The sequence below is a fragment of the Chiloscyllium plagiosum genome, unplaced genomic scaffold (assembly GCF_037043375.1).
Source record: "Chiloscyllium plagiosum isolate Xiang-an unplaced genomic scaffold, Cpla_swu_hap1 HiC_scaffold_8, whole genome shotgun sequence".
Classification (NCBI taxonomy): domain Eukaryota; kingdom Metazoa; phylum Chordata; class Chondrichthyes; order Orectolobiformes; family Hemiscylliidae; genus Chiloscyllium; species Chiloscyllium plagiosum.
The window spans coordinates 37,647,431-37,719,519 of NW_028270146.1; the positions used below are offsets into that span (position 1 = coordinate 37,647,431).

The window sequence follows — 72,089 nt, forward strand, 5'->3', positions numbered from 1 at the left end:
TAAATCCAGGCTGACTGTCTGATCCTGCCACTGTATTCTAAGTGCTCAGCTATGAAATCTTTTACAACAGACTTTAGCACTTGCCCCATTACTGATGTCAGACTGACACATCTATAATTTTTGGATTTCTCTTACCCTCACTTTTTAAATAAATGGGTTACATGAGCTTTGCTTCGATTTGTACAGACTGGTCCAGAGGATTTGGAATCCTGGAAGATGACGACCAAAGCATACATTATTTTTAGGGCTACTTCCTTAACTACTCCAGTAAAGCTAAATTCCTTGACGTTGAAAGAAGTAAAAGGGGCAGTTAGGCACTTAGAGATGAGTTACACCTGAAAGCCAGAAAAACAAATGGTGGAACTGATGAGAGTGAAACAGATAAATTAAAATTGGAACAGAGAATCCAAAAATGGAAAAAAAAAGAGGTGGGAATGAAAAGAAGAAAGACATTTCAAAGAAAGGGAAAGAAAAGGTAAGTTTAAATTGAACCAACTTGAGCTGAGAAAGAAAACTGAAGGTGGCTCTGCTGAGGCAACCATTCCCAACTTAGACATAAGGACTGAAGTATTCAAGTTTGCTCATTGGTGACAATGCTGCTCCTTTAACAAGGTTATGCTGTCCTTGGCTATTTTTTTCAGAGAGGTTGTAAAAGTCTGCAGTTGAAGGGTTTCAGGGCTAGTTTGATAATAGCTAACTGATAATACCTCAAACAGAAGGCTTTCAAGTTTATAAAACAAACACTTGTACAATGAAAGAGGCCAGTTCTCCCAGTTCAGCTTTTCTCTAGTCTGGTTTGGTTTTTAGCATGAGTGTGGAAAAAGCTGCTGTACTCAAAGAAGCAAGTCCAAGCTGGTACTCTCTCTCTCTGACATCTTTCCTGTAAGACCCTGTGTTTGATTTTATCTTTTGTGACAAGGAGTGTTTATGAGGATTATTGCAAGTATTTGAAACATCCTCCTTAATTTAGGATGATCTGTTGAGTTTTCAGATAGGTTACATTATTCAGTATTCTGTTCTCTTTTGTTTGTGTTTCATTCAGTAATTTTGTAAATAATTCTGTTTTGCTTAAAATTAAGTGGTTTGATCAGCAGCATCTCTCCTGAATATCCACTTTACACCTACTTAAAACAACCAGCAAAGTTATGGTCTGGGTTGCCTTCCTGAAATGTTGTGAGGGTATGGCCTGGTCCATAACACATTAAATCCAAAGATTTTGTGCAAAAGAGTTGGATGTTTTCTTTATCTCTTTGAAAGCTTAGCACAGCAGTTAAAGTGGCCAGAACAGCAATGGAAACTGCTATTGTCAAGCAGACTGATGGGGAAAGCTCACAAAGTTTACTGCCTCTTATGTTATGAAGTTGTAAGTGTACTTTACCTTTAAGACAGAATGAAAGCTGACACGGACCTAGAAAAGCACAGAGCGTGTTGAAAACTTTACAAATGTAACATTCAGCTATGAAACACATAGCTGAGCTGAGTTGATATGTTACACAACAAATTTGCATTCGGCCAATCAGCTTAAATTATGCCCTAAGATAACAAAATCCAAATGAATTTGAATTTTATTGTTTTGATGACATCAACCAATGAGATGATCCCATGTTTTGGGGTATAAAATCAGGCATTTTGAACAGTTGGCCAGAGTGGCAAAGAGCACCAACAAACACAGACTTCCTGTAGAATCGCTCTCTGAAAAGTACCTATCGATGCAGCAAAAGACCAAAGAAAAGACCCAGAAAAGTCTATAGAGGAAGGTACAAAGGAGTCATGACACAGCTGACTGGTTTTGAACTTCGAATTTTTTTGTAAAACTTAATTGGGAGGGTTTTATCGGATTGGTATAGTTTTGTAGAGTGTGAGGTAGATAAATTGATCAGACAAAGGAGGTTTACAATGTATATAGTTGTTGTTTAATGTTCTTTTTTTTCTTGGAGTTAAGGAATAAATTGTTTTTTTTCTTTAAATAGTGGGGTTTGGTGCTTTGTCATTCATACTTTTATAGATTATAAGGTGAGGTGAGTTTTTTGGTGTTTCTGGTTTAAATTAGCAGAAGAGTTTACCCTGTGTCATAATATTTACCTGAGAAGATTGTCACTGACTTTGAGGCAGTGAATCAAAATATTTCAAGTGAGTACCAGCTAGTGCTTGAGGTTTATAGCAGGCAGAGAAAACTGCTCCTGACTGTTCAAAGAAGGGAATGAATTGGGAGGCAGATGGGAAACCGCTCCAAGTGCTTCTACTGAAGGAAACGAGATTGGCTCTAGAACATAAAACATTACAGTGCAGTACAGGCCCTTCAGCCCTCAATGTTATGCTGACCTGTGAAACCAATCTGAAGCCCATTTAACCTACACTATTCCATTGTCATTGATATATTTATCCAATAACCATTTAAATGCCCTTAAAGTTGGGAGTCTACTACTGTTGCAGGAAGGGCGTTCCACACCCTTAGTTCTCTTTGAGTAAAGAACCTAACTCTGACATCGGTCCTATGTTTATCACCCCTCAACTTAAAGCTATGTCTCGTAGTGCTAGCCATCACCATCCAAGGAAAAAAGGCTCTCACTGTCCCCCCTGTCTAATCCTCTGATCATGTTTTATGTCTCTATAAAGTCACCTCTCAATCTTCTCTCTAACAAAAACAGCCTCAAGTCCCTCAGCCTTTCCTCATAAGACCTTCCCTCCAAACCAGACAACATCCTCATAAATCTCCTCTGCACCCTTTCTGGGTAACACCAGGCTCTGGTGTTCTGCAGAAACTAAATCTGCAAAACCTATGTCTGCAGCATTAAAGGGTAGTCAGTATCTACATGGGCATAACTGTTGACCAGGATAGCTTTTAGAAGTTTGTATCCAAGGTGCTTACACAACAATTGAGAGAAATCAGCATTCTCCTCGAAACCAGATGCTCACAGACCTTGCTAGTTAGAAAAAAAAATCCCATTTGAAAGCAAGTTATATTTCAGTGTGCAGTCAAAAGCGCTCATGGAAAAGAGTATAAAGGTGCCACCAATTAAAGAAAGTATATTTGATCAGGGTCTGGTAACAGTAGGGGGTAAGCTAAAAGTATCCAATGTCAGGGATAGATATCATATTGGGGAATGATTTGGCTGGTAGGCTTCATGTTATAATAATCACTAAGTTCTATTTCCTCATGTATATCAGGACATGAGGTTGCATAATATTTCTGCCTACTGCACTTTGTGTCAATTCAGCTTATTTAGTAACAATCAAATAATGTGGTTTTGAGCTTTCGGCTACAATCTGTATTCAAATTGTATTGCACTATTTTCCAATGCTGAGTGTTTGTGTTCTTTCTCTCACCATTCTCCAGGTGAGGTAGGAAATATCACTTAACATCTATGCTAAAAAGAAATGCAAGAAGTTCTCTTGATAGTTTAGCAACATTTTTCAACAGCAAATGCTACTAAATACTTAATAACTTTTCATTCATTGTGTATAATATCGATAGTATAAAACTGCTTTCTCCTTTCACAAGTTGCAAACTTCTAAGCATGTTATTCATACCCTGAGGATTGCTTTGAGGACAGCTCTTGTAGTATGATGCTATCTAAATGCAACTCTTATTATAGTAAAGTTGTCAACCCAAATTCCCTTAGTGTTCAGTATTTATCCTTAGCTTCCTCTTCAAACTCAGTATTCAAAGCTCCTGCAGTCTGCTTCAAGTGATATTGATAATGCTTTAAACTATGCAATGTGTTTCATTTCATGTACAAGTTGAGGATGACTGAGTTCCCATTGTTCAAGAAAGTGAATGGTACTTTAACAGTAACAAGACATATTTGTCTAGGTGGTTACAATATTATTAGAATCATCATTTGTGGAAGTTGTAACACAACGTATTATGCAAAACATCTTTATAAATGGGCTAGAATTCCTGTATTTTTCTCCAGTCCTTGAAGATGCATGAACTCCTAACCTTTAAATCTTTAAACAACCAAAAAAAGTGAACTATTTTCTTTGTGACCTTCAATACTTATTGTAATCGTAATTTATAAAGAATTGACACATCTACAGTGTTCATTTGTAGTGCTCCAATACGTATTTTTCTCCTCTCCTGCTAGCAATTCTACCTGCAACAGATCATCCCCAGTTAATTATTTGCCAACTCTAACGTAAAGTAACTGCCAAACACCTCTTCTTCTCTCCTTTCAGTTGTCTAAAAGGAAGTTTTGCTCTGTGATATCCAACTCCCCTTCTCCCATCACTCAAGTGCAAGTGCAGGAAATGCAACATACATCCTTCCATGTCCTCCTGCCATCGAAGGCCTCAAACACCCCTGCCAGGTGAATCAGTGATTTCCTTATACCTCTTTCAGTTTACTATGCTGTATTTGCTGCTCACAATATGGCATTCACTACACTGGGGTTGACAAAAGTAAACTTGGTGAATCTTTATAGAACATCTCTGTACAGTCAAGTCCACAAATATGAATCTGTGCTCCTGGTAACTTGTAATCTTGATCCTCCATCACATTCCTGCTATAACCTCAGCCTTATATGTGAGTCCAATGAAGCCCAAATTAATATTGAGGGAATAGTACTTCATCTGTCAGTTAGGTACTGCAGGCTCAGCACTGATTTTTAATAACTTTAGCTTATAACCATTGGTCCTAATTTGCATTTGTGAATCCTGTTCTTCAGGACTTCCCAAAAGTGGAGGTCAGGGACCCTAAGTGGGGTCATAAGCTGAAATTTTGGATCTGTGGACTCTGAGGCAGCAAACCTGTTTGAATCATTTTACCACGCTTTCTCACACTCCTATTCACACAGGGTCTCATGCACTTTTGCATACATAGTCACTTAAGAGGGCAATGTCTCCCGCATTTGTTGATGGTAAAATGACACTGGGATGTAACAACATATTAGGCACAATTCTATAGTTAAGGCCAAGTTATATTTTGCTGGCCAACTTATTAAAGGGCACTATTTCCTTGCTGTAAGTACTTACGCTGTGAGGTCAATTTGGAGTTATTTGCTGCTGAAGGAAATTTGTATAGTCACAGTTGCTTATAAATTCTAGCTCAAGAGTAACCTTGGCTGTTTTCCTTTCATTCTTTCAACAGTTCAAATTGTGAATGACTCAAATCATACATAATTATAGATACACATCGATATAGATGGGGCGGCATGATGGCTCAGTGGTTAGCACTGCTGCCTCACAGCACCAGGATCCCAGGTTGAATTCCAGCCTCGGGTGACTGTCTGTGTGGAGTTTGCACATTCTCCTCACGTCTGCATGGGTTTCCTCCAGGTGCTCCAGTTTCCTCCCACAATCCCAAGATGTGCAGGTCAGGTGAATTTGTCATGCTAAAATGCTCATGGTGTTAGGTGCATGAGTCAGAGGGAAATGGGTCTGGATGGGTTACTCTTCGGAGGATTGGTGTGGATTGGTTGGGCTGAAGGGCCGGCTTCCACACTATATGGAATCTAATCTAATATATACAGTATAAAAAACTTTTAAGATCACCGCTGCTACATCTTTAAAAGAATTTGACAAGCTTCATTTAACTTTACTGATTCAACGGTGTCACAACAACACTAGCAAGTACTAGACTAAACGGTTGATTATAGTAATAGCTGCTCTTTCCTGCACTACTTATTGTGTTTACTATATAACTGCTATGGATTTGGCTTTTTTAGAAGAAAAACAGGTCTACAAAAATGGTTTAAAATAAAACCTGCACTTAAATGAAATTATTGTTCCATTTCACTCACAATGATGCATTTTGGTGTTTTACTTTAAAGCAGCAAATGGTGTGTGACTGACTGACTGGAGTCAAGCCAGAATTTGTGATTAATTTTCCGAAGCAATACATGCTCTAAGAATTCAGTTACCGCTTTGAGTACAAACAGGTTAAAATGTTTACCTTGAGTTGTGATTATCACTGCACGCCAATTCAACATAATGACAAGATTTTCAAAAGGATGATTTTAGACAAGCACCTTTACGACAAGTCTAGTAAATAGGGCCAGTTTGTTGTTATCTGTCAATTGCAATCCTCGGCGAGAAATGGGATGTTGGATGTCAATTAGAGGTAGCGCATTGTGAATGCCAATGAACTCATTTCGTCTTTAGGTTTCCATTGGAACCAAACAAAGGGTAGTAGCATATAGCGAATGAAAAGTAGACAATCAGCAATTTATTGCAAGAAACATGCCATGCAAAGGGAATAAAAACTAATATGACATCTTTTCCCTTTAAAATTGTCCAGCAACAATAAACTCGAGATAAAAAGGCTCCTTTGTTAAGACGTAGAAGATTATTTACAGAAGCAGCCAATTCGCAAATTGCTTCCTGATTGCCATGTTGGATTCCCTGTAGAGGCTGAAGAAAAAGGAGGGCAAATACCAAGGACAGCGCCTGAGTGAACAATAAGCAGCTCCAGCCGGGCTATTAATTGGTAAGGAGAAGCTCGGGATTAGGAATTGTACAGTGGCTGCAACGGCTCTAGTTGAGAGCATTGCTGTAGTTGTGGCCAATATGTGAAAGCTAGAGGTTATAACTGCCACTTCAGGGGAACGTATAGCTTCTAAACAGAAAGACGAAAGCAGTATATTGGTATACAGCATGTATGTATTGAAGTGTGCGATATAAATTTGTTTTGCATCATTCTAACAGATTATGAACCTGAGCATTTTGTTGTAAAACCTAAGATTTCTTCGTAATAGGGACCATTTCAAAGCATCTGTTGACTTTGTACCAAGTAACATTACGTCACTTTCGATTAACGGTATGTAACAATCCCTTTCCGTTTTGTTCTTTTACTTGAGCAATCGAGTTTCACATTGAAATTGTCACGTCAAAATGACAATTTGATTTTTCTAAAAATGTTTGAATCCGCCGGCGAACCAAAAGTCCAATGCAAACATATGAACGTCTGAGTTTTACAATTGATTACACTAAAACGTACAAATTTTTAGATCGAAAGTTGTTTCTTACCCGAACTTATCGTACAAGAAGACAACATTTGCTTTATTTATTTTGCAAAGTTAGCATTGTTGGAACATGGAAGTTACGGTATAAGTCTGGGAGAAACGTAAAACCGATCCTTTAATTTTCAAGATATTTTATGAGACATTTTTGAAAATTCATTTTCATTTAAGTGTTGATTTTGAGGGATGATAATGCTGTTTGTGCTCACTAAGTTTAGTTTTAACGGGGCTGGTGAGCATGTCTGCAATCATGCATGCGCCGAGTCCTACCTACCTGATCAATTGATGTTTAAGCAGGGCGGCGGTGTAAATAGAAGTGAACCGCAGATTATAATAAAGCCAGTAGCAGAGGTGTCAGCCTAGTGAGAGAAACGATGCATTTGGAAGTAGTTTGTCGGGAAAACAATACAATATGCATGCTGTAACCAGATGGCTTAAGCATAAAGGCCACTTACTTGTCTATCCCTTTCGACACTTACGTAAACACGAGCTAAAGTACTAGTGAAATATATAGAACAGAAACAAAACCGGAGAAATCGTGCGTTGCCAACTTCCTGAGCTGAGATCTTAAAACGTAGCAACGTTACAAAAACAAAGTTAAAAATCACACAACACCAGGTTATAGTCCAACAGGTTTAATTAGAAGCACACTAGCTTTCGGAACGCTGCTCCTTCATGAGGTGGTTGTCATCACACACAACCACCTGATGAAGGAGCGTCGCTCCGAAAGCTAGTGTGCTTCTAATTAAACCTGTTGGACTATAACCTGATGTTGTGTGATTTTTAACATTGTACACCCCAGTCCAACACCGGCATCTCCAAATCATGATTACAAAAACAAAGCTAACTTGTTCTTTTCTTTACATTTCAGGAGTATGTGGAAACTGCCATTTCAGCATTGAAATAACGACAGAACTCAAGTAAATTTAATAAACTAACTCCTGAGGGCACTGCATTACCTTGTTTCGTACAACTGCAGGGCTATATTTTAAATGAGGTCTGCAACTAATGGGATTCTCAGTGTTTTAAGCACAGTTTTAAGCACTTTGTTTTTAAAGAAAAGGATAATGCCTCAAAGAAGCTCTGTGGGCGTGCCGCAATGTTGGCGTTCCTGTATTTTATATGAGGCGTTAAATTGAGAACCATTCTACGAATTGTCACTATATTTTCTACCGGAACTTGCTGAGTTGGCTGCCGTCCATCCCATATTAAAACATTCAACAACATTTCTAAAGTAACTCATTTGACTATAAAACTTTTAAAAGGTTTAACAGAAATGCAATTTTTTCCGATGACTTTTATTTTATTATTTTTCAATGTATTATTATTATTGGAAACCAGATATTTCGAACGTTTTTTCCCAAATAGTGAGGCCAGTGACAGATATCTGTACGCATATGTAAGCACACGTATCAGTACGTTCCTTGTAAGGTTTAGCCGGTTTGCTGAGAAAATAAAACTCTAAGTCTACCCTGTATCATGGTATCATCTCTCTTCATATTGCAGTGTATGTGCAATTTTTAAAACGTTGACGAGCAGTAAGTGGCATGGCTTATTGTAAGAATTTGAGCACATCATAAACAAGTATTGTCTGGGCTTATGAAATGCAATAATACAGCATTGATCTTCTTTATAATAACAGAAACAACGCTGAAAAGAATTGCCAGAATCTCTTAAGTCACTCGGATCAGTATTTCACTTTGTCATTTCAAGTTAGTAGTTTGAAGCTTGATATAGTCCATTATCTATACAGGTGTTTAGAAATATAAGGAGATGCCCCTGGCGTAACTTAAATTGACCCCGGGCTGGAAGATGGCAAAGAGGGAGTTGACTCTCCTGTCATTTGGGCATCTGTGCTATGTTCCTTGGCTGGACGAATTCAAACAGGTAATTGACATAGCATAAAATACTAGCCCCAGAAAGAGAGTCTATCAACAAGTACACAGAATCATGAGGCTGTACTTGCCAGGCAGGTGCATTTTTTCAGCTCAAAGATAGACGAGAAAAGGATGAATTCCCTAACACTTTGACAGGACAGCAGATTGCTGCCTTTACAACTTTAATGAGACCAGTTCATTCTGTGCCAAATATTTGTTCAATTTCTAGTATTAGTGAACCAGTCTCAATTGTCATCAGTTATACAGTTTTCTGTCTAATCACCGATAATGCACCATATCTAAACTGCCGCTCCTAACAAATTTAATTTAAAAATCCAAAAATTCCTTGCAAATAGTCAATGGCCTCTCTTAGGAAACCATGGTCCTAAATACCAAATTTTAACCGTATTTTGAATGATGTGATGACTAATAAGGCATGTTAGCCTGAGGTGAAATCAAGCCTTTTGGAATAAAAACAGAAATGTACTGGACAAGCTCAGCAGGTCTGGCGGAAAGAGGAACTAAGTTTACATTTCAAGTCCAATATGACTCTTCTTTGGAATTGGATTTTTTTTGGAAAGTCAAAACCTTTTGGAAGTTTTGTCCAAATACATTTTTGAGTTACAGGAAAATTGCATGTTTACATTTTTCCTTCTACCTGTCAAATTTTGAAAAAAATATTTCTCAGCCTGCTGTTGTCCAATTGAACACTTTAACGGAAGCCATGGGGTGTGCAAAAAGAATAGAGATAAATTAGATTTTGTAGATGATCAACACCGGGCAAGAAATCGCCATTTTTTATGGACAGCTATTTTGCGTCTGATAGTTTTACATTGTAAAACAGTACAGCCGATATGACTGTTATTTTCTATCTTCTCAGGAATGAGAATTAAGCTTGTAACCATTATAGAGCAGAAATATGTCATTAATTGTGTTCATTTATCCACTTATAATTAAATAAATCTTGTTTCGCAGTTTATGATATAACTTTTATAAAATATTCTCCAGACGTTATCACTCTTCAAGGTTGAGAAACATCAAGAGAGAGCAACCTGTAAGATGAAATAGAATTATTCAAATGAAAAGTAGATATATTTATTTCAGAACATTGCATTTTAGATGTGGTATATAATTAATTTGAGTTTGGGCAGGGCAGTACAGTGGATCAATGGCTATCACTGCTGCCTCACAGCACCAGGGACCCGGATTCGATTCCAGCCTCGGGCGACTGTCTGTAAGAAGTCTGCACATTTTCCTCGTGTCTGCGTGGGCTTCCTCCAGGTGCTTCGGTTTCCTCCCACAGTCCAAAGATGCGCAGGTTAGGTCGATTGACCATGCAAAATTGCCCATTGTGGTCAGAGATATCTCGGCTAGACGCATTAGTCAGGGGAAATGTAAAGTAGTAGGGGAATGGGTCTGGGTGGGATACTCTTTGGAGGATCGGTGTGGACTTGTTGGACCAAATGGCCTGTTTCCACATTGTAGGGATTCTATTCTATTGTATACTGAGTGTAACACGATTGACAGGAAATTAGATAACTTTAAACCTATGGTTCCCAAAATTATCCACCAACTCATCAGTAGTGACTTATTGTTATGTTTAATTAATAAGTCAATTATCACTGTATTAGGTGTAGCTACCAGACTGGTGGATGTAAAACTAGATAGATATTTGTATTTTTGTCTAACATTTCTTTCACTTACATACTCTTAAGAGTTTTGTATTTGGTCCCGGTTCACTAACATACACCTTGGCCAGGTAAAAACATATTGATTGAGGGGTTGTCTATGATTTAAACATTGAGTAAATGTCAGCAGTCGAGTATTGAAGTGTTTTGAAGTTTGCAGTTGTACAGTGCTGCCTTAACTGGTGCTGAACTCCAGATGGAGAGTTGATGGGTCAAATGATTTTCCACCACGCTCCATCTTCTTATGCACTAATGGCTAAACAGTTCAAATGATGGGATGGTATGTTTTTTTTTAAACATCTGGAGTTAGCAATTAAAATATTAGAACCGTGAATGAAGGGCAACTTAATATATCAGTAACACATTTTCAAGGTTTAACCCATGTTATATGAAAGAAGTGCTGGGGCCATTTTGAATTTTCTGTAAGATGGTCATCCTATTTCCACACAGGCATACAATAGACCATGAAAGACATAACAGCTAAATATTATAGTACATACTTTCATAGGACAGATCCATGTTGAAACTTTTACCCGAAAAGAACCACTTTTTACGGCAGATAATCTCATGCAACTTATAGTTCATACCACTTACCGTTTTTGCAACATATCTGCAATATAAGAATTGCATGGAACATACAGTTTATATTTTATATTTTACTTGCATTGTTACTTTAGTCCATTTATTCCCAAGGGCTAAAGTGATGTTCAACAGCAAATAGACTAATCTCACAGTACCGGGGAGATCTGTGAAGTTGGCATTTACTTGTGACCAATTAGGTAACTGTCTATAAGACCTGTTCACCATCTACTTAATATAAGCACGTTTTAAATATTACAGGTCAATGTAAAAGCCTTAAAAATTCAAATCTAGATGGAAAATTATAGTTTATGTGTATCAATAATTCCTAATTGTGGCCATCATATGTGCATTGATTGGAAGGTAAGAGAAAAGGATGTATGGGCCATGATCTAGGTGACAATCACATTCATAATAGGAAGTTCCGTAATAAAACCAATTTTGGGTAAGGGGTTTGATTTCTGAATGGAGATAAATTTTATTCCATATAGTCATAGAGAAATAGAGATGTACAGCATATAGTTCGAGATGTCCTTGTATCATTGGAACTACAATGGCAGTGTAATAAAAACTAAGTGATATGTTAAACCTATTAACAGTTGAATAATTTTATGACATAGGGATTATATGATCGGAAGTTTAGGAAAAAAAGCAGATGCTAAAATATCCAGTATCCCCTAACTTTCTAACATCAGAGTAACAAAATTATGCTGTGGAGGTGCCTGATAATAAGTACAATATTGTTATAATGTCTACCGTAGTAAATATATTAAGAAAACGTGGGGTTTCGTTCAAAATTAAATCTTTGATTAGACATTGGAAACTTTTTGTATAGTATTTATAGATAATTATTTCACTAGCTTATAATTAAACTCCCCGGCAAGTCCAAGTAACGCAAAACGGGAAGCATGCAATGAATACTAATAAGTATATCTTACTCGTGTGCCTTTCTCAGCGAACGAACAAGAAAACGATCAAATCATTGCGAAAAATAACCAGGAGCCTGATAACGAAAATGCAAGTGTGGAAAAATAAAACTATGTCACCGATTTAACGGTATAGATGTGCAAATTGTGATTAAATTATATCAAATATTGTAGAGGTCTGAAAGCGTTAGGTCTTGTACTGAAAGAAGATGTTTGTTTACTCCTAACAAGATTATTGTGAAAATAATGCATAATTAATTTTCAGCTCTACTCTGATTTGCATATTTAAATACCACAGAACCTATATAATACGTTAAATGCATCTTTTGAAAACATTTTTGTTATGTTTTATGTTAAAACATCGGCTTGGAGCACGGCCACCCGAACTTTCTGTCAGTCTATATTTCATCTGAAGTTGCATCATTTAATTATTAATACATTAATTGCAATCCTTCATACTTCCCTTGTGTGGTGGGGGCATAATCTAAGTCATTCAATCTTAACTGAAAGAAACTCGAGAATTATATTGAGAGCTTAATCATTAAATAGTTAATATTTTTTCTGTTCGGTATTTGGGACAGAACACCCTTATCATTGTTATTTTCGACGGTTAACTCGTAGCAACGTACTCCATGGAGCCGTCTAAAATCAATGTTGCTCACGTTTCTTTCTGGGATCTGAAGGGAAAACAAACAACATTATAAGAAACAATTTTGCAGTCTATTAAAAGCAGACCTGCGACTGCACCCAGAGAGAATACAAGAACTTTTAAAGAGGACCCTAACACTATCGTAAGTAATAGTTACGGATTAAAATGACTAATCCGTAAGCAAAATTTTACATTTAAGTGAAAACTATCGCTTAAGCATAAGTGAGATTAGGAAAGCAAATATCATTTATCAATCTGATTTAAAAAAAGAATTCTGTATATTTTCAAAATACTGATGATCACAGCAATCTATCGCAAATTTATAATTTGGCTCTACAGTCGCCATTAGCAAGGATTAAAATCCATTTCAAGCGAGTTGATCTGAAAGCAGTGACATGCTTTGCAATTATAGCAAGAATAAAATTAAAACCGCGGTATGCTCTGTCACACACGAGCAATCGGTATGAATAAATTTTTCAAAATCTATAGAAGGTCCACTGATTACAGCACATTCATTTATTACCAGGAACCCTTAAACATTTCACCTACTGAGACTACTCACAAGAAAAGCCATTAATGCTTTATAAACAAATTTGTTTCTATCAACTACATGCTCAATCATTCTTACAATTTGTAACTATTTCGATGAGTAAGCTGCAGGATTGGGGGAAACCATACAATACTTGCCAAATTTTCAGGACGCTTTTAAGAATGCTACAAACAAAGTAAGTAGCAAAAATTAATGTGTACATTTTTTAAAATTGGAACTAGTTAATATATTGCCCATAAACAGTTCTCACTAAATAGAATAGTATTGCGGATCTTAGGAAATGGTTTGATTTAGAAGTAGAATCAGATTAGTGGTGAGAAAGGATTAATGCATCGATCTTTATTCTAACCTGCCTAAGTGCTAATAATGCAAAACCTAACTATTCCTGTCAAGTCTGATTCTACTGAAACAACGGAAGGCAAAGAATGCCATCAAACATTTGAAGAATGCTTAGGTGGCTGGACTAGAGAAGTGGCAATTCAATGTAATGTTAACAGATTCTTTTTAAAAAGCAACTAGGGTGAAAAATGTGCAACAGAAGTAAACCATTAATACAATTAGAAAATTTGGAATTGAGAATGACCATTTCAACCACTGAGTGATAAGATGAGGTGGCTACATAGGCGAATACAATGTTAGAATGTTTCACAAAACAATTTGATTTGCACATGGTTTCTGCCAAACTTGAAAGTTCAATTCTTATCACCAACCACAAAAACATGCACAGATATTGGAGTGGATGAATACAATATCAACAAGATATCCTCGTAGAGAATTGAGCTGTGATCTCCTTATCATGAATGTAAAAAAATAATTTGTTATAGATAAGACCCAGATCTCTGCAGGGATATACAGCCAGTTTGTATAAATTGCATAATACATTTAAATCCTAAATAAACATCTTCCCTCAAGCAATGATAATCATTTGAAATAATGTAGCACTTAAAATCTTAGCGATAAAACATATAAGACACATTCAAAACATTGGTTGAAGCCACAATCGAGTTACGTACCAGGAAACCCTTCAGTTCTTTGTAATGTCTCACAAACATTTCCTATATTCTTCAGGTATTCTTACAATTAGAGCTTATTTCAGCTATCATTGAATTAATTTATTGAATTATTCATATCATTAATCATTCATATCATTGAGTTACTTACATAAATTTATAAGTACTTCTATAAGTTTCAGTTTTATCCTTTAATTTTCAACTGTATGATAATCACAACTCATTTTAATTACATTCTTTCAGTCAAAAAGTTAAATATTTTCCCAAACAAATCTAAAATTTTGAATCTAAAATACTATACTATATATCGTAATTATAGGGCTATATTAACTGCAAAGGATAAACTGCATTTAGTTTTAAATTCGTTGTTTGAACTCGAATACTTCAATACTTAGTAATGGTTGCAATTAAAAAGGCAAGAACTTCACTGTAGTATCATTGAAAGGCAACAAGAAGAGGGTAAGTTTATTCAGAATCACTACCGATAAAATGAAGACCTAGGCACTAAAATTGTGTTTAACATTTACCCACAATGATTTTGACAAATCGCTAGTGAATGCAATTTACACATCCGGTTGTGGCTGTCAGACAGATTAGAAGAAAAGTAGCATTTTAATATAATTCACTTCAATTAGGATGTTACTAAATTGTGTCCATCGTAAACCCAATTTTTGTAACTTCTAAAACAAAACAAAATGCCTGTCAATTCAGGTCAATTTCATTAACTCAAAACCAGCCAAGCAGTTCCCAGGCTGAATCAAAACGAACATGTAACATCATCCAAAGTTGGCGAAAAAAAGGAGCAAATTCATAGCATTTAAATTGGAGCTGAATGCTGTTGCTTTGAAATAACAAACTAAGCTCAAAAATATTTTCATTTCAAGAAATGCACTCACCCATTCAGTCGCGCGCTTGCCTTTCTCTTGTTGTATATAGTTCAATGCTGTCTGAACCCCAGTCATTTGCTTTGCTTACCTCTTGCGGATTCAAAATGTTGCCTGGTAAATCTTTTGTAAACTCCTTGTTAGCCAATACACATCACAGAATGCTTAAAGCGCCCTTTGTCCTTCAGGGACTCAAGATCCCATCATTAGCGTTTATTACTCAGAGAAGTTTGACAATGTTATTGACTACTTAGAAGATTTTTTCATTCATTCTTGTTGAGGTCCACCTCGCGCTTGAATAGAAACGGAAATATTTTTTCAAATATTTCCCGAGCCTCGAACACAAAAGATAATAAGCTGTTGCACATCTCCTCCCCTAACCACCTTAGAATACAATGTTTTCTTTCTCTTTAAGATGAGAACAGAGTGGGAAAGCAATATTGCGCTTTTAAGTAATATTGCTCTTCCACGTTATTGGCGTATGCCTTGAAAACTGCGAATAAAGCGATGAATTTACATTTTTTGTAATTAATACTATCTCCAGAATCCCACTCCCATGTCGCTTGTTACTTGTTTGGCCGTTACTTCTTATTTACATATGGCTCGACAGTTGAAGGCTCGGGCAGTTTAATACCCATTTCTGCGTCTACGGTTATAATGTTTACTTCACTTGCTTTTTGTGACCTTCTGACAAATTCGCTGAAAATGTAGTCGCTCAAGAAAATGTGGAACAGACTTCTCAGCTGCAATGAAATACATAACAATGATTATACAAACACTTGTTTTAATGAATACCATTTTGCCACACAACTATTTAACAGGGATTTTAAAATATAAATATATAACGCCTGATGAGTAACTGAAAAAAAATTGACTTCTATTTTAAAACAGTTTTATTATCTTGCAGACAATTTATACCATTATTCAATGTCTGTTTTAATATTGTTACATGTATTCCCTGCATATTGAACTAACCTCATTCAGTGCCGCAGTGTAAACATATTAACTGCTCCATGACTATAAATTGCATGTTTCTGTTTGTTATTATTAATTAAATGTTTTGCATTTTCCTATTGAGTCGATACATTTTTCATCGTTTTGTTTCCGTCATACTAAAGGAGGGTGAAAGTTCCTCCTCGAATTTCTGCTAAACTCATGAAGGTTGTAACGCCCTATCAGTGGCACGACCCAGTAGATCAAATGCTAGTTAATTTCATAACACCCAGTCCAAAATACTCCACAGTCATTGGCTCTCAATGATGTCATAAATATCCAAATATTAATTCAAAATGAACATTGATTTAAAAAAGAAACATTGACCTATTTGGGGAAAACGTGATCTATGAGTTTTTCGGAAAAAAGGTGTCAATTTCATGGCGATTTATTGCAAAACTGAATGGGTAACACGGATACTCAATATTGACTGTTCTACAAATAGAGATCTCTTCCGGGTGAAGTCGTACTCTGCACGGTTTGAGCCGAAATGTAGTTCGCGAAGTAACTACAGGCGAGCAGCAATTATACTGATGATTTGTATAATATTAAGTGTGAAAAAAATCAATTAAAATAGACATCCGCAATCACAGTCAATGCAACTACTGACCACAAGTTATTTTCTAAAGTACCCTTTCGACTGCTTTGAAACGCCATTTATGCATGAAGCTGCAAAAACGAAATCAATAGTCGTGAAAATAAATCATGAGACTCAGCAAGCTAATGAAACCGTTAATATATACGTTGACGAATTACGACACAAGCAAACATTTGAGATCCCAAAACCTACAAAATCTAAATCCTTCCGATTATTAAAATATAAAATAGTTATGTGTAAAAGTGTGTGATTATCCATATGGTTAGATCTTTGCCTGGAGAAATACAGTTGGCGCAACACGACTATTGGAGCAATAACTCTTTACTGCCCTGAGTTATTTGATTCGGCGAACTAATAAAACTGCAGTTTAAAAATTATTCTTGAGCTTGCCAACTGCCCTGCACTTCGATATGAAAATAATCCACCAAGAATTTAGCCCAAAATGTTGCATCGGCATTCTTATATTTTATGCAGATAAATAGATCGATTGCTGATAGCTATGTGTTAACATTTACAACACACTCAAAGAAATCGGGGCATTTAGGCAGGGCATTGGATTTGAAGTCGTGTTTGGTGTTCGTAATGCGTGGTTTTTGCACAATTTATGATCATTTCTAGGCAATTTACCAGTATGAACACAACAAGGAATCAAAATGGCAAGTTTCTTCGGAGATAAACATAAATGATTTCTACACATTGGTTAACAAATTTCTGACTTATTTTAATTATGCCTATGAGGTGATGGCAAATTTCAAACTAGATATCGTAGGATGTATAGCATTTAGTAAAATCGCCAATTGTGGAATTAGTTGGACCCAATAGATATTATTGTGCTTAATACTAATTAATCTAGTAAATATTGCCAATTTTTATTAGTCAAAACCGTGATGTGTACTTTTGTTTATATTACTTGTTGAATTAAAATATTCCTGTTAGTGTGCACGAAGCAAGATGCGTCTACTAATAATTGAAGATTCCTTTACATTTAGAGAATTCCCAAATAGCATTGTTACATTGTGTTTAAACCGCACTTACGTGACATTTTACGTATTGAAATAGGCTACACACACAAAGCAACGCTAAAGTGATTCATTAATAATAGTTTCGCCACGCACTGTAACATTAAATTTGTTTTTTTCCGCACTAAGAAGTGTTTCAAATGAATTACAATGCAACACATGCAAAGAGGTATTCCTGGATATTTCTCAGCGTTGGCTGAATAGAGTCAACACTTGAGAACTGTTTTAGAACTTTGTCGTCTGAATTATGAAAGCAGTTTAAATCCAGTGTTAACTTGCTATTGCACTTCAAAAAGGCTACAAAACAAAGTTTGTTTGTAGAATTAAAATAAGGCTTCGTTCCATTCTGCATAAAGGTGTTGTCCCGGACACTTACTGTGCTTAGGTTTGAGATCGTAAAGGTTATTGTTCTGCGAAAATTCCTTTACATTTGCATCGCAAAATCCAGCAATACATGATGCTGCCTGCTTGAAAACGCCAGCAAATGTTACATTGTCAAAGAACACTGCGGCGAGTATTTCCAACTTGTCTTTCACTTTATATGGTAAATATAAACTACAAGGATAATAGCCGTAAAAATAATGTAGAATGTAATGCATAGCTGACAACAGCATGCACGACAACAGCAGTTTGGCTATCATCTTAATATCATGGAATAAGCATAACTGCATATGGTCAGGACATATTGTATAGTTCACATTCTTAAGTGTTCTACAGCAGAAAAGAAATCACATTAAGTCGGAAGACAACCAAAAAGGCAAATGAAATCAGACGGCGCAAGCATAAAGAAACATAGCTCAAGTGATTTAAAGATCAACGTCAAATTGTATAACATGAAGCCATTTTAGCTCGATGAGATTTAGCGAGCCTGTGGCACGAAGCTTGGTTTTAACAGTATCGGATTAACAGATCCGTTCCAAGTTTAGCTGATTCAGGTTAAATCTGATTTTCTCCTTGACCAACTGAAATGTTTACTTCAAACATCCCCACAGTCTTTGCAATCACAATGAAACTATCCAGGGAAACACAGATGAACTGAAGATTCAGAAAAGAAAATTGAATTGTTAAATATTTTATTTATCTTTCAAACTGTGTACCACTACCAATGAACAATACTCTACAAATAGTCTGTGCACAAATGAACATACAAATAATGCAAAAAGCTAACAAAACAATTATTTTAAATAGACAAACAAACATATATGTATATATATATAAACTTTAAAGTAAAGTAAAAATATAACACCTTCTTTCAACATGAAATACCCACGAAGTTACAGGGTAGGTGCTCAAAATCTTGCAGCTTGGCAGAAATGGTTATCGAGGCATCACTTCGGTAATTTCTTTTCTATATGTATCCTTTAAATAAAGGTCATCACGAGTTTTTTTTTAATTTTAACGACCGTGGTCGTCAAGTCTTCTGCCGTGAAAGCAGAATAAACCATTCCTAAGAGGATGATGCAAGGACCTGGCGACTGGGGTCCTCCGCTGCGGTTCACTGGACTCATTGTGCTGGAATTTGGAGGCGCCCTCAGGCTCTGGGTTCTCTCCTCAGATGTCGCAGTCACTGTCGCTCGACGTGATGGAGATAGCCGAGGTGGCCGCTTTGCTCCTCTCCGACACGCTGCACAAGCTGGCAGCGGGACTTGAAGCGCCAACCAGTGGTTCCACAGCAGCGTCTTCCTCGCTCAACGAACGCACGGACGCCTGTGACAGAATCTGCTGCTGCAGCCTGCTCTCGTGAGGAAAACACAGCGAGGAATTACAATCCAGGTGAAATGTGCATCGACACAGAAACACGCGTCAACATCGGCAGCTAATCAAAGACCCGAAAATCACCTTCAAGGTATTTGCTCTGGGCGATGAGCACCCTTGTCAACAACAAAGCAAACTATTTTATGACTATTTTTTACAACTGCTTGTGCTTCCAAATATGGCGAATCAATTCAGTGTTCTTTCGGTCTAACATAATTGAGGCATTATTGTCGCAAATAACTGAAGTCAAGATAAGAAGAGACAGATTTGCGTTAAAATTTAGAAACATTGATTTTGGACCTAACAGACCTCGAAGAAAATCTAAGCGTTTATCCACCCTATATATTGAGCTTCTAAGAGCCAATCTGGAAGGGTTGGCTTAATCGAGTTGCAAGGACTAATGATTGAAGTATTTCCTTCAGTCTGATGTGATTTACACGAGTCCAGACTTTACTGTGAAATACAAGCAGTTTTAGGCAGACACAGATAAGAGTAATCAATCAATTCAGTTGTTTTGTGTACCTATTTGATTCGACGAGTTATTTTAATACCATAAACACGAATTTTAAATTACCTAACTGCAGCATATTGTCATGTTTTGCTAAATTTGCATCGTAAAATTATTTGGATTTTCAATTTTTAGTCGTAAGTGGTCCCCAATTAATTTATTCCAACTGAAGGTGACTAAATAGTCTGCCCAAATATTATTTATCCAACAGCTATTTACAGGCCCTTGAAGGGACTGCGCATTCAGTGCAAACCTGTTTTTAGCTGCCGCTGCTCTGTCCCTTTGTCTTCGGTTCTTAAACCAGTTACCCACTTGTGTAGGTGTAAGTCCAGTGGCTTGGGCTAACTCTCGTTTTTTGCTGGGATTTGGATAGGGGTCCTGCAGATACCACTCTCTCAACAAATGCCTTGTTCTCTCCTTGAAGCAATGAGTCTTTTGTTCCCCGTCCCAGATGGTCCTGGGCAGGGGAAACTTCTTTCGAACTCTGTACTTGTCCACTGGACCCAACGGGCGGCCCCTTAGCTTCTCTGCTTCCTGGTAGTGTGCTTCTAGCCAAAGGGCTTGCAATTTGCCGTGTGACTCCTTGGTGAACTTGTGATTCTCCAGGATATGATAAAGCTCTCGGAAGTTACCCGTGTGGAATGCCACGATAGCCCTAGCTCTGAGGACGGACTCGTTTTTGTTGAGTGCCTCACACGCTGCTGGGGCCACTGGCAGTGACCAGAGGAATCGACCAAGCCGTTCAATGTCTCCGCTCTCCTCCAACGTCTCACATACCCCCGCCACCTGCTGAGGGCTAAAATTCAGAATTGGAAGCTGGAACATTGATTCTCTATTTTTTAAAGACAATGCTGGATCAATGCAAAACCAAGACAACGAACTCCAACGAGCAAAGTACGGCAGACGATGTGTTCTAGTTAGGTTTCCAGATGCCAAGTATGAAATTGGTGCTCCAAGTGCCAGGGTTGTATCCTTTGCGGTTTCGATGGTGAGATGCTGTTAAAAAGGGGGAAAACATTCAGCCCACATCTGATTTTCTATTGGACTTGGCAGATTCGGTATCTGGTTGCCATGGCTGCCTGTCAATCACTGTCAAATTTGCCAATCAACCAGAAGGAAGGGTAAGAATTTTATCACCTCCAAAGAAACCTCACTATTGTTGGAAAAATCTAACATATCTTCATTTCTATATTCGGTCGATCTAAAAGAACGAAGTTTTTTTTTAATGACGGGTGTGGGTAAATAATTAAGTTCACAGGGAAAATGGATATTTTATCAGCCCTTTGTCGATCATGATGTTGTTGCTTTCGGAGATACGATTCAAACATCGATTAACGTGAGACGTAAATAGTATTTCGATCAATATTCACTTATGTGACAAAACTCGGTTCTTTCAAGTCTTTGGTTCAACATGTATATTTGTATTTAATTCTACTTCTAATAATGTGCAATGTGTAACAATATCCAAACGAGTAAAATGCTGGGTTGCTGTAATCAGATCTCCAATCGCTTTGCGGCTATTCTGTACCACATATACTTTATGTCAATTTGTTACGCGGAATTACAAAGCATGAGCTGAAGTCCCCCCAAAGCATTATGGACTAATTTACACTGGCTCTTTTCCATGAAGTTAAAGGCCAACAAAATAAAATAACCTTTTGTATCATAACTTATTATCATGATGACAACACAGACCGCATTTCAGAAATAAAACGTAGTATCTGCTTAAAGTTAAACGGTTAAACGCAAAGTGATGCATTTACTTGACAAATATCATCGACATGTCAATTTCGGACCGTTGGACTATCAAATCTATTCTAAGTGACTGAATATATTTAAACTGTACCATTATTAGAGTATCTATAATAATACCCTTGTCTTTAAGTACTGACTATCTGCATATACCGACTTTTGAATTAAACAGCATACATTATGGAGCTATAAATCCCTATGAACAAAATTCTATATGAATATTTACAAATATGAATATCAAAACATAAGTCCCAATATTTGGTATGGAATATGTCCCTTTTGGATGTAAAAGAAAGTTCAGCGCGGTTAGAAATGACATCTTTTTACGGTTCGTACTTATATTTTATCACAGTTCTATACAGTTGAACTGAAGATACCCTTTCAAGCCATTTTGAGTGATTTCCGAGGTTGTGGAAATGTGTTCAGCACATTAAACTATGGTACAATCCACTGCGAGTCGGTGATGGTTGAAAGCCAAGCGCGAGGTCTGATAGCAGCTGGCTGTAGCAAGGATGGTATCAAGCAATCAGTTATTTCAAAAGTAAAGCCACTTAGAACAAAGAACACAACCTGCTTAGCGTAAGAAAATACACTGTTGTATTATGACAATTTCGGGTTCAGGATGGCGGCTTTTAGAGGTACTGACCTGGCCCTAACGACTATCAATTGCGTCTTCCACGTTTCATTATCACGTGGGAAGCGAATATCTTCCTACTTGAAACGTGGATATAGTACTAAATATTTATTTCCCTCTATTTTGTTTGCAGAATAGTTTGACTCCAAAGTATTTCGGTAGGATTATGTTGTTCAACGTAAGCACAGTTTCTTGAAACATGTGAAAATGTTTTAAAGTACAGAAACGATACTGGTTCGTACGAACAGCGTCGATTACTGAGATGTTCTTCAATAACGCAAGTGAAATCAAATATTTCATTTCCACTAAGAAAGGTGTCAAATGCGATATTTAAGCAGCGCATTTACGGGATTTTTTTGTAGAATTGCTAGGCATAAATTTGTGACTTTCTGCATTGATTTATATTGCGTACTTTTTCGTGTTTTTATTTGTTAATAATATTGGATTGCGACGCGCAAAAAGTCGGCATTCTACGCCTTTTTATTGTCTACATTATTTCCACATGTTTACAATCAATGCTGCATCACCCAAGCAAACAAAATGCTCTCTGCACCAACTTGTCAGAAAGCATCAATACAATCTGCTATTATACGTGGCATTGCGGGCCAGTTTACGCCAGAAAGCTTGTAGCAATGTAACAGTGGCAATAACATAAATCCCAACCTAAATACTTCGACGCAGCAACAAAAAGCAATCCAAATTGCTGAACTGAATTTACTGGCGCAGTTTGGTCACCTCCATTGCACAACAATGTTTCTGTACGAATAGTTGGAAAAAAGTGAGGCTTATTTAAAGATGCATACATACATGCTCGGCACGTAACAGTATTAATATGGCACCACAATTTTATTAAAGAAACAACAACAAATACCTCGTACAGATCTAGCTACCGAAAACCATAGAACCATTTATTCATCTACGCACCATAGACAAAATATAAAAAATGCAGGCTATTTGGTATCATGCAATATATGGATTAATCAGAGAACAAACTATTGAATAAATTGTTTATTTATGGGCAGTACGAATTCATGATATGACGCAAAAATATTATTTATTGCGTCTGCTAACATGCATGTGAAATACATTTCACTCCGTTTACTCCGTGCTATACAAATACAAGGTGTGGCTGCTATGTGTTATGTGTCTTCTCAACCGAATTGGAAGACACAACCTAACAGTTTCATCAACATAGTTTCATCAACTATGTACGCCGTACATTTATGAAATTTAATCTGTAAAAGGGGATATCATTTCAATGAGGTAGTTGAAAGGATGTTCAAATTGGTTATACGTAGCTGATTGTATTGGGATGACGGGGCAACGCAACAAAACTTGGAACAAGAAGAACAACATAGCACCAAAATGAGATCTTCTTTAATCTGGATAAGCACCTGATGGTAATATTTTAATTAATAAATATAACACCGATGAATGCTCTACGGATTTACAGTATGTGGAAACGTGCACTAATTGTGATAGTTTGCGCGTCACTGGTTTAAATATATTTATTTTTGATAGATTTCAAGGTTGCCTAAATAAAGTTGATACATCCTTGCTGATAAAGAATACATGTTTTGTAAACATATCTGTGTATCTCAAATAGAATTTTACTTGCTGTCCTGTAAGGTATTTATTACAACGGAAAATGCGGAGGCCTTTTCGAGGAATGGCCGTAGCATTTCTGTCTAACGGCATCACACATATACAGTAGTGGTTCTTTTTTTGCACTCATTCTAGGATGTGGCCTCATTGGTACTGTATATCTAATATGGCATAATTTATCGTCCATCTGTTCCGAGTAGGCCTGAGAAGGTGATGGCATAATTGAATGCCTTACTAGGTATTTTTAGATGGCAGTAACTGGCTAGTGAACTACTTTGGTATTGAGTTTGCATCACATATTGGAGAAAGTGAGGACTGCAGATGCTGGAGATCAGAGTCGAGAGTGTGGTGCTGGAAAAGCACAGCAGGTCAGGCAGCATCCGAGGAGCAGGAAAGTCGACATTTCGGGCAGAAGCCCTTCATCAGGAAGGGTTTATGCTTGAAATGTCAGTACTCCTGCTCCTCGGATACTGCCTGACCTGCTGTGCTTTTCCAGCACCGCATTCTTAAATCACATATAGGGCAGACCTAAAGACGATAGGTTTACATCCCCAAAACACTTGCATTTGTGTTTGGGTTTTACGAAAATGTAACATATTTCTAGTCACTTTTACCGATCCCAGCTTTTAAAAGCCAGGTGTTTTAAAACCGAACTCAGCTCTTGACACAGACATTAAACTCTTTGGTTGCTTACAGTAAGAATTATTGATTAGAAACACGCACACTTTTTACCGAATCTATAAAGGTAAAGCACGTATAGTTTGCTATGTCATTAGAGAAAGTCGATTGGTAGGGTACCACACCAAACGAGTTGCTCAGAAAGAGAATCCTTAACGGTAACATCAGCCGGTCCGAGAATTGAACCCCCTATTGGCACAACTCACCAGCTGTCCAGCCAACTGAGCTAACTGACCCACTCGGTCTGTAATTAATATTAGATTGGCTTCATAGTATTCATTAGAATTTCAGGTCGATGACATTTCCTCAGAGTTGAAACTTTATTGCTGCCCGAAACGTCGAATCTCCTGTTCCCTGGATGCTGCCTGACCTGCTGTGCTGTTCCAGCAATAAAGTTTCAACTTTGATCTCCAGCATCTGCAGACCTCACTTTCTCCTCGACATTTCCTCAGAACCCTTTACCTACCTGTTTCTACAAGCTCTAGACTATGTTTCTTTAAATATGAATGTATTAAAAAGCACATTGCTTAAAAATTGTTTTTTTAACTCGATTTCAACTTGAAGTTAATCATATTAATATAAATTAATTAATTTAAAAATCAAACTTTTTTTGTGACAGCATTATTACTGGTCGTAACCAAAACTGAATTTATCGCTTGACACAACTGAACCAACAGCTAATGTAAAAGCATGCAAAACGTAGGTGATCCGTAATTTATTAACCGATATATGACGAACGTTTGCAAAAAATTTTGTGTCTCCACTCTCGACCATCGGTAACTTCTATTCCATAAACTTTCTGGTTAGGTCTGACATAAAAAAGGATTAACAGCTCTATGTCAAAATATCTGCAGTTCTCCGCCTGCATAGTTACTCTTCCCATATGTATTGGTCATCCAAACGGCATCTATTTATGTATTGCTCACTATACAACACACTTTTCCAATCTTGTTCCGGCTAACGGTGACTGTCATACTGTAAAGCACAAATATTGCTTAGAATCTAAGATTCTATAAGACCAAAATTGATTTCAGCGATTTCAGCATAGTCTCCATTCAGCCACGAATGTAGTAGCAAACGCATCAACTACCTCCCCCTTTTAATTTGCTCCCTCTTCTTTGTGGATGGGAGATCGCCACTATTCTCGAGCAGATGCAAGCCTTGCAATCTACCCATAGGCGTATGACTAATAAAAACGGGCTTCACTGGGGAATTCAACAGCAAAATACCTTCTGATTCTATCAATAGAAAGAAGTTTGTACAATAGTACTGACGGTCTGTGAAAATACTTCGGGTTATTAACTGACCACCAAATAACTACAGAGCTGTTATTCATTCTCTGGTTATTTGAACGCGCTTTAAAACGCACGCTATTGCTTTGGCCTCTAATTTTACATGATTGCTGTTATCTTATGCACACGTTTAAGTATTAAATGTCGCATTCATCATAATTTTATTAGGTTTTATTAGCATATGCACCAACCTGTATTTAATGCAAAATACCAAGTTGGTTGTGTACAGTATTCGCTGCCATTACGTGGCGCTTTCTCTGGGGTCATTTTATTTGAGTATTGTGCATCTTAAATAGTAATCAAACCATGAAAAAAACACAGTAAAGCCCAAAATCAAACGTGGCATTTTTAAATTGTACGCAATACTTTTTTTTTCTTGTGAGCACAGTTGTAATGTCCATACTGTGTTGTTCATATTCTTTATGCCCATAATCGGCATGGACACCACACCGAATTGATGGATCATAATTCCTGTTACTGCTGATATTGATCCTGTAACTCAGCTCCTTTCTTTCTGTCTTGCATTCCCTGTCACCCTTATTTTGGGTAAAACATAAAAAAAGTTTCAATTATCACACCGAACAGAAAAGACTTAGAAGAGAAACAATACTTTTAGTAAAATCCCCAATCTATTTTTGAGATGTTCATTACATACTTGATGTTTGTGTAACCGCAATCTGTTATATTAGTGCTCAGAATAATCTTCGTTTTTGGTCAGTCAGTTGACGGTAGAAGGCTAATATGTGTGTCATATGATTTTTTTTACCGTGTTATACGACACATTGCTTCGCAATTGATTTATTGCTTCTGAGGAAGGGTCACAGACTCGAAACGTTAACTTTGATTTCTCTGCACAGATGCTGCCAGACCTACTGAGGTTTTCCAGCAACTTCTGTTTTTTTTTGCTTCTGATTTATTGCTGATGAGTTAAGTCCAAGGAAGGCAAAGATCTATTAGTGCCTAATCCCGTTCAATAAACATAGTACTTAAACTGCTAAGATTCTAGACATAGTTTTCATTTGGTTTTGTAACAATACATTCTGTCTCTGTTAAGCATGCTTAAGGGCTGGTTTAATGTCTTTAGAAAACATTACTTTCATAGTTAACATCTTATCAATTTTTTTTTATAAATGACCAATCAGCAATCTCCTCATCCGGTTTGCATGCCTTCTTTCGGTATCATTTAACTCATTTTGTTTTACATATGCTTTCCTCTACATCTAGCATTCAATTGCAAATGTGGGAAAATGCATTGGGAAGTGCAATACTGCGAAGTGCGGATTCCATATGAAAGTGTTACATTTGGACTGGTGCTGTGTGATTTTTAACTTTGTCTACCCCAGTCTAACACCAGCACCTCCACATCGTGGTTGCATTTACTCTGTGTTACTGGCATTTGCACGCGATTGACACAAACATGAAATCAATTCTAAAAAACAAATCAGTGCCTCAGTAAGGCTGATTTGCGCTCTACATAATGATGGCAGACCACGTTCTAAATTCACAACTACATTGGAGAACTGCTGCTGTGTTGTAACATCTGTGATTCTGTTAGCTCTGCAGTTAAAAAACACGATGCACAAAAGTTGGTTTATTGGTTGATGTTTACATAATAGTGACCAAAGCAGCAGGAAAGATTGCTGTGTTTAAACGAATATTTCCCTTGTAGGTTATAATAAACCTCAGTCACCTGCAACTGCCCAGGAACAAATAAAAGGGAGGCAAGCAAGAGCAGAGTGGCCATTTTGAGAAGGGCTGCTTTGTGGTTGAAGTGCTGCTAGAGGTTTAGAGTCATGGAGATGTACAGCATGGAAATAGACCCTTCACTCCCACTCGCCCATGCCGACCAGATACCCTAACTCAATCTAGTCCCACCTGCCAGCACCTGAACCAATCCCCTCCAAACCCTTCCTATTCATATACCCACCCAAATGCCTTTTAAATGTTGCAATCATACTAGCTTCCATCACTTCCTCTGGCAGCTCATTCCATGCACGTACCAGCCTCTGCATGAAAAAGTTGCCCCTTTTATCTTTCCCCTCTCACCCTAAACCTATGCCCTCTAGTTCTGGACTCCCCGATCCCAGGGAAAATACTTTGTCTATTTATCCCATCCATGCCCCTCATGATTTTATAAACCTCTATAAGGTCACCTCTCAGCCTCCAATGGTCCAGGGAAACCAGCCCCAGCCTGTTCAGCTTCCCTCTATAGCTCAAGTCCTCCAACCCTGGCAAAATCCTTGTGAATCTTTTCTGAACCCTTTCAAGTTTCACAACATCCTTCCGATAGGAAGGAGACCAGAATTACATGCAATATTCCAAAAGTGGCCTAACCAATGTCCTGTACAGCTGCAACATGACCTCCCAACTCCTGTACTCACACTCTGACCAAGAAAGGAATGTATACCAAACGCCTTTTTCACTATCCTATCTATCTGTGACTCCACTTCCAACGAGCTATGAACCTGCACTCCAAGCTCTCTTTGTTCAGCATCACTCCTTAGGACCTTACCATTAAGTGTATATGTCCTGCTAAGACTTGCTTTCCAAAAATGCAGCACCTCGCATTTATCTAAATTTAATTCCATCTGCCACTTCTCAGCTCATTGGCCCATCTGATCAAGATCTTGTTGCAATCTGAGATAACCTTCTTTGCTGTCCCTACATCTTCAATTATTGTGTCATCTGCAAACTTACTAACTATACCTCTTATATTCACATCCAAATCATTTATATAAATGACGAAAAGTAGTGGACCTAGCACCAATCCTATGTCACTCCACTTGTCACAGGCCTCCAGTCTGAAAAAAAAACCCTTCACCACCACCCTCTGTCTTCTACCTTTGAGACAGTTCTGTATCCAAATAACTAGTTCTCCATGTATTCCATGAGATCTAACCTTGCTATCTAGTTTCCCATGGGGAATCTTGTCGAATATCTTACTGAAGTCCATATAGATCACATCCACACTCTGTCCTCATCTTTGTTCTTCAAAAAAACTCAACCAAGTTAGTGAGACATGATTTCCCATGCACAAAGCCATGTTGACTATCCCTAATCAGTCCTTGCCTTTCCAAATACATGTACATCCTGTCCCTTAGGATTCCCTCCAACAACTTGCCCACCACCGATGTCAGACTCACTGGTCTATAGTGTCCTGGCTTGTCTTTACTACCCTTCTTAACAGTGGCACCGCATTAGCCAACCTCCAGTTTTCCAGCACCTCAAGGGGCCCAGGAATCACTTCCCTAGCTTCCCACAGGTTGCTAGGATACACCCAATCAGTTCCTGGGATTTATCCACTTTTATGCGTTTCAAGACATTCAGCACTTCCGCCTCTGTAAGATGACATTTTTCAAGATGTCACTATCTATTACCCTACATTCTATATATCTTCCATGTCCTTTTCCACAGTAAAAACTGATGTAAAATACTCGTTTAGTATCTCCCCCATCTCCTGCAGTTCCACACAAAGGCCACTCTGCTGATCTTTGAGAGGCCCTATTCTCTCCCTAGTTACCCTTTTGTCCTTAATGTATTTGTAAAAACTCTTTGGATTCTCCTTAACTCTAATTGCAAAAGCTATCGCATGTCGCCTTTTTGCCCTCCTGATTTCCTTGTTTAGTATATTCCTATTGCCTTTATGCTCTTCTAAGGATTAATTTGATCTATCTTGTCTATACTTGATATATGCTTCCTTCTTTTCTTGACCAAACCCTCAATTTCTTTAGTCATCCAGCATTCCCTATACCTATCAGCCTTTTGTTTCACCCTAACAGGAATGTACTTTTTCTGTCTTCTCATTATCTCATTTCTGAAGGCTTCCCATTTTCCTGCCGTCCTTTTTCTTGCGAACATCTGCCCCCAATCAGCTTTTGAAAGTTCTTGCCTAATACCATCAAAATTAGCCTTCCTCCAATTTAGAATTTCAACTTTTAGATTCAGTCTATCCTTTTCCATGACTATTTTAAAACGTGTAGAATTATGGTCACTGGCCCCAAAGTGCTTCCCCATTGATTCCTCAGTCACCTGCCCTGCCTTATTTCCCAAGAGTGGGTCAAGTTTTGCATCTTCTCTAGTAGGTACATCCACATATTGAATCAGAAAATTTTCTTGTACACACTTAACAAATGTGACTTGCCTATTTCTCCTGGCGGTCATACTTGATTGAATTTGCAGTATGACCATGTCACTGTAACTAGTGTCTATCATACTCTGTGCCCCCTGTATGCTCCTCAGTGTGTGGGTTTAAGTGTGGGCTTTGATAAATATTGAGTTTTGGTGAGGAAGACAATCAACAAGGAGGTAAGAGCAAGGTAAGATTCTAATTTTTGTCTTAGTGTAAAGGGGTAGAGATAGCATTTCATGCAGTAGTGTCCTCCTCCTGCCAGATGTGGGAGATCAGGGAGCAGTCTAGTGTCCCTGCCGACTATGCTTGCAGAAAGTGTGATCAGCTATAGCTCCTCACAGATTGTCCTTTTTGGTTAGAGAGGCATTTGGACACACTGAGGAGCATACAGGAGGCACAGAGTGTGATAGACACTAGTTACAGTGATGTAGTCATACTGCAGATTCAATCAGGTAGATGGATGACATAGGAGAAATAGGCAAGTCATGCAGAAGTCTCCTGTGGCTATTTCCCTCCCTAACAAGTATACCATTTTGAATAATGCTGGGGGTATAAGCCTCACTGAGGAGTACAACAGCAGTCAGGCCCGTTCCACCACAACTGGTTCTACTGTAGATCAAGGTTGGGCAAATTCCAAGCGAGTATTAGTAGTAGGGGAATTGTCGGTTGGGGGACAGACAGGCATTTCTGTGGTTGCAATTGAGACTCCAGGATGGTGTGTTGCTTTCCTAGTGGCAGGGTCAGGACATCTCTGAGCGGTTGCATGAAATTCTTAAGGGCGAGGGTGAGCAGCCAAAGATCGTTGTACATATTGGTACCAACGACATCGGTAAGAAAAGGGATGTGGTCCTGAAGAGTGATTATAGGGAGTTAGGGAAAAGGTTAAATGCAGGATCTCAAGGACAGTAATTTCTGGACTACTTCTAGTTCCACGTATTAGTGAGAGTAGAAATAGGAGGATTTGAATGCATGGGCTTGAAGTTGGTGCACGGGGCAGGGATTCAGATTTTTGTATCTTTGGTTTCTCTTCTGGGACAGAGATGACCTGTACAAGAGGGATGGGTTGCACCTGGACTGGAGGGGGATCAATATCCTCGGAGGAAAATTTACCAGAACCACTCGGGAAGGTTTAAACTAGTCTGGCAGTGGGGTGGGATCCAAAGCAGTAGGGAGATAAAACAGACAGTTGAGGACAGTACAGAAGTTAATGAGAGAAAGGTAAATAGTTGGTAATCTCAGTACTAGAAAGGGCAAGTAAGAGCATGTAGGAGGCAAGAGAAGTCTGGGTTAAACTGTATTTATTTCAATGCAAGAGACCTGACAGGTAAGGCAAATGAATTCAGGGCATAGATGGGTACATGGGACTGGGATATTATAGCTATTAGAGAAGGATGGCTGAAGGATAGACAGGACTGGTAGCTCAATGGTCCAGGGCACAGATGTGATAGGAAGGATAGAAGTGGAGATAAGAGAGGAGGGGGAGTTACATTTTTGAGTAGGGAGAACATCACAGCAGTACTGAGAGAAAACATTTTAGAGGGTTCGTTCATTGAGTCTATATGGATAGAATTGAGAAATAAAGAGGGGGAGAATACTTTGAAAGCATTGTACAGTCGGGCCCCCAAGAGTTAGCAGATTGAGAAGCAAATATGGAACGAGATCACAGATATCTGCAAGAATAATAGGGTTGTAATAGTAAGAGATTTTAGCTTTGCTAACATTGACTGGGACTACCATATTGTTAAGGGCTTAGAAGGAGAGAAATTTGTTACGTGCATTCAGAAAGAATTTCTCATGAAGTATGTCGATGGCCCTACTAAAAAAGTGGCAAACTTGACCTCTTCTTGGGAAATAAGGCAGGGCGAGTGATGAAAGTGTTAATGGGTGAGCACTCTGGGACTGTAATTTCATTAGTTTTAAAATAGCTATGGAAAAGGATAGATTTGGTCCACAAGTTGAAAGTTCTAAACTGGGCAAGGCCAATTTTAGCGGTCTTATACAGGAATTTTCAAAACTTAACTGGGGGAAGATGTTTGCAGGAAAGGGACAGTTGACAAGTGTGAGGCTTTCAAAAGTGAGTTAATGAGGGTTCAGGGCCATCATGTTTCTTTTAGAGTGAAGGATAAGGCTGGAAGGAGTGGGCAACCTTGGATGACTAGAGTTATTGAGGCTTTCACCTCGTAAAAGAAGGAAACATTTGACATGTAAAAACAGCTGGAATCAAATGAATTCCTTGAGGAGTCTAGAGGGCATCAAAATACACTTAAGAGAGAAATCAGGAGGGCTAAAGGGGGACAAAAGAGGGAATTGGCAGATAAGGTAAAGAAGCAAAGAGATTCGATAAGTACATGAAGCACAAAAGAGTCACAAGAGAGAGAACAGGGCCTCTTAAAGTTCAACAAGGTCATCTACATGCGGAGCCACAGGGAGAGATCCTAAATGAATATTCCTTGCTGGTATCTACTTTTGAGAAAAGTATGAATGCTAGGGAACTTAGACCATAAGACCATAAGACATAGGAGCAGGAATTAGGCCATTCGGTCCATCAAGTATGCTCTGCCATTCAATCATGGCTGATAAGTTTCTCAACCCCATTCTCAGGCTTTCTCCCCATAACCCTTGATTCTCTTGACAAGCAAGAATCTATCTATTTGCCTTAAATATACTCAATGACCAGTGCCTTCTGTGGCAATGAATTTCATAGATTCATCACTCTTTGGCAGAAAAGTTTCGCCTTACCTCCATTCTAAATGATCTTCCCTTTTCTGTAAGGCTGTACCCTCAGGTCACAGACCCTCCAGCCAAGAAACATTTTTCCAATGTCCATTCTGTCAAGGCCATTTAGTATTCTGTAAGTTTCAATTAGATAACCTCTCCTCCTTCTAACCTCTAGAGTCCTCAAATGTTCCTCATATGTTAAGCTTTTCATTCCTGGGATCATTCTCATCAACACCTGTGGATCTGTGTTAGGGCCAGTACATCCTTTCTTAGATGTGGGACCCAAAATTGCTCACAATACTCTAAATATTGTTTGACTAGAGTTTATAAAGCCTCAGAAGTACATCCCTGCTTTTATATTCTAGTCCTCTTGAAATAAATACCGACATTGTATTTGCTTTCCTAACTACCAATTATATTCCATCTGCCACTTCTTTGCCCATTCTCCTAACCTGTCTAAATCCTTCTGCAGCCTCCCAGCCTCCTCAATACTACCTGTCCCTTCACCTTTCTTTGTATCATCTGCAAACTTAGCCAGAACACCCTCAGTTTCTTCAACTAGATCATTAATGTTTAAAATTAAAAGTTGTAGCCCCAACTGACCCTTGCAGATTACCACTAGTCTCTGGCTGCCATCTTTAGAAGGAGCCTATATCCCCACTCTCTGCTTTCTGCCCGACAGCCAATCTTATCTCCATGCTAGTACCTTGCCTCTTACATCATGGGCCCTTATCTTACTCAGCAGAGTCCTATGCAGCACCTTGTCAAAGGTCTTCCGGAAGTCCAGATAACATCCATTGGCTCTCCTTGGTCTAACCTGCTTGTTACTTCTTCAAAAAATTCTAAGAGATTTGTCAGGCATGACCATGCTATCTTTGTCCTATTTTACCATTCACTTCTGAGTATTCAGAAATCTCATCCTTCACAATGGACTCCAAAATCTTACCAACAACTGAGGTCAGGCTAATCAGCCTGTAATTCCCACCTTTTGCTTTACCCCCTTCTTAAACAGAACGGTTACATTAGCCTTTTCCAGTCCTCTGGGACCATCCCTGACTCCAGTGATTCCTGAAATCACTACCACATCTACTATCTCTTCATCCTTCAGAACTCTGGGGTGAAGTCCATGTGGTTTACCCACCATCGGACCTTTCAGTTTTCCTAGCACCTTCTCTTTAGTGATGGTCACTATACTTACCACTGCCCCATGACTCTCTTGAATTTTTGGGATATTGCTCGTGTCTGCCACCATGAAGACTGATGCAAATCACTTTATTCATTTCCTCAGCCATTTCTTCATTCCCCATTACTATTCCAGTGTCATTTTCCACCTGCCCAATGTCCACTTATGCCTCTCTTTTGCCCTTGTAAACCCTTGTAATCTTATTTTATATTACTGGCTTGCCCTCATATTTAATCTTCTCCCTCCTTTTTTTGTTGTCCTCTGTTAGTCTTTGAAGGCTTCCCAATCCTCTGGCTCCCCACTGCCCTTCATTGCATTATATGCTTTCTCTTTTGCTTTTATGCTGTCTCTGACTTCCTTTGTCAGCTGTGGTTACCTCATCTTCCCTTTAGCATGCATCTTTTTCCCAGGGATGAATTTTTGCTGTGTCTCCTGAATTACTCCCAGAAATGCCTGCATTTCTGCTTCATTGTCTTTCCTGTTAGGTTGCTCTCCCAGTCAATTCTGGTCAGCTCCTCCCTCCCTCTCTGTAGTTGCCTCTATTCAACTGTAGATAGCCAACAGCTTTTTACCATAATAGGGGAGTCTAAAATAGGTTTAAGGGGAGAGATACAAAAGAGTCCAGAGGGCCAGTTTGTTTCACACAGAGGGTGGTAAATGTCTGGAATGGGCTTCCAGAGTTAGTGGCAAAAGTGAGCACAATTTCACCATTGAAGAAACATTTAGACAGGTACATGGATGGGACAGGTATGGAGGGTTATGGAGCAAATGCAGGCAAATGGAATTAATTTAAATTGTGAAAACTGGGTAGCGGAGGCAAATTGGGCTGAAGAGCCTGTCTATGACTCTAAGATGCAATGCAGAAATTCATCAATACTGCTTAAATAGCACTTTCCAAACTCAAGCTTCCTACCATTTCATGGATATGGGCAGCGTATATAAGTAAATGCCACTACCTGCAAATTCATTTTCAATCCATTTGAACTTGAAAATTTATTACCATTCCTCCACTGTCACCAGATAAATTTTTAAAAAGAATTAGCATGGTGTCTTTTGCTGAAACATAAGCAAGCAACAATGCTGATGTTTCAACAATAAAATCAGAACTTCACAACAAAAATGAAATGAACATAAAATAGAACAATTAAGTTCCCTTTCACATATAAAATATTTTGAAAGATTTCAAAACACATGGTAAAGTAAAATCCCAAATATTTCAGCACCATTATTTTACAGTACTCTGATACCAGCAAGTTCCCCTCTCTATTGCAGCTATCGACATGGTTTGCTTATTTCTTTAAATTCCCAGTCTTGAGAGCTTAATAGCCTTTTCCTTTTATTCATACATCTCATCTTAAACTTTATTAGCTTCAAGGTTCAAACTAAATACTTCAATTCTGGAATTTTCAAATTAAATTCCTTACACTGAAGTGGCATATCTCCAAACTGTTCTGAACTCCTATCTCTGGAGAAACAGTTCTTCCATCTGAACCATGCCTTCTATAATCTGAATAGAAAGCTTTCATCCAAGCTATGGGGTTTTCCTTAGCAAAAATCAATTTGAGAATCTCCTAAACCAAGCGTAAACTAATGCCTATCAATATTTGCTTTCTCCAACCATAAAACTTTCACAATGCAAACACGCTCACATCATCATTCAAGGTGGGCCATCAGGCCAGATCCTCTTTGAGACATACTGCTTTAAAATTATGGCACCAGAAAGATTAACAAGTAGCAATTAAACCCTTTCATACACACAGACCAAAATCCACATGCCACAAGTTCAAAACCCAAACTCTAAGATAAATACCAAATTACATATGGATTACATCCCTTACATCATTGTAGAGGATATTGTATAAAGCATATTAACAGGAAGCAGAATGTAGACGTCAATGGATAATTTTCAGGTTGGCCGGATGTAATATTATTATGAGTATTATGCCACAACAGTCCGCGTTGGGACCTCAGCTCTTTAAAATTTCCATAAATGACTTAGGTAAAGGGATAGAAGGTATGGTTGCCAAATTTGTTGATAATACCAATAGTAGGAAAGCAACTCGTGAAGAGGACATAAGATATTGAAAAGATATTGAACAATTAAGTGACAGAGCAAGATCTGGCAAATTCGTATAATGTGGAAAGTGTAAAGACCATTTTTGCAGACAAAATAAAAGTATATTATGTAAATGGTGAGAGTTTGCAGAGCTCTGAGATGGAGAGGGATCAATTTGTGCTAGTATATGAATTGCAAAAATCTTGTGTGCAGGCACAGCAGGTAATTATGGATGCTAATAGAATGTAACCATTTATTGTGATTGGAACTGAATACAAAATTAAGGCAGTTACGATTCTGTTATACAATCTAGTGGCAAGACCACATCTGGAGTTCTGTGGACAGTCGTGGTCACTTTACTTAAAGATGAGTGTAAATGTGTTAAAAGAAGTTCATAGATTTACCAACCAAATGCCTGAAATTGGGTGGGTTGTCTTATGAGGAGAATGTGAGGACTGCAGATGCTGGAGATCAGAATCGAAGAGTGTGGTGCTGGAAAAACACAGCCGGTCAGGCATAAATGAGGAGCAGGAGAATCAAGATTCCTAACATAAGACCTTCATCAGGAATGATGAAGGGCTTATGCTTGAAACGTCGATTCTCCTGTTCTTTTGATGCTGACTGACCGGTTGCACTTTTCCAACATCACACTCAAGTTGTCTTATAAAGAAAGGCTACACAGGCTAGGCTTGAATCTGTTAGAAAATAGAAGTGTAAGAGGCAACTTGATTGAAATATGTAAGTTCTTGATGAGTCTTGACAGGGTCGATATGGCAAGGATGTTTTCCCTTTTGGGAGAATACAGAATTAGGGGTCAGTATTTAAAACAGAGATGATGTAAACAAAATTCTCACAAGGTTTATAAGTCCTTGGAACTTTCTTGCTGAAAAGGTAGCCTTTGAATATTTTTAAAGCAGAGGTGAATAGATCGCCAGAAATCTAGGAGTGAAAGGCTACTCGGGTAGTCAGGAATGCGGATTTGACATTATGATCATATGAGCAATTATCCTAATAAATGACAGAGCAGATCTGAGGAGACAAAAAACCTTCTTCTGCTCTTTGTTTCTACATTTGTATGTTACCAAACATTTTGCTTATATACCCTCAGACTTGTATCACTTCTCCCTTCCAAGCAACTTAATCAAAGACATTTGGACAGATATATTGACAGGCAAAGGTTTGAGGGATAAGGGCAAAATGGAGGCAAATGGGACTAGTTCAGTTTAGTATACCTTTTTGGTATGGGCGAGTTGGTTGGAAGAATCTGCTTCCATGTATGACTCTATTCCCTTCATTATTTTCAAAACATGAAACAAATCTCTGCTAACCAACATTTCAAAATGAAAATAGCCATCAATTCTCAGATTCTATCTTGATAGCATTGGTTTGAAGACTGGGATTCTTTTTGGCTACATTTATCTCCACTGCTTTAGGATTTAAATACTCATTGCCAAATTTGGGGACTACAATTGGATACAGCAGCCCAAATTATGCCAAGGGAATCCTAGGATAAGTTTTCAGTCTAGATTCTTCATTAATTATATGGATGTATTGCCTACTCATTATAGAACCTGCCTGATTATCATTCCATTGAAGTCACTGGGATGAAAGTCTGGGTGGATTCCATAGCAAGTGCATAACAACTGCCTCTCCACATTATTACCCTGGGTGGTCAAGATGATCACTTCCCTTGTCAGTTTAAGTTGACCTACTTGAAATGAATTTAGTTTTGGCGGTATAAGTTGGAGAACTACAAAACAAAACTCCCATATTTTGGCCAGCATAAATTCACAATTTCACCCAGAAAGACCATAATGATTATTTCTAAAAGGCTTGAAACAAAATTATATTATTAGTTACAGTAATGAATCTTCTTCTGAAATTGCCATTAGACAACATTTTTTGAGTCTCTGCTCAAGTAAAATTTCAAGTGGAAAAATGGTGAAGCAATGTTTTCCTTTATGCGGTTGAAATTTATACTTGTTGCATAATTTAGACTTCCTGCAGTTTAAAAGTTCAAGATGGCAGTAATTCTGAAAGTAACATGCTTGCCAGAAAATGGACAATAATTTTAACACTCTCTTTTTTCTCATTTAGATGTGTGAGAGACGATTTCGGTACAAATAGTTAAGATGTGCATGACCTCAGAGTCTAAGGGGAATAGAGCCGTGGGGGTAGGGTAAAACATGCTTCTCTATAATAAAGGACGAGACATCTGCTGCTACAGAGTAGAAAAACAAGTCCTTGATTGATAAGACCACTAACTCTGACAGAGAAGAATAAGTCCTTGACTGATAAGACTACAGGGTAGAAAAACAACTCGGGAAACTGTTGCAGACTTTGTGAGAATGTGAACCTCGTGACTCTTTAGAGCTATAGAGGGGAGGGACTTGTACTGTATTTAATCAGAAACATTGTTAGCCTGGCGCGCCTTTTTTTTCAAGGGTGCCCAACTCTGCAGACTTGTTAATAAAACTTTGTTTTCCTGAATTTGTCTAGAGCAATTATTGAGAAGCGATTTTCGTTTCTAACAAACTTGGGGGCTCGTCCGATCAACACTCCGGCCGCGAGGGGGGGCTGAGGAAGGACATCGGAGAAGGTGCACCCTGCCGAGTTCGGCAGTCCCTGATTCCTTGCTTGTCGCCCCGCGCGGCTTGAGCGAGTGATATCCGGAAGGCTCAGGAGAACAAAGGAGGGGTGTGGCCGAGGCAGTGGGGACGGTTAACGATCGAGTAATTTCGGTGCACCGAACCCAGGTAAGAACAGACTTGCGGGGACCGTCTTTCCGGAGAACTGGGGACCTGCGGAGTGCCTGTAGATTTTTCTACAGAGACGTGGGACTCAGGAATCTAGAGACCGGGGCTCGTCTGTGCGGGATTTTGCAGAGACCGTGTTTGCGGAGGAACGTGGCCCTACGGGGTGCCTGTGATCTGTTTCACAGAGACGTAGGACACAGGAATCCAAAGACCGGGGGTGCCTGCAAAGGGACCTGGGCGATCACGGGACTGAAGGTCCGGGAATTGGCTAAATAGTGATAGATTATCACGGGATAATACAGGAATCTCCGATTTTACAAAGTCCTCGGCAATGGGAAGTAAGGGTTCCAAGGCGAATAAGGGAAAGGTAGGCTTGAGCGTAGACAATGAAAAATACCCCGGGGTACCTGACGATAGTCCGTTAGGAATAATGTTAAATAATTGGGATCAGGGTAGGAGAAAAGGAAAATCTAGAAAGAAGATGGTGAGATACTGTCAAACGTGGTCCCAAACACCTATTCAGGGAGACTCAGTGTGGTGGCCTAAATTCGGCACTGATGAAGACTGGGTCCGGCAAGCTCTAATTTTATATGTCAATTCGAAACCTAATGTTACTCGGGGGGAAAGTGATTACGCCCTTTGTTGGCTGCCAGTCACACTATCTTGCAAAATGAAGGTAACCAATGAAGACTCGAAAGGGCAGAAAGAATGGGAACCTTTAGATCACTTACCGCCGCCCTACGTGACCCCGTCGGCCCCGCAAAATGGTCCTTCAGGTGGCGACGATTCAGGGGAAGGGGAAGAAAGCGGGGAGGAACCACCAGGTGCCTCAGGAGTACAGACTAGATCTCAAGCTGAAAAGAGTCACAGACGGAACACTGTCCCGATTGCAAGAGTGAATCCACTCCGGGAAGTGCCCATGGGAGGCGCGGAAGGAGGGACGGGATATGTGAACGTCCCCTTAATGAGTACTGAAGTACGGAATTACAAGAGGGAGATGAAGGGCCTACTGGAGGACCCCATGGGCCTGGCTGAACAATTAGATCAGTTCCTGGGGCCAAATACTTATACGTGGGATGAGATGTATTCCATCATGGGAACATTGTTCTCTAGCCAGGAGCGACAGATGATACGACAAACTGCGCTGTTGGTCTGGGAGAGAGAGGGAGGAGCAGGAGGGGAGCAGAAATTTCCCCTCACCGAGTGGGATAAGCAAACGGAAGAAGGAAGACGCAACATGAGGGATATGCGGGAATATTGGATAAAAGGAATAAGGCAGGCAGCCCCGAAGGGGCACAATTTTACCAAGGCCTTTGGGAATCATCAAAACCCGGAAGAAACCCCTACAGACTTCCTAGACAGGATTAGGAAGAACTTGCAGCAGTTCGCTGGGGTGGACCCTGAGACGGAAGTGGGACAGCAACTCATACGGGTAGAGTTTGTGTCAAAAGCCTGGCCGGACATACGAAAGAAGTTAGAGAAAATGGATGATTGGGATAGTAAACCTCTGAGTGAACTACTACGGGAGGCGCAAAAGGTGTTTGTGAGAAGGGACGATGAGAAGCAAAAGAAGGCGACAAAGATAATGATGCAGACGGTGCAACAAGTGACAGCTGGAAGGAGGGAAAAGGGGGAGCCGTGGCAGGAACAGGAAAGGGGAGAGTCGTGGCAAGAGCAGAGGAAAAGAGGACCGGGGCCGGAACAAAGGAAGGGTGGAGGAACTCGAGGCCGCGACAGGGAAACGAGGAGGATACTCAGATGTTACTACTGTAATGAAGAGGGACATTTTAAGCGAGAGTGCCCCCTCTACAAGCGGGAAGTGCGGTCGTACGCCCTGATGGAGGAAGATTAGGGAGGTCGGGGGTTCCTACCCTTGGGGCAAAAGGACTATCGACAGGAACCCCTGGTAAACTTGAAAGTAGGGCCCCAAGGGTCGGAGATCACATTTATGGTGGACTCGGGAGCCGAAAGATCAAGTATAATCCAAATACCCCCCGGCGCCCGAGCAGGAAGAACAGTTATGGGGGTATCTGGCATTGGAGGAAAGACATTGCAAGTCCCAGTAGTGGAGGACGTGGAAATTGGGTATGAAAACAGAACTACTAAACGAGACCTCCTTCTACTGCCATCGGCGGGGTTTAATTTGTTAGGAAGAGACTTGCAGGTCAAACTAGGGATCGGAACGGTACCAAGTAACGGGGAAATGGTGGTACGGTTGTTCGCCCTCACCGAAGAAGATGATCAACCTAACGTTGGAAGCCCTGGCGTTGCCTACAGAACTCGCAGTAGTCCATGTACCCGGTCACCAGAAGGGGTCGACACCGGAAGCGGTGGGAAACCGGCTGGCAGATGAGGAAGCCAAGCGGGCAGCGGTCGAAAAATCCGTCCAATTATTAACATTAATACCGTTGAGGGAAGGGCTCGCTAAACAACCCATCTTCACCCAGGGGGAGATTGATAAAATGGATCAATTGGGTGCCCGGCTAGAAACTAACGGGAAGTGGACGGTTCCTGATGGGAGACAAGTACTAAACAAACAGATCACCCGGAGTATTCTGCACCGATTACACCATCAGACCCACTGGGGGGTGCAAGCCATGTGTGACACGATCCTGAGAGACTATGTATGTAGGGGGATATACACGTTAGCCCAACAAGAAATAGTCGGATGCCCCACTTACCAGCGAATTAACAAGAAAGCCATGCGTTCTATGCCAGCTGGTGGTCAGCCCCTCGCAATTAGGCCATTCCAGGGATCCAAATTGACTTTACAGACTTACCCCCAGTACAGAGATGGAAGTATCTGCTAGTAATAGTAGACCATTTCACTCACTGGGTAGAGGCTTTCCCAACCGCCAAAGCCGATGCACCAACCGTGGCCCGTCTATTGTTAGAGAACATAATCCCGAGATATGGCATGATGGAATCTATAGACTCAGACTGCGGGACACATTTTGTTTCTAGGCTACACCATTTGATCTGTACTGCCCTGGGTATCCAATGGAAATTCCATGCACCCTGGCATCCCCAGAGCTCGGGTCGAGTGGAGAGAATGAATGACACACTCAAGACCCAATTGACTAAGCTGATGATAGAAACTAAGTTACCATGGCCAAAGTGCCTTCCCATTGCCCTATTGAGAATACGTACAGCACCTCGCCGGGATATCGGGGTCTCCCCCTATGAGATGCTGTTCGGATTACCATATTGGAGTAAGGTTGATGGGTGTCCCACTCTACAAGGGGGAGATGTATTTGTCAGAGATTATTTACTGGCCTTATCCCGTTCTTTTGCAGAACTCCGGAGGAAGGGTCTCCTGGCTCAAACTCCGCCGCTCGACTTCCTCTTACATAAGGTGGAGCCCGGAGATTGGGTACTTGTAAAGACCTGGAGGGCCGAAAAGCTCCAGCCGCAGTGGGAAGGACCGTTCCTGGTCCTGTTAACAACTGAAGCCGCTGTTCGGATGAAAGAAAAAGGGTGGGCCCACGCATCGAGGATAAAGGGGCCTGTTCCGCCAGAAGGAGAGAGCACTTGGACATGCGGGCCAGGGGACAAGCCATTGGTGGTAAAGCTGAAAAGACAGCGACAATGAACTCTACCTGGACTGTATTGGTGGGGATATTGATCGGTTTACTCCTGTATGTGGGGGAGGGCGAGGGGAGATGTGACAAATGTCGGACTACGGTGAGACTTGGGAGTCAGATCTACTCGGGATCATTTGTGTCTCACTCCCATGTGAACGATCGGTGTTACGATGTGAATGCACGGCAAGAATGTTGGGAGGATGGAAAACCCTATTATCAAGTGTATAATAAAGGGTACGGTGGCAAAGACCGTGGGTGCCCTAAAAATGACCACTGGGTGTGTGTTAACAAAGATGGGCAGTGGGGCCTACCCTCCGTGTTGCTCAGAGAGCAGGTTGACAGAGTCAAGGAGACCAGAGTTCAGAACACTGAACGGGAGTTAGAGAAAGAGAACGACCGTCAGAGAATGGCCGTTGTCTCTAAAGTGCCATCTATATACAAAGAGGTAGAAGAGCAGATTGAGCTCCCTGATGTAACACAAAACCTGTTTATTGATCTCACCTCTAGGATTGCCACTGTTTTAAATGTTAGCAATTGCTGGGTTTGTGGGGGGCCACATATGTCAGAACAATGGCCGTGGACTGGGCAAAGCTTAGACATATGGGAATTGCTTCAATACAATTGGACACATGTCAACGAAAGGAAAAGCCAGGGGTGGAGACTGACAAATAGCCCTGAGGGCCAGTTATGTGTTGAAGGCAAGGGGACTGTGGAGGTAGGAATTAGTCCCTGTCAGAGTGTATTGAATGCCACCACACAAGTATGGTGGCCTGAGAATATTGCTTGGTACATTGCAAACCAAGATCATGAAAATTGCATTCGGTTACGTTCTGATTCCTCCTCTTACGAGCTAAGTGCTGACCCTTCCGATGGCATGAAAAGAGTGTGGAGCGGTGGTTGTCAGGGGAATCAATGCTGGAATAATCCTGTCCAGACTCTGCCACGGGGCCAACAATCCGAATACTGGAATTGCAGTGGTCCTGGTCCTTATGAGGGCGTCCCTGGGGTAAAGGAGTTGTGGGATGACGTTGTGAGGCAGGGAGGGCCTGCTCCAGATGGCCTATTTTGGATATGCGGTAATCAGGCATATTCCAAACTGCCCATGGGATGGGCTGGAGTATGCTTCCTGGGTCTAATAAGACCTGAATTCTTCCTATTACCCCGGGAGGAAGGTGATGATTTGGGAGTTAAACTCTTTGACTCCCTGCGTAGGTCGCCAAGGGATATCCAAGTCGGTGATTGGGGGGATGAGTGGCCACCGGCCCGTATTATTGAATACTACGGGCCTGCTACGTGGGCACAGGATGGATCATGGGGATACCGTACTCCTATCTATATGTTAAACCGAATTATCAGGCTCCAAGCAGTCGTAGAGGTCATTACTAATCAGACCGCCCTGGCCCTGGAGTTGCTGGCTAAGCAGCAGGATCAGATGAGGGCTGCTATATACCAAAACCGGCTTGCCTTGGATTATCTGTTGGCCTCGGAAGGGGGCGTGTGCGGGAAGTTTAACCTGACTAACTGCTGTCTGAAAATTGACGATAATGGTAAAGCGGTTTTGAAGATTTCCGATGAAATTCGGAAACTGGCCCATGTGCCGGTTCAATCCTGGCGCCCTCTTGGTGGCATCGGATGGTGGGATGGTCTCCTAGGTGGTAGTTGGTGGCGCACGGCGTTACTGGTGGCTGGGGGGGGGGCGTAATGCTTCTACTCATCTTACCCTGCCTGATCCCCTGTGTTCAATCTTTAATCCAGAAAAATATTTCCCAACTCCAGGCAGTGGCGGTACCCCAACATGGAACGCAGGAACTTAAGGTGCTGTTGCTGCGAAAGACCAAGGATTTCCCGGGCCCCTGATGGGAGGATGCTTATCTTTGTCATGCACATCTTAAAAACAGAAAGGGTGGAATTGTGAGAGACGATTTCGGTACAAATAGTTAAGATGTGCATGACCTCAGAGTCTAAGGGGAATAGAGCCGTGGGGGTAGGGTAAAACATGCTTCTCTATAATAAAGGACGAGACATCTGCTGCTACAGAGTAGAAAAACAAGTCCTTGATTGATAAGACCACTAACTCTGACAGAGAAGAATAAGTCCTTGACTGATAAGACTACAGGGTAGAAAAACAACTCGGGAAACTGTTGCAGACTTTGTGAGAATGTGAACCTCGTGACTCTTTAGAGCTATAGAGGGGAGGGACTTGTACTGTATTTAATCAGAAACATTGTTAGCCTGGCGCGCCTTTTTTTTCAAGGGTGCCCAACTCTGCAGACTTGTTAATAAAACTTTGTTTTCCTGAATTTGTCCAGAGCAATTATTGAGAAGCGATTTTCGTTTCTAACAGATGTAATGGAAAACATGGAGGAAATATAAATGTTGACCTCTCTGCATAATAGCCCTGTCAGTTTTTCAGAGCATCTTCTGTCATTCACTCTTTCATCTCAAGTACCACTAGTGACATGTATCTACCTGAAGGAATTTTTTGACGTATGCATCAGTGGATACACAGCTTACGAAAAGGAAAAACATTGTTGACTTGAAAAGGTGCCAATGGCTTTAAGCCTTAAACCAGCAAAATCAACATCCAAACTCATACACAAAAGTAATGTGTGAAATTGGTCCTCAAGCATTCATCAGGATGCAATCAGCATACGAATGGGTGGGAGTTTGCCAATTCTGCCCAAGAGGCAATATGTTGGTTGTGAAGTATTCAAAATATTGTGATAGTCATGTTGGCTGTAGCTCTTCTGGAGGAGACTAGATTACAAACCAAATATTTCATGTTGAACCTTATGTGTGTTTTATCCCTCCACAATCTTCCCACCAGCTGCCAAAATCAGGCACCATATGCTTCAATTTTTGGCCAACATGTAGATTTTGTGATGAATGCACCAAATTAAGGCACATCATTCTTTCTGTTAATTAATTTGAGTCATTGTTGTCTAGTATGTGTTTTGACTGCAAGGAGCCAATATTATCATTAATATGCATCTATGTTTTTATTTTTATGTTTCTGTGTTTAAGAGGCTCCTGGCATCCCCTAAGACTGCATGTGATTAAAGTTTTCATTTTCATTTTGTGCATTGTGGAACTTCTTTTAATTCATTTGTGGGGCGAGGACATCACTGGCTGGCCAGCCAGCATTTATTGCCTGTCTCTAGTTGCCCTTGATAAGTAGTGGTGAACTGCCTTCTTATAGCACTGCAATCCTTGTGCTGTAGTCAGATCCACAATGCCCTTAGGGAGGTAAATCCAGAATTTTGACCGAACAACAGTGAAAGCACGTGGATAACTTGCAGGTGTTAGTGTACCTCTGTATCCACTGCCCTTGTCTGTCTAAATGTATATGATCGTGCACTTGGAGTGAGCTGTCTAAAGTTCTTTGGTGAATTTCTGCAGTGCATATAGTGGGTAGTACACACTGCTGCTACTGCGTGTCAGTAGTGGAGGGAGTAGCTATTTGTGGATTTGGTGTCGAAGAAGCAGGCTGTTTTGTCCTGGATGGTGTCAAGCTTCTTGAGTGTTGTTTGAAGCTGCACTTATTTAGGCAGATGGTGAGTATTCCGTCACACTCTGACTTAATACTACTTTTTGCTTTCTTTCTCCTCTTTCTCTCCATTTATATTGTCTTAACTCTTGCAATATTACATACAAATTTAAATTTGGGAGGGGGAAAACCTTTGCCTCTTCAGGCTATTCAATAAGAGCATAGCTGATCTGATTGCTCCACATTCCTCCCAAATGATCTTTCATCCCCTTATCAAGAATCTCTCTACCTTTACCTTAAAAATTTTCAAAGCCTTCATCTGTCTGTTGAGAGAGTTTCGAAAACCTACCACCCTCAGTGAGAGAAAAAAATTCTTCTCATCTCTGCCTTAAAACTGTGACTCCTTTCTTTTAAACAACAGTTGTAATAATTTGGTCTATTCTCTTTTCTAAGTGAAGATGCCCCTGATGCTAATCACAATTACTTTGACAGAGATGCCACACATGCATTTTGTCATCACCTTGTAGACCAATATTGATACAGCCTAGAATCAAATTACTATGTTTAGTAATAGCAATACTGCAATTCCTTGATGGTGCATTTTAATGGGAAGTATTAAATCATTCTTTAAAGGATGCTATATCTCTAGTAAAACAAATTGAGACTTTTTTTTAATAAATTAGTCATTATTTTGTACTCTAGTACGGCACTGAAAGAGAAATTTGCAGTCTGTCATTCTTTACATGTTTAAAACGTTGTCATCCTATTGAATACGCTCAGAAATTCCCAGTGTTAACTTCCCTTGAAGAAGTATGTCCTGTTGACAATGGAGAGGACAGGCAAGGCCACATGGTAGGCACGCGGCGGTTTGAATTCAGCTCGCGTGCCTCTGCATGTGCCACTGTTTAACGGCTTCGAATAGCGCGAGACGACGTATCCTATCTGTCTGCCCGTGCACAACCCTCGAGAAGCTTCCATCGATTCACAAGGAAGGCTGAAAGTGAGTCTGGTTGACAACAATTGCAATCAGTTAATTTTTCCCCACTGTACGGAGAGAACGTGTGTATGTGTACTTTCCACCTCCACGATGTTGCAAATATCTTAAGGGATTTGTAAACAGATTCATGGAAAGCAATTGCTCTTCAACGCCAGTTCAAACGAGCTATTCGATTAATCTCCAGTGTTGCAAATGGGTTATTTCGCACCTTGAGAGTGCATTCCAATATGTAGCAGGGTGCAAGAAAGCTAAATCGTACTGCTTAGTGAAATCATTATCGACGATAACTGTACTTATGAAATATGGCACGGACAACATTGATGACATTCCGGAAAGCGCACTGAGAACTCTGAGCCTGCGCTTGTTGCTTCTCATTGAAAAAAAATTGTTCTGTCCGTAAATGATGTTGAGATCAATTGTATTGAATAACCTCTCACATATCGGTTAACTGTCAAGTCTGGGAAGGCCAAGTCATTGTCATTTTTTAAAATTTTTAAACGTGTCAAGGGGTATGGAAGAAAATGGGAAAATGTCATTAAGATATATAAGCTGTGATAGTGGAGTAGGTTCAAAGGATCGAATGGCTTATTCCAGCTTATAAAGTCTGTGTTTCCATTATTGTGACCTGCCCCGCGATTAAACAAACCTACAGCTTTAGACAGAAAAAGTATTTCTTGATCCAATTATATTTGATATCGTTATTGAACTTTTAATTCTGCTTAAACTTATAAATCAATTACAGTCACCCATTAAACATTCATAGAGATTCCGTGCCTTTCTTGCATGCCTTTTCCCCGATTTTTTAAAAACTTATTTCAAGGGAAAGGGCATCAATGGCTGGGCCAGCATTTATTGTTTATGCCTGAACACTCAAACAGCAATTAAAAGTAAACTACATTGGATATACATGTAGAATATTAGTGAATCAGATCAGTTTTTAATGACAATCAACAGTGATTACATAGTCACCATTACACCAGCTTTTTAAAAAGTTGAATTCAATATTCATCATCTGCTGTGATGTGAATCAACCCCATGTCCCCAAGACATTAGTCTAGGGTTCTGGATCAATAGTTCAGTGACATCACCAATACACCAACAGCTCCCATAGGCTGTGCTGATGTGGATCAGTGGGTATTCAGTGGATAATTACATGTAGTTTTGTTGTGGAAAGTTTAGCTTTTACACACAGTCCTCTGCAAACCACCACCTGAAATGTTACATTTCCCAAAATGCTTTTAGCAGAGATTTTACATTTACGGTAACATATGCAGTTTGGAACTCAATAATATTTTTCTCCTTTGACCATAAGACCATAAAAAGTAGGAACAGCAGTAGGCTGTTTGAGCCTCAAGCATGCACCATCACTCAATAGGATTATGGCTGATTCTTTGCTATTCCTCCATTAGAGGCTGATTTTTGTTCAAATTGGATCCCTTTCTCTTCCACTGTCCAACAAGATGTCTCAGCAATGTCGTTTTGCTAAATATATATTTATAACATTGTGGTGAATCTTATCTCTTTCTGGACTAGCATAGTCGAATCTGAAGCTAGATTTAACACAGATCTTCAGAGGCTGCTTTTTCTTATTGCTACTATGTGGTAACTGACTTACAGACTAACTAACATGGCCACTGCATCACATGATATTAAATCATTTCCTGTGATTACATAATGTAATTAAACAAGCATTTTTCACATATTTTTGTATTTTCTAGTACACTATCAACAATGAGAATGCTCTATTGCCATTCAATTTCCATTTATCATTTCTGTTATTATTGAATCCAAAATTGCTCTCTTCCTGAATTGGTGGCAGTTTTTTCACGTGAATAACTGAAATGTAATGGGGTACTCCAAGATAAATCAGTTGTTGCTTTCCCCTTCTTCACTTATTTCTTCCCTACGTATCTCTCTGATCTCAGTGTCCTCTGTTTCCATCTCCTCCATTCATCTTCACCTTCGGTCTGCTCTGTAGCTTCTTATCATCTGTGTTCTGCCAATCCTGTTCCTTCAATTCGTTTCTCAACCCTTTCTTCCACTCCTCACCAGCTCTCATTTTGCCATCTTTCCACAATCTTTTCCCTATTTTTCTCTATTTCCCTTTGTCAAAAGAAAAAGATATTAAGATGAATTAACAATTTGGTCAAATAGATGGCTTCAATGAGAATTTTAGTGGAATGGGGAGAGGAGACAATTTGAAATGTTCCCACATTATGTTAAAAGTATAGATCTGAGACAGCCCAGCAAATCCTTCGTGGACTCAATCTGTAAGCCTATCTTGGTTCTTCCAGGAGATCACACTCTTTAGTAGCCTGGAATAAAAAAACTCTTAGTTTAGTTTACTTTTAGTCATCCCCTTTTTTGATAATAGCATCACTGTTACAACATTACACTGATACCTATAAGCCGAGCTAACTAGTTCTGCATGCTCTGAACTAGACAGACAACAGTGAAGGACAATAATTTGGGAGAGAAGTTAATTGATGCAGAGTTTCGTTTTGAGGTCAGAATCAAACACTGATATTAATTTCACAAGGGAACATCCGTGAATGTTATCACTCGGTGTCCTGCTTATACAGATTCACTGATGTTAAGACAAATGTTCTTAATTGCCTTACCCTCCCTGCCTGTCCATTTTCTAGAGTGCAGCAAATGTGTTCTATAATTCAACATTACATTTTAGTCTAAATGTTTAAAGGCATGTTTTAAGGTTATAGACTTTCTCAATTATACTCCTTTTGCGACATCTTTGCCCATTTACTTAATCTATCAATATCTTTTTGTAACGTCCTGGAGTCCTGTTCACAACTAATTTTTCCATTTATCTATGTGTCACCAGCAAATTTGGCAACCACACTTCCAATTCCTTTTTCAAAGTCATTTATATAAATTGTAAACAGTTGAGGTATCAGTACTGATTCCTGTGCTCAGCATTTGTTACATCTCATCAATCAGAAAATGATCTATTTATGTCTGCTCTTTATGGCTAGCTCATCTTTTTGTCTGTCAAAGAGTGCGGTGCTGGAAAAGCACAGCTGGTCAGGTAGCATCCGAGGAGCAGGCGAGTCGACGTTTTGAGCATAAGCTCTTCATCAGGAAGATGCTCGAAGATATTTATGCTTCAGACATCAACTCTCCTGTTCTCTGGATGCTGTCTGACCGGCTGTGCTTTTCGAGCACCACGCTCTTTGACTCTGATCTCCAGCATCTGCAGTCCTCATTTTCTCCTCATTTTTTGTCGATGCTAATATGTTAGCCCATAAGCTATTATCTTCCACAATAACCTTTGATATGGAATTTGTTAATATGCCTTCTAATATATTTCCAATGACAGATGTTAAGCTAACTGGCTCGTCATTTCCTTTTCTTTAAGTCTCCCTACCTTTTTGCTTCTTTCCAATCTTATGAATCCCACCTAAATTTAGAGAATTTTGGAAAATTTAAACCAACTCAACAACTATCTCACTCATCAATTCTTTTATAAGACTGTAGCATATTGTCCATCAGATTCCAGGCACTTGTCAGCCCACAACTCCAAAAATATGTTCAGTAGCACTTCACTGATAATTGTGATATTTCTGAGTTCATTTCTTTCTTCCATTTCTCAATTTGTCACTACTTCTGGGATGATATTTGTCATTTCTATTATAAAGACTGATGGCCTGCTTCAACATTTTTATATTTATAAGGGTGGCGTGGTGGTTAGCACTCCTGCCTCACAGTGCCAGGGTCCTGGGTTTGATTCTAGCCAAGGGTGACTGTCTTGTGGAGTTTGCATGTTCTCTGTGTCTGTGTGGCTTTCCTCCAACAGTCCACACATGTGCAAGTTAGGAGGATTGGCGATACCAAATTGACCACAGTGTGCAGGCTAGGTGGATTAGTCATGGGAAATATAGAAGTGGGATGCTCTTCAGGGGATCAGTATGGGCTAAATGGCCTGCTTCCACACTATAGGGATTCTATGATATTCTGCCAAATCTTTTGACCTGCCATCTGTCTTTGCTCAATTGTATACTTTTTCCTTAAGTTCGATAACATTGCTAATTAACCATGGATGATTGGTCCATCCCGGGAAATTTTTCTTATTCACTGCAATGTATCTATTTTATATATTCTAAAATAGTCCCTTAAATGTCTATAGCTGAATCTCTATTGACCTATGCTCTAACCAGTTCTGGTGAGAAGACTCAAAGCATTAACTCTGTTTTCCTCCTATAGATGCTGCCAGATCTATTGAATTTCATGAGCAATTTCTGTTTCTATTATGCTGTAACTTAATTTGTCAGTTTACTTCAGCCAAGTCTGCTTTCATGTCTCATAGCTACCCTTATTTAAATTAAAAAATATAGTCTCAGGCCCACTCCACTCTCCCTCAACTGAATGCAAAACTCATCCATATTATAGTTGTTGCCCTCACTAAGAGGTAATTAACGAATTTCATGCAATTACGAAATACCAGTTCTGGTCTAGCCTGCTGTCTCTCAGGCCCCAGAACATGTTGGCCTGATAAACTATCCTGAAAACATTCTGCGAACTCCTCATCTATGCAGATCCCCTGAAGGTTCAACTAGATCAGGTCAAGTGTTGACTGAGATCTAGTGATACGCATTGAACTTTGTATTTAAGAGTTGACTTTTACTTCCCCTCTCCCTATCTCTCCCTCACCTTTGATGGTCTACCCTTAATGGGCTTTGCATGAAAATTGATGAATTAATGAAAACATGGGTGATTTACTGATGGTGGTTATTAGATGAGAAAAAAATATCATGAATGATTTGGTGAGGGGCAAAAAGAGAAGTACAGTAATATACAAGACAATTCTGGATGTAAAAAAATGCTGAGTTCACCTCCACCTCTCCCTCACCTTTAATGGTCTACATTACACTTCACAAGCTTTGTGTGTAAATTAATCAACTGGTGATCATTAATTAGTTACGAGTGAACAAAGAACAATACAGCACAGGAACAGGCCCGCTGACCCTCAAAGCCTGCAACGAACACATTTTGCCCTTCCACACTAAAACTGTCTTCACTTACAGGATTCTGTATCCCTCTATTCCCTTCCTATTCTTGTATTCGTTCAGGTGCTTCTTGAATGCTGCTATTGTGAAAGAACAAAGTTAATAGGTGAGAAAATACCATGGGTCACTGGATGAGGAATAAACCAAAATTCAACTTGTAACAGCACTTCTGCAAATAAACAAGGGAAAAAAAAGAACTGAGCATATGGTGAAAGGGTAGTGCTCCACAGGCAGATCATTGCAACTCTGAAAAAGTTGCTTTAAAAGAAAATTGCATGAGCTGAACTTTGTGGCTACTCAGGAATTAAAAAGAAAGTGCTGAGTTCATATTTATAAGTGATGCTAATAGCATGGGTTCAATTCATGCGCTGACCGAGGTTACCATAAATAACTGTTTCTCAACTTCTCATAAGACAACTCACTCATTCCTTGTATAAATTTAGTAAATCTACTCTGAACTGCGGCCAATGGGTTTATGTTTTTCCTTCTGAAGGGGGGAGGGTGAGCAGCCAGAAGATGTGGTCCACATTAAGGTGTGGTGACCATCAGGCTAAACCACAACCAGCTGTCTCTCTCTCTCTTTCTCTCTCTCATGAGAGAAAGGGAAAGAGAGAGAGAGAAGCCCTAAAGCTTGGGTAGGGCTATGGTGATTTTAATGCAAAACCAAGCAGCTTTTCCCACTACCAAATCACCCAGAGGATGGAATTCACTACCACAGAAAGTTGTTGAGGCCAAAATGTTATATTTTCTAGAAGAAGGTAGACATAGCTGTTGTGGCTAAAGGGATCAAGGGATATGAGGATGCATTGTTATATGTGTTAATCCAATCTCTAAGCTCATCTGCCTTAACTATCATGCTTCTCGCATTAAAACAAATACTCTTCAGAATGCCAGTCCAACTGTGTTCAGTAATCTCCTCTTGTCTGTTCTTCCTGTTATTGTTGTGCTGGAAAAGCACAGCAGGTCAGGCAACATCTGAGGAGCAGGACAGTCGATGTTTCGGGCATAAGCCCTTCATCAGGAACAGGAAACATCGAATCTCCTGCTCCTCGGATGCTGCTTGACCTGCTGTGCTTTTCTAGCACCACACTCTCGACTCTGATCTCTAGCATCTGCAGTCCTCACTTTCTCCCTGTTCTTCCTGTTATTCTTACTGGCCTTAATCGGACTCCCCCTTAGTTATTTTACTTGCTGACCTACTGCTTCAGTTTCTGCCCCACTACACTAGTTTAAACCATCCTGAGTGGCATTAGCAAACCTCACTGCCAGGATTTTGGTGCCCCTCCAGTTTAGTTGAAACCTATCCTTTTTATACAGGTCCCACCTGCCCTGGAAGGTATTGCACTGGTCCACTTATCTGAAGCCGTTCCTCCTACATCAGCTCTTTAGCCATGTATTTAACTGTACTACTTTCCAGTTCATAGCAGACTGGGATGTGCCACAGGAAGTAATCCTGAGATTATAACCCAAGAGGTCCTACCTTTCAACTGTACTACTTTCCAGTTCATAGCAGACTGGGATGTGCCACAGGAAGTAATCCCGAGATTATAACCCAAGAGGTCCTACCTTTCAGTGGGCGGCACGGTGGCACAGTGGTTAGCACTGCTGCCTCACAGCGCTAGAGACCCGGGTTCAATTCCCGCCTCTGGCGACTGACTGTGTGGAGTTTGCACATTCTCCCCGTGTCTGCGTGGGTTTCCTCCGGGTGCTCCGGTTTCCTCCCACAGTCCAAAGATGTGCAGGTTAGGTGAATTGGCCATGCTAAATAGCCCGTAGTGTTAGGTAAGGGGTAAATGTAGGGGTATGGGTGGGTTGCGCTTCGGCGGGGCGGTGTGGACTTGTTGGGCCGAAGGGCCTGTTTCCACACTGTAAGTAATCTAATCTAATCTAATCTAAAAAAACTTCCTACCTAAATCCCTGAACGCCATTTGCAAGACCTCACCTCTCTTTCTGCATGTTTTGTTGGTACCAATGTGGACTACATCCTTTGGCTGCTCACCACCCCCCCCCACCCCCCCCTTTTCCGAAGGAAAGACATAAACACATTGGCCGCAGTTCAGCATAGATTTATTAAATTGATACATGGAATGAGAGAGTTGTCTTATAAGAATGCGTTGGACAAGCTGTGATTGTTCCATTGCAGCTTGAGCATTTAACTGCTTGTGAAAAGGTATTAAAAGTTGGTGTTAGATTCACAATAACAATAATGTCAAATGCTTACAATTTCACTGTCATTTCTACCACAATTTGTGGACTTTTGGACGACACATTAAAATTTGGTCAACTAAAAAGTTTTGAAGTACTATTATAAACATGAAAAAAGAGGTTATAGAGCTTAAAGCCTTGACACAGATAAACTGTAGAGTGATTTTTACATCTGTAATGTGCAAAGTATTGGAGAGGATTCTGAGAGACAGGGTTTATGATTACTCGAAAAACCATAGTTTGATTAGAGATAGTCAGCATGGTTTTGTGAGGGGTAGGTCATTCCTCACAGAATTTATTGAATTCTTTGAGGTTGTGACAAAACATGTGGTTGAAGGTAAAGCAGTGGATGTAGTGTACATGGGTTTTAGCAAGGCGTTTGACAAGGTTCTCCATGGTAGGCTCATTCAGAAAGTAAGGAGGCATGGGGTACTGGGAAGCCTGTCTGGATACAGAATTGGTTGGCCCATAGAAGACAGAGAGTGGTGTAGATGGAAAGTATTCAGCCTGGAGCTCGGTGACCAGTGGTGTTTCGCAGGGATTTGTTCTGAGACTTCTGCTCTTTGTGATTTTTATAATGACTTTGGTGAGGAAGTGGAAGGGTGGGTTAGTAAGTTTGCCGATGACACGAAGATTGATGGAGTTGTGGATAGTGTGGAGGGCTGTTGTAGGTTGCAACGATATATTGACAGGATACAGAACTGGGCTGATAAGTGACAGATGGAGTTCAACCTGGAAAAGTAGGAAGTCATTTGCTTTGGAAGGTAGAATTTGAATGCAGAATACAGGATTAAAGGCAGGATTCTTGGCAGTGTGGCGGATTAGAGGGAACTTGGGTTGCATGTCCATAGATCCCTCAAAGTTGCCACCCAGTTTGATAGGGTTGTTCAGGAGGCATATGGTGTGTTGGCTTTCATTAGCAGGAGGATTGAGTTTAAGGGCCGTGAGGTCATGCTGCAGTTCTATAGAGTCCTGGTTAGACCATATTTGGAATATGGTGTTCAGTTCTGTTCACCTCATTATAGGAAAAATGTGGAAGCTTTAGCGAGGGTGCAGAGAAGATTTACCAGGATGCTGCCTGAACTGGAGGGCATATCTTATGAAGAAAAAATTGAGGGAGCTAGGACTTTTCTCATTGGAACGAAGAAGGATGAGAGGTGAGTTGATAGAGGTGTACATGGTGTTGAGTTAATAGCCAGAGACTTTTTCCCATGGTGAAAATGTGTTTCACAAGGAGGCATAAGTTTAAGGTAATTGGAGGAAGATTTAGGGGAGTTATTAGAAGTAGGTTCTTTACTCAGAGAGTGGTGGGCGCATAGAATGCACTGCCAGCAGTGGTAGTAGAGTCAGATACATTAGGGACATTTAAGCGACTCTTGGATAGGCACATGGAAGTTAATACAATAAAGGATATATAGATTAGTCTGATCTTAGAGTAGGATAGAAAGCTGGCACAATGTTGAGGGCTAAAAGGTCTGTACTATGCTGTACTTTTCTATGTTCTTTGATTAAGTCAGGGGTGTCCAAAGACTACAATTGAGGTGTGTAGATTTGTAGGGCTTGAAGAAGTTACAAATGTTGGGAAAGGCAAGACCTTGGAAGAGATTGAAAGCAGCAATAAGAATTTTAAAATGGAGGTTTTGTAAAATTGGGAACCACTGGAAGTTAACAGGGGTGATGAGTGAATTTGGCTTGGTGTAGCATTATGAATGTGTTCAAACTTTTAGAAAATGTAAAATACGATGCAGTTCAAGAGACCATTGGATTAGTCAATTCAAGAGACAACAGGGATGCATGGATGAGGGTTTCAGCAACAGTTGAGGTTAGGTGAAAGTGGGTACTGCAGATGCTGGAGATTAGAGTCAAGATTAGAGTGGTGCTGGAAAAGCACAGCAGGCCAGGCAGCATCTGAGAAGCAGGAAAATCGACATTTTCAGGCAAAAGAGGGCATTCCTGATAGAGTCATAGAGATGTACAGCATGGAAACAGACCCTTCGGTCCAACACGTCCATGCCGACCAGATATCCCAACCCAATCTAGTCCCACCTGCCAGCACCCGGCCCATATCCCTCCAAACCCTTCCTATTCATATACCCATCCAAATGCCTCTTAAATGTTGCAATTGTACCAGTCTCCACCACTTCATTTGGCAGCTCATTCTATACACGTACCACCCTCTGTATGAAAAAGTTGCCACGTAGATCTCTTTTATATCTTTCCCTAAACCTATGCCCTCTAGTTCTGGACTCCCTGACCCCAGGGAAAAGACTTTGCCTATTTACCCTATCCATGCCCCTCATAATTTTGTAAGCCTCTATAAGGTCACCCCTCAGCCTCTGACGCTCCAGGGAAAACAGCCCTAGTCTGTTAAGCCTCTCCCTATAGCCCAAATCCTCCAACCCTGGCAACATCCTTGTAAATCTTTTCTGAACCCTTTCAAGTTTCACAACATCTTTCCGATAGGAAGGAGACCAGAATTGCACGCAATATTCCAACAGTGGCCTAACCAATGTCCTGTACAGCCGCAACATGACCTCCCAACTCCTGTACTCAATACTCTGAATAATAAAGGAAAGCAGACTGGACACCACCTTCACTATCCTATCTAATGCGACTCCACTTTCAAGGAGATATGAACCTGCACTCCAAGGTCTCTTTGTTCAATAATACTCCCTAGGACCTTACCATTAAGTGTATAAGTCCTGCTAGGATTTGCTTTCTCAAAATGCAGCACCTTGCATTTATCTGAATTAAACTCCATCTGCCACTTCTCAGCCCATTGGCCCATCTGGTCCAGATCATGTTGTAATCTGAGGTAACCCTCTTCGCTGTCCACTACACCTCCAATTTTGGTGTCATCTGCAAACTTATTGACTGTACCTCTTATGCTCGCATCCAAATCATTTATGTAAATGACAAAAAGTAGAGGGCCCAGCACTGATCCTTGTGGCACTCCACTGGTCACAGGCCTCCAGTCTGAAAAACAACCCTCCACCACCACCCTCTGTCTTCTACCTTTGAGCCAGTTCTGTATCCAAATGGCTGGTTCTCTCTGTATTCCGTGAGATCTAACCTTGCTAATAAGTCTCCCATGGGGAACCTTATTGAACATCTTACTGAAGTCCATATAGATCACATCTACCACTCTTTGTTACTCATCAATCCTCTTTATTACTTCCTCAAAATACTCAATCAAGTTTGTGAGACATGATTTCCCATGCACAAAGCCATATTGACTATCCCTAATCAGTCTTTGCCTTTCCAAGTACATGTACATCCTGTCCCTCAGGATTCCCTCCAACAACTTGCCCACCACCGAGGTCAGGCTCACTGGTCTACAGTTCCCTGGCTTTTCCTTACCACCCTTCTTAAACAGTGGCACCACGTTAGCCAGTTTCCAGTCTTCCGGCACCTCACCCGTGACTATCGATGATACAAATAACTCAACAAGAGTCCCAGCAATCACTTCTCTAGCTTCCCACAGAGTTCTAGGGTACACCTGATCAGGTCCTGGGGGTTTATCTACCTTTACCATTTCAAGACATCCAGCACTTCCTCCCCTGTTTTGCCTGCTCCTCAAATGCTGCCTGACTTGCTGTGCTTTTCCAGCTCCACTTTAATCTTAACAGTTGAGTTTAGTCAGGGCAGGAGATAGATAAATTTTGTGGAGGCAGTTTTAGAGATGGAGAAGATACGTCCCAGAAGCTCATCTCAGGTTCTAATAGAATGCTAAATATGTGACACATCTGGTTCATACTAGATGATAGCTAGGGAAAGAGATGAGCCAGTAGCTACAAGCAGAGTGAAGACTTAAGTCATCACATTATTTAGTTTGAGAAATTTCTGCTAACCTGATACTTTGTACTTGCTATGGGAACGTAAACTTGATTGTATGCATCAACTAAGTAATGTGACAGATCAGATACAGCAGAATTCAAGAGTTAACATTAAGGTAGTATAAGTGCACATGTTGAACATGATATTCTTTTGGATGGTGTTACTGAATAGCAGTATATGAATAAGAACTAAGAGAGGATCAGTGATAAATCCTTGGATGTTCCATAAGTAGTGGTGCAATAATGAAGTAGAAGACTTTGTAGGTGATTCTCTCGCTATGAGTAGATATAGAATCAATGAAGGGCTAATGATGGAGGAGAGGCTTTGTAGAATATTATGTTGTCAACTGTGCTGATATGTTGAGAAGATTGAGTAAAGGTGATTTAACGTGATTTTATAAAGGATATTATTTTGACTTTTAAAGGCCAAGTTCAAGAATGAAAACATAATTGGAGAGATTCAAACCTGGAGTTGTGGGGAAGATGAGCATGAATTTGGGAAGTGTCAACATTTTTAAACATTTTGGAGAGGAAAGTAACAATGAAGGTGGAACAATAGTTTGCAAGGATGGTGTGATGCCCAACCTGATAGTCTATCTGTGATTTCAGTCCACAGTCACGATGTTGATTCCTAAATTCCCTCTGAAGTTCCTGAGCAATCCATTTTGATTAATTCATGCAGCAGTTTGATACAGGATGTAGGTTGATCATGACCCCCTGGAGCACCTTCCTTGGTCTTCAAGTCTGAAAGTGGGATTTGAAGCCAGAGCTTCTGGTCAAGAAGCAAGGAGTCTGCCTAATGCACCAGAAATCCTTCTCAAGGCAACCAGTGATGATCAATTTTCAAACAGCACATATTTGCAAATAATGCAATTGATTAGGGGTGATGCATATTTAGCTCATGATAGACCTGTATGAGATTTATGTTTTACAATATTAGTACTGAATTACTCTATAATCCAGTTCTTCCAATTCATTAATATGAAATGTCAACTTAATTCCTCTGTACACAGATACTACTTCCACTCCTGTACATTTACAGCATTTTCTGTTTATGCACTGATATTATATTTGAGATTTTTACCATCTGCAATATGTTAAATTGATGTTGTTTTGTCTTGCTCAGGAAAGATGGAAAATACAAATAAATTATCAAATCTGGATAAAATCTTACTAAAATTAGGTAAGAAAACTTAACTGACAAAACAGAATACAAGCTATTATGCTGAAGGTTTATATTGTTACTCATAATCAGTTTTTTGAAATATAATTTTAAACATTCTTATTTATGTAAATATGCTAGTGTTTCAGGTGGACCAGGGTACACAACTGCAAAAAGAAGTTAAGCAGCAGATTCACAGTATGTATTCTTTCCTGTCTTATACACTCAGTCAATAAAAATAAATGGAATGTAATGGTAATTTTTTTTGTCTTGAAGCTCACGCTATGGAATCTTGCTCAATTAGGATCAAAAGGTGGATTTTACATTGCCATACTGGTTGGTATGAATGATGTGGAGATTGGTATGAAGGCTGGGGAGCATGTAAAATAAAATAGGTGGCCATTTCACTCCTTAACCAGATTGAGGGAATGATGAGTAAGTCTAATTCACTGAAGTAAGCTTAAACTGAAATAAAATAAACTTAAATGAAAGCAATTATGAAGACATGAAAGCTGAGCTAGCAAAAATGAACTGGCAAATTAGGTTAAGTAAAATATTAGTAGAGATCCAGCAACAGACGCTTAAGGGGATTTTTCAAAATACATTAAATGGATATATTCTGATAAGAAAGAAAATTCCAAAATCTGTGGTTAACTAAAGAAGTTAAAAATAGTTTTAAAAAAATGTAATTGTGGAAAGATGGGTGGCAGGTCAGAAGATTGGTCAGAAAATTTTAAAAAACACAGCAGATTGACTAAGTTAAAGTTTGAGTGAGGGCCATCTAGAATAATAAAAACAGGTAGTAAGTGTTTCTAAAGATATTTTAAATAAATAAACAAGTTAACAAAGTGCGACAAAATGTGTAGAAAGTGTATCTTGCGAATTACTAATGAGAAATTAGGTGATGGCAGATCAATTGATCAGTTATCATGAAGGACTCTCCTACTCAACTTCTCCCTCACCTGAAGCATGGTGACCTCTGGTCAAGCCACCATCAATCATTTCTCTCTTGAGAGAGTAGCCCTATGGTCCTCTGGAACTATGATGGCTTTACTGTTTGATTATTACTATAACATCCCAGAAGTAGTCAAAAATCAGTAAATAGGAGGAAGAGAGAAACAGAAGAAAATTACCATCACCAAGGAAGTGAACTGAGCAAATTGTTGGAACTGCAGGCTGACAAATTCTTGGGTCCTGACTGAATACATCATAGGGTCTGAAAATTAGTGGTTAGTAAGGTAGTTGAAATATTGCTTTAATTTTCCAACATTCTCTAGATTTGGGGAACATTCCATTAGAATGTGAAATAGTGAATAAAACTTCTTTATTTAAAAAGGGGGAAAGACAGAAAGCAGGAAACTACAGGCCAGTTAGGTTAACAGCTATCATAGCAAAATGTTAGAAGCTATTATTGAAAACATTACAGCAGGGTACTTAACGTCCAAGTTACTTAGGAAGTCATGTTGTTTCTGTGAAAGAGAAATCATGTTTAATCAATTTATTGGAGCTACCATAAGATGTAGGAGTAGAAATAAGCAATTTGACCCATCAGGATTTCTCCATTGTTCAATTAGATCGAGGCTGATCTAACAATCCTTAACTCTACTTTCCTGCCTTTTCCACATAACCCTTGATCCTTTCACTGATTAAAAATCTGTTTATTTCTGTTTTGGATACTCTTAATGATCCAGCCTTAACAGCTTTCTGTGGTTAAGAATTCCGCAGATTCGGTACCCTCTGAGAGAGGTAAAGTCTTCTCACCTCTGTCTTAAATGGGCAACCATTGCTCTGAGATTCCGTACTAGGTCGCTCGGGTCCTAGGCTCTCACAAAGAGGAAGCAACCTTTCTGCATCTACCCTGTTAAGCCCCCGAAGAATCTTATTTGTTTCTATAAAGTCTCCTTTCATTCTGCTAAACTCAACCTAGTCAACCTTGCCTCATAAAACAATCCCTCTGTACCCAGAATCAATCCAGTGAACTTTCTCTGGTTTGCATCTAATGCCAGTATTTCTTACCTTCGATAATGGATGTGGTCCAACTAGTGCCTTGTATAATTTTAGCAACACTTCCCTATTTTTATACTCCATTCACTTTAAGACAAAGCCTAACAGACATTTGACTTCCCTAGTTACCCCAGATCAGAGTGATGCTGGAAAAGCACAATAGGTCAGGCAACATCTGAGGAGCAGGAAAATCGACATTTGGGGCAAAAGCCCTCCATACTAATATAAGAACAAATTGCCCCCAACAGTGTGGATTTGTGTTATTAAGTATTTTAGTAAGTATCCTTATATGTGGCATAATATCAAACACCTTTTAAAATCTAGATATATTATACCTACTGGTTCCCCTTTATCTATCCTGCTTGTTATCATCTCAAAGAATTTTAATAATTTGTCAGGTACTATTTCCCTTTCATGAAGCCATTCTGACTCTGTTTGATTATGTTATTTATAAATGTTCTGCTATTATATACAAGAAGCCATAACATTGTTCCCCAAGACAGATTTTAAGCTTATAGTTTTCTTTTTTTGGCTCTCTCCTTTTTTTGAACAAGGTGTAACATTTGTAGTTTTCTTATCCACTTAGACTTTTCCAGCATCTAAAGATCGTTGGAAGATTACTACCAGTGCTTTCACTACCCAAGGAATGACTTCCTTTAATATCCTAGGATGTAAACCCTCATGTCCAGGGACTTTTTGGCTTTTAGCCCCATAAGGTTCCCTCGTACATATTCTCTAGTGATAACCGTTGTATTTATTTCTCCCCACCATTTTTACCTTGATTATTTGGTATAGTTGAATACTATGTGTATCATCTACTATGAAGATTAATGTAAAGTATTTACCTTCTCCTCATTATTTACTCAGTCTCATTCTTCAAGGGTCCTCTGTTTTCTTTAGCCTCTCTCTTCCTTTAACTTTAGTTAAAAAAGCTCTTGCTGTCCATTTGTATATCAAAGAACAAAGAAAATTTACAGCCCAGGAACAGGCCCTTTGGCCCGCCAAGCTTGAGCCGATCCAAATCCACTGTCTAAACCTATTGCCCAATTCCTAAGCATCTGTATCCCTCTGCTCCCCGCCTATGCATGCATCTCTCCAGACGCACCTTAAATGAATCTACCGTGCCTGCCTCTACTACCTCTGCTGGCAACGCGTTCCAGGCACCTACCACCCTCTGTCTAAAGTACTTGCCACGTATATCCCCCTTAAACTTTTCACCTCTTAACTTGAATCCGTGGCTTCTCGTTATTTAATCCCTCACCCTGGGAAGTTTATCTCTATCTACCCTGTCTATACCCTTAATGATTTTAGATTACAAGCAGGTCCCCTCTCAATCTCCTTTTTTTCCAATGAAAACAATCCTAACCTACTCAACCTCTCTTCATAGTTAGCACCTTCCATACCAAGCAACATACTCATAAATCTTCTCTGCACCCTCTCCAAAGCATCCACATCCTTTGGGTAATGTGGCGACCAGAACTGTACACAGTATTCTAAATGCGGCTGAACCAAAGTCTTATCCAATTTTAACATGACCTGCCAGCTGTTATACTCAATACCCCGTCCGATGAAGGCAAGATGCCTTCTTGACCACTCTATCCACCTGTGCAGCCACCTTCAGGGTACAATGGACTTGAACTCTCAGATCTCTCTGTTCATCAACTTTTCCCAAGGCTCTTCCGTTTACAGTATAGTTCGCTCTAGAAAATGCATCACCTCATATTTGCCTGGATTGAACTCCATATCACTTAGTAGTTTATCCTAATAGTTTATTTCCTCCCTCTTTTTTATTCATCATCTTTTGTTGGCTTTAAATCTTTTCCTACCCTTTGGTTTGCCACCAATCTTTGTTTTTTTTTCAATCTGATACTATTCTTTGAGGAAGGAGTATGTTCTATGGATGAAGGAGAGCTAGTGATGCGCTGTCCTTGGATTTCCTGAATGCATTTGCAAAGGTGCCACATAAAGGCAATTGTGGAACATAAAAGATCATGGTGTAGGTGTTAAAATATTGGCATGGGTAGAAGATTTTCTAACTGAAACAGGGAGTACTCATAAATAGATTATTTTCTGGTAGTCAAGATGTGATGAGGAGTTTACCACATGGATCAATGCTGAGGCCTCAACATTTTACAATTTATATACATGACTTGGGTTAGTGGACAGAAGATATGGTTTTTAAATTTTCTATTGGCAAAAAGATAGATAGGAAAATAAGCTGCAAAGGAGACGTACAAAGGGACATAGATTTAGTGAGTGAGCAAAGATCTGGCAAATGGAGTATAATGTGAAAAATGTGAAATTGGGGTAGGAAGAATGAAAAAGGAGGCATTATCTAAATGGTGAGAGATTGTTGAGCTAGGAGATGCAGAAGGACCTGGGTATTAGTGCTGGGATCACGAAAGATAAAACAAGTAATTAGGAAAGCTAATACAAAACCATTGTGTAATAGAAGGGAGGAATTAAATGCAAAAATAGAGGAAAGGTACAGTCATTTGTGCCAATAATTTGAGAAAGATAAAGAAAACTATTGGTTATCACAGTTATACTGATATAGAATATAATTTGTGAATTTAATAAGGCCCCTGCGGTAGTGTTGGAAATTTGATTTGAAGGAGCTGTGAGGAAGTTGGGAATCAATTTGAGCGGTATAACACAATGTTTTCAGTTATATTTGTTCTTAGCCTGGACTTGTTTTGTTTGAAGAATGCCACTATGAATAACTTTTAATGTGACTTTGTATTGTTGATAGTAATTCAGAAGATTTTTGAAATTTAATGCTCTTCTCATAACTAATTTGTTAGCAGGGAAGCATTATTTGCGCTGGAGGGTGATGGGTGGTGACATCTCTTCCTTCCTGTCATTGACCAGTTAAACAAATGGTGAGAAGGCTTGTGGACAGCCTTCCCACTCCATCACCATTGAGGCTGCTGTGTGGACAATTAATGCCTTAAAATTGTGCCTGTACTAGTAATGTGTTTTGGTGTCCAATTAAAACAGGCTGTGTTCCATTTCTGACTAAATTTAGAATGACCAACTTTTAATACTTTAATATGTCTTGTGTGTTTTCTAGTATATTCAGCAATTATTGCAAAAAAGAGACAACATATTGATGAACTACATGTAAAACGTAGCCATTTTGATGATGAAATTAATCGAATGCAAAGGATAAGTGCACATACCATGGACAATTTTAAAGTGTAAGGATTTTGTTTAATTAAAATTAAACAATTACAGCTGGTTCAATTTTAGTATCCAAACCTCTCCAGTGGTGCACTACAATGAGCAATGAGTATCTAATTGTTTGTGGAGCATATGTGAGTAGAAGAAATAACATAGATACAATCTGAAAAGGTTCAAATGAAATCCAATTTTACACTAGAGAACAGATTATCCAGATTATATTGAAAACTATGTCCCCAATCTGAAAAAATCCTATATACTTTATCTATTTTATATGCCACATTATTAATTTAATAGTGGTTTTACTCAATTTTAATTCTACCAGTGATTGCGCATTGCTGATGTCAAAGTACTGAGCGAATTCATTTTGCAGAACTGTTAAATAATGTGACTACAGCATATCATAAATATTTTAGATTGATTTACTAGTTATCTACTAGTAATACGTAATACAATAAGTGTTGTAAATAATGTTAAATATGAAACTACAGTATCTGTTTCACAGATGTAACTTCTCAGCAAAACATTGCACCCAGTGGGAGCAACATCTCCATAATTGTCTGCCCAATTGCATGCTTACAATGATTTTCTGCTCTTAAAATGTGATCATAACTTCCTGAAAATTTTGATGGTTGACATAACCCATCAGTATGCATAATTTTTAAACTTGATAAATAAACAAAAGACTGTATATTCTTAACAAAAACTAAACTTAATTTCATAACCAAAGAAATATTTTATAGATACCTTATTGCTAGTTGTAAACATTAAACCACTTGGAATGAACTGTCCTTTCTGTCCATGCTTACAAGGCTTTCTGACTTTTTTTGGAGTTTTGGGTATGCCATATTATTTTGTTTTGTTTTTGTGGACAGGGTACCAAAATTCTAACTTTGATAAGTCCAAATATTAAATATTAATTAATCTTAAAATATTGTGGCTATGGGAACAGGTCAGAGGTTAGGAATGCTGCAGCAAGTAATTCACCTCCTGCCTGCCCAATCCCTTCCACCATCTACAAGACACAAATCAAGGATGTGAAGGAATACTGTCCAGTTGTGTGGATGAGTGCAACTCCAACAACACTCAAGAAGTTTGACACAATCCTGGACAAAATAGCCCACTTGATTGGTACCACATCTTAAAACGTCAAGTCCTTGCCTCACTAATGCTCAGTTGCATCAGTGTATACCATCTTGAGGTGCACTTCAGAAATTCACCAAAGCTGCCTAGACAGCACCTTCTTAACCACCAATCATTTTCACTTATAATGACAAGGGCAGCAGACATATGGGAACAGCATTATTTAACGTTCCGCTTCAGGTCACTCACCATCATGATTTGGAAATAAATCTTGTAAGCTCCAATGTCACTGGGTCAAATTCCTTGAATGCCCTCTCTAATAGCATTGTGGGTCTACCTACAGCACTTGAATCGCAGTGGTTCAAGAAGGCAGTTCACCACCACTTTCTCAAAGGCTAATATGGAGGACAATCACTGACCCAACCAGTAATGCTCACATCCCATGAGTGAATTATTTAAAAACAAGTTGTTAGCAAAGTAGGTGTTTGTGAATATTCCTGCCAGCTCGTCTGTGCAGGATCTGGGTGCATGGCTGGGGACTCCATCCAGGCCAGTTGCTTTCTGTGAGTTCACAGGCCAATCTGATTTCTGCAGTGGTGATTGTGGGTGCAAGTGTACCCAAAGTTGTTGGGACAGATGACATAATTTCACTGACCTTCTTTCCAAAACCAGCATAAAATGCATTGAGCTCATCAGGGAGAGATGTATTGTTGTCATCAATTCTACTCGACTTCACTTTTCAGTCTGTTTATATTGAGTAAACTTTGTCACAGTTGACATGTGATTGTATGGTTAGTTTGGGACTCTAGTCTGGTATTGCCGGTTGGGGTCCCTGATGACTTTGCGAAAGTCATACTTGGATTTCCTGTATAGGTCAGGTCACCCGACTTGAACACTTCAAATGTCGACTTCAGTAGGGAGTGGATCTCCCAGTTCATCCATAGTTTCTGGTTGAGGATCTCTTGGATTAACGTCTTTGCCACGCAGTCCTCTATACAGTTAATGATGAAGTCTGCAAAGGTCATGGCATACTCATTTAGGTTGGCCATTGAGTTTTTGAATATGGACCTGTCCACCAGCTCCAAGCAGTCATGCAGGAGCTCATCCTTTACCTCAGTACCCTGGGCTGACCAGACATGTTGAGCATCGTTTTGACAGAGACAAAGTTTGAGAAAAATTTCAGAATATGAAGAGGAGAAAATTTCATGACTAAAATAATAATGAAACCTTTTTTCTGGAAGTTGGTAGATAAAAATATCTGAGACACTTGAACTTCTTCATTGCGGAGTACAATGTCGAAGGAATAAATTGATGTGTCTACTATACCTTAAAGCTAATTTTGTAAGTCATCCCTTATTTATTTCATTAACTGACAATATGTCTTCAGCCACATACTGAACTTTGTTCAGTCGTCTCTGATGAAATGCTATAGATAAAATTTGTGCGAAGATTTGTAGCTCGGGTGCTCGTTGTTGTGGTTCTGTTCGCCGAGCTGGAAGTTTTTGTTGCAAACGTTTCGTCCCCTGGCTAGGCGACATCATCAGTGCTTGGGAGCCTCCTGCGAAGCGCTTCTTTGATGTTTCCTCCGGTGTTTATAGTGGTCTGTCCCTGCCGCTTCCGGTTGTCAGTTTCAGCTGTCCGCTGTAGTGGTTGGTATATTGGGTCCAGGTCGATGTGTTTGTTGATGGAGTTTGTGGATGAATGCCATGCCTCTAGGAATTCCCTGGCTGTTCTCTGTCTGGCTTGCCCTATGATAGTAGTGTTGTCCCAGTCGAATTCATGTTGCTTGTTGTCTGCGTGTGTGGCTACTAAGGATAGCTGGTCGTGTCGTTTCGTGGCTAATTGATGTTCATGTATGCGGATTGTTAGCTGTCTTCCTGTTTGTCCACGGAACGAGGACATACCACAACCAAAAGGACTAGCCACACTATCATACATCAGGAGCATCTCGGAACTGACTGCCAGACTACTGCGACCCCTAGGACTCATAACGGCACACAAACTAACAGCCACGCTCAGACAACAACTCACTAGAACGAAGGACCCGATACCCAACATGAGCAAGACGAATGTAGTGTACAAAATACCATGCAAGGACTGCACTAAACACTATATAGGACAAACAGGAAGACAGCTAACAATCCGCATACATGAACATCAACTAGCCACGAAACGACACGACCAGCTATCCTTAGTAGCCACACACGCAGACAACAAGCAACATGAATTCGACTGGGACAACACTACTATTATAGGGCAAGCCAGACAGAGAACAGCCAGGGAATTCCTAGAGGCATGGCATTCATCCACAAACTCCATCAACAAACACATCGACCTGGACCCAATATACCAACCACTACAGCGGACAGCTGAAACTGACAACCGGAAGCGGCAGGGACAGACCACTATAAACACCGGAGGAAACATCAAAGAAGCGCTTCGCAGGAGGCTCCCAAGCACTGATGATGTCGCCTAGCCAGGGGACGAAACATTTGCAACAAAAACTTCCAGCTCGGCGAACAGAACCACAACATGCTATAGATAACTGAACATTCACGAGGTTACCTGTTAACTTTAGAGATGCAGTATAAATTGTATATTAAAGGAAAATAAAAGTTAATCTGCTGTACTAATTCAAATTGCTTTCCTAAAATTTGTTCTTGTGCTTTTAGCTGGAAGCCAACTTGTTTGCTTCTAACACAGCATGAAGATCATTTTGAGAAGCAACTTTTAGAAGAACATGCTAATACCATCAGAGATAAGTAAGGAAGAATAAAGCAATGCTCTCCTTTTATATTTTCAAATACCTGTCATCGTGCAGTAGTTGTGCACTCAAATATTTTCTTTGCAAAGGATTTCAAATAACATAAAACAATTTATATTAAAGTCCATATCAGCATGTTCTTATGAAGTGCAACTTTTTTGAATTTTCATACACGCACTTTAGTTTTCTTCATTTTCAATTTTTAATTGTAATACAGTCCTTGTTTGTAGATAGATGATTGTCAGTTGACTTGTATATTTTTCGATATATTTTTCATAAGCCATTGATAACAACAGTACCAAGTCATAAAGTTCCTGTAATATTGAAAATTATCCCAAGGTGCTTCCCAAAGTCAATGCATAATAATATAGACCCTTAAGTTGTGGGAGTAAACTTTGGGAAGATTGATTGAAAGATGTGTTAAAAAGACTGTTTTGAAGAAGTTTTTAAGGGCAAGAAAGAGAAGTGTTAAGACAGAAGATTTCAGGGACAAAGTTCCATGGACTACCACCAAGGCAACTGAACACTCTAGGCTGAATCTTGTGTTTTATTGGCTAATGTTAATTTTGTCGAGTTTCAAACAGGATGTTTTTTCACAATACCCAGTGAGATCTTTTGCCATAACTTACTAAACATGCCACATTCACTATGCACCTCATCCCTATTGCGCCCTTCTCACCTGTTTCAAGCCACATTCTACCACTCATCGTACAAAGAATAAGTTGCCACTGCTGGGATATGATGGAATATACTGGTATCCTTAGTGTTGGCACTATCTTTAAATGGCTCTGTGCATCTGAACAAGCACTGTTAACCCAGAGCTCACCTGCTCAGCTCTTGAGGGTGGTGGTTGATGGGAAATGTTCATCCTGGAGTTCAGTTACTAGTGGTATACCGCAAGGATCTGTTTTGGGTCCACTGCTGTTTGTCATTTTTAGAAACAACCTGGATGAGGGCATAAAGGATGGGTAAGCAAATTTGCATATGACACTAATGTGGGTACAGTTATGGATAGTGCTGAACGATGTTGTGGTTTACAGAGAGACATAGATAAGCTGCAGAGCTGGGCTGAGAGGTGGCAAATGGAGTTTAATGCAGAAAAGTGTGAGGAGATTCACTTTGGAAGGAGTAACAGGAATGTGGAATACTGGGCGAATGGTAAGATTCTTGGTAGTGTAGATGAGCAGAGAGATCTCAGTGTCCATGAACATAGATCCCTCAAAGTTGCCAGCCAGATTGATAGGGTTTTAAGAAGGCATATGGTGGGTTAGCTTTTATTAGTAGAGGGATTGAGTTTCGGAATGATGAGGTCATGCTGCAGCTGTGCAAAATTCTGGTGCGGTCGCACTTGGAGTATTGCGTGCAATTCTGGTTACTGCATTATAGGAAGGATGTGGAAGCTTCGGAAAGGTTTCAGAGGAGATTTAATAGGATGTTGCCTGGTATGGAGGGAAGGTCTTACGAGGAAAGGTTGGGGTACTTGAGGCTGTATTCGTTAGAGAGAAGAAGGTTGAGAGGTGACTTAATTGAGACATACAAGATAATCAGAGGGTTAGGTAGGGTGCACATTGAGACCCTTTTTGCTAGGATTGCGATGGCTAGCATGAGGGGTGTTAGATATAGGACAGACGTCAGAGGTAGTTTCTTTACTCAGAGAGTAGTAGGGGCGTGGAACGCACTGCGTGCAACAGTTGTAGACTCGCCAACTTTATGGGCATTTAAATGGACATTGGATAGGCTTATGGATGAGAATGGAATTGTGTAGGTTAGATGGGCTTCAGATTGGTTTTACTTGGCAGCGCAACATCAAGGGCCGAAGGGCTTGTACTGTGCTGTAATCTTCCATGTTCTGTATCAAGGTGTTACCCTATACATAACAAAATTTAGCTTTCTTCTGTTACTTTAAAGTTGTTAAAGTAACAACTTTAAAGTTGTTAAAGGGGCAGAGATGGTAGTCAGTGGAGTGGTATGCTCCTCCTGTCATATGTGGGAAATCAGGGAGCAGTTGAGTGTATCTAGTGACTAAGTCTGCAGAAAATGTGCCCAGCTACAGCTCCTCTCAGGGGAAAACAGTAGCAACAGCCAGTTCTTTCAAAGTCCAAATGAGCAATTATGAAAGGGAATTCTGTAGTCAGGAGCAGAGACAGACACTTCTGCAGCTGCCAGTAAGAGTCCAGGATGGTGTGTTGCCTCACTGGTGCCAGGATCACGGACATCTTGGAGTGGTTTCTTAAAGGGTATATTTTCAAAGGGGAGCATGAGCAGCCAGTGGTCTTCATACACATTGGTACCGGTGACATAGGAAGAAAAAGAAATGAGGTTTTGCAGAGTGAACATAAGGAGTTGAAAGGAGGTTAAAAAGCAGGACCTCAAGAGTAGCAATATCTGGATTTTTCCCAGTACTACTAAATAGTAGTGAGACCAAAGAGAAGGTTGAAGCTAGAGCCAAAGCTAAAGAGAGCAAGTTAAATAGACCAGTCAGGCAAGAGCATGGCAGGGAATAAGGAAGGATTGATGAGTTAAGAAGTATTAATTTCAGTGCAAAACTCAGGGCATGGATGGAAACATGAGACAGCAAGACTGGCAGCTTACTGTTCTCATGTAAGGATGCATAGGAAGGATGGACAGGGAGGCACAAGAGGAGGGGCAGTGGCATTTTGATAATCGCAACTGTACTTAGGATATTTCTGGGTGGACCTGAGAAATAAGAAGGGGTGAACACTTTGAATGGATTGTACAATAGGGCCTCCTATAGACAGCAGAAAATTTAGGAGCAAATGTGAAGGGAGATCGCAAATAGCTGTAACAATTGTAATAGTGGGGGATTTTAACTTTCCCGACATGGACTGGGATTACCATAGAGTTAACGGCTTAGATGGGAAGGAATTTGTTAAATATGTTCAGGAAAACCTTCTTAATCAATATGTAAAGTGCCTACAAAAGAAGGGGCAAAACTTGACTTCCTCTTGGGAAATAAGACAGAACAAGTGACTGAGATGTTAGACAGGGAGCACTTGGGACCAGTGACCATAACTCCATTAATTTTAAAATAGTTATGGAAAAGGATAAGTCTGGTCCACAAGTTAAAGTTCAAAATTAGGAAAACTTAAGTACAGTGGGATCTTGATCAGATGGGCCAATGGACCAAGGAGTGGCAGATGGAATTTACTCAAAATAAATGTGAAATGCTGCATTTTAGAAAGGCAAATCAGGGCAGGTCTTAAACACTTAATGGTAAGGTCCTGGGGAGTGTTGCTGAACAAAGACCTGAGAGTGCAGGTTCATAGTTCTTTGAAAGTGGATTTGCAGGCAGGTAGGATAGTGAGGAAGGCATTTGGCATGTTTGCCTTCAGTGCCTTGCATTGAATAAAGGAGCTGGGAGGTCATGTTGCGGCTGTACAGGACATTGATTAGGCCACTTTTGTAATACTTGATGCAATTCTGGTTTCCCTGTTATAGGAGGGATGTTGAGAAACTTGAAAGGGTTCAGAAAGATTTACAAGGATGCTGCCAGGGTTGAGGGCTTGAGCTACAGTGAGTGGCTAACTAGCCTGGGGCTATTTTCCCTGGAGCATTGGAGGCTGAAGGGTGACCTTATAGAGGTTTTTAAAATCATGAAGGGCATGTGTAGGTTAATAGATAAGGTCTTTTCCCTGTGGTACGGGAGTCCAAAACTAGACGGTATAGATTTAAGGTGAGAGGGGAAAGATTTAAAAGGACCCAAGGGGCAACGTGTTCATGAAGAGAGTGATGGATGTATGAAATGAACTGCCAGCGGAAGTGGTGGAATCTGGCACAATGACAATGTTTAAAAGGCATCTGGGTGGGTATATGAATAGGAAAGGTTTAGAAGGATATGGGCCAAATGCTGGCAAATGGGACTAGATTTATTTAGAATATCTGGTCAGCATGGATGAGTTGGACTGAAGGGTCTGTTTCCATGCTATACATCTCTATGACTG

The 72,089-nt window shown here is 39.9% G+C and overlaps 2 protein-coding genes across 4 annotated transcripts in view; one reads left to right on the top strand and one right to left on the bottom strand.

Annotated features, from left to right (window-relative positions):
• Nucleotides 1-9,430: 9,430 nt before the first annotated feature.
• Nucleotides 9,431-20,959, bottom strand: LOC122553469 (homeobox protein SIX6). Of its 3 annotated transcripts, XR_006312725.2 has the most exons (4): nucleotides 20,249-20,959; nucleotides 18,979-19,464; nucleotides 15,640-15,865; nucleotides 9,431-12,706 (listed from the first exon to the last, which is right to left on the bottom strand). XR_006312725.2 is itself a non-coding variant. In XM_043697258.2 (2 exons), exons 1-2 carry the CDS (start codon nucleotides 20,818-20,820, stop codon nucleotides 19,284-19,286), a joined length of 753 nt encoding a protein of 250 aa, XP_043553193.1. In that variant the 5' UTR covers nucleotides 20,821-20,959; the 3' UTR covers nucleotides 18,795-19,283. The 3 variants fall into 3 exon arrangements, 1 of the variants encoding a protein (XP_043553193.1); XR_006312724.2 differs by lacking the exon at nucleotides 9,431-12,706 and having other exon boundaries at nucleotides 15,142-15,865; XM_043697258.2 differs by lacking the exons at nucleotides 9,431-12,706; nucleotides 15,640-15,865 and having other exon boundaries at nucleotides 18,795-19,464.
• Nucleotides 20,960-46,846: 25,887 nt separating this feature from the next.
• Nucleotides 46,847-72,089, top strand: part of LOC122553923 (protein SIX6OS1-like) — a 32,980-nt gene continuing 7,737 nt past the window's right edge. Inside the window, exons 1-5 of the mRNA XM_087989476.1 lie at nucleotides 46,847-46,869; nucleotides 59,058-59,114; nucleotides 59,235-59,291; nucleotides 64,171-64,297; nucleotides 68,036-68,125. Of these exons, the coding sequence (XP_087845602.1) occupies nucleotides 59,063-59,114; nucleotides 59,235-59,291; nucleotides 64,171-64,297; nucleotides 68,036-68,125 (326 nt within the window). The 5' untranslated portion in view covers nucleotides 46,847-46,869; nucleotides 59,058-59,062. The remainder of the gene's footprint in view (nucleotides 46,870-59,057; nucleotides 59,115-59,234; nucleotides 59,292-64,170; nucleotides 64,298-68,035; nucleotides 68,126-72,089) is intronic.

Bases quoted from the DNA above. Each gene is read 5' to 3' on its own strand.
- LOC122553469 (XM_043697258.2), bottom strand. From the start codon at position 20,820: ATGTTCCAGCTTCCAATTCTGAATTTTAGCCCTCAGCAGGTGGCGGGG. The intron at 19,465-20,248 runs GTTTGCACTGAA...TCACGAGAGCAG, and splicing joins GCAGCGGCAGCTAAAAACAG to GCTGCAGCAGCAGATTCTGT.